At 37.1% G+C, this 72,089-nt stretch overlaps 3 protein-coding genes and 1 pseudogene across 3 annotated transcripts; 1 reads left to right on the forward strand and 3 right to left on the reverse strand.

Moving 5' to 3' along the window:
• The first annotated feature begins 9,550 nt into the window (after window positions 1–9,550).
• LOC111885769 (vacuolar-sorting receptor 1) lies at window positions 9,551–14,462 on the forward strand. The gene is made up of 12 exons (XM_023882010.3): window positions 9,551–10,342; window positions 10,860–11,552; window positions 11,650–11,738; window positions 11,812–11,881; window positions 11,997–12,080; window positions 12,165–12,241; window positions 12,332–12,413; window positions 12,926–13,008; window positions 13,137–13,203; window positions 13,565–13,693; window positions 13,949–14,055; window positions 14,187–14,462. Exons 1-12 carry the CDS (start codon window positions 10,048–10,050, stop codon window positions 14,286–14,288), a joined length of 1,878 nt encoding a protein of 625 aa, XP_023737778.1. The 5' UTR covers window positions 9,551–10,047; the 3' UTR covers window positions 14,289–14,462.
• Window positions 14,463–18,541: 4,079 nt separating this feature from the next.
• Window positions 18,542–21,153, reverse strand: LOC111885741 (protein FATTY ACID EXPORT 3, chloroplastic). Its single transcript, XM_023881981.3, has 7 exons — window positions 20,712–21,153; window positions 19,720–20,116; window positions 19,474–19,641; window positions 19,333–19,379; window positions 19,169–19,206; window positions 18,965–19,057; window positions 18,542–18,842 (listed from the first exon to the last, which is right to left on the reverse strand). Exons 1-6 carry the CDS (start codon window positions 20,973–20,975, stop codon window positions 18,970–18,972), a joined length of 1,002 nt encoding a protein of 333 aa, XP_023737749.1. The 5' UTR covers window positions 20,976–21,153; the 3' UTR covers window positions 18,542–18,842; window positions 18,965–18,969.
• Window positions 21,154–22,857: 1,704 nt separating this feature from the next.
• LOC111885790 (uncharacterized) lies at window positions 22,858–40,183 on the reverse strand (annotated as a pseudogene).
• Window positions 40,184–59,038: 18,855 nt separating this feature from the next.
• LOC111885750 (protein LURP-one-related 10) lies at window positions 59,039–60,161 on the reverse strand. Its single transcript, XM_023881993.3, has 3 exons — window positions 59,793–60,161; window positions 59,498–59,728; window positions 59,039–59,376 (listed from the first exon to the last, which is right to left on the reverse strand). Exons 1-3 carry the CDS (start codon window positions 60,012–60,014, stop codon window positions 59,185–59,187), a joined length of 645 nt encoding a protein of 214 aa, XP_023737761.1. The 5' UTR covers window positions 60,015–60,161; the 3' UTR covers window positions 59,039–59,184.
• Window positions 60,162–72,089: the final 11,928 nt, after the last annotated feature.

Genomic DNA, 72,089 nt, shown 5'->3' on the forward strand with positions numbered 1-72,089 from the left:
TCAAATCTCTCCCCAAATCTCTCTAAGTATGTGAAATCTCTCTCAAATATCTCTTTGTATGAGAAATCTCTCCAAGAATGTCAAATCTCTCCCAAATCTCTCTAAGTATGTGAAATCTCTCCCAAATATCTCTTTGTATGAGAAATCTCTCCAAGAATGTCAAATCTCTCCCAAATCTCTCTAAGTATGTGAAATCTCTCTCAAATATCTCTTTGTATGAGAAATCTCTCCAAATATGTCAAATCTCTCCCAAATCTCTCTAAGTATGTGGAATCTCTCTCAAATCTCTCTCAAAATCTCTCTCAACTTTCTATAATCACTCGGGGCATCCCGACCCTCGAATTTGGCGAAAACAGCCCAAAAACGGAAGTCTACGCGAAAAATGGACTTAAGGAGCCGAAACCCCTCTTAGGACCCGAAACCCCTCTTAGGACCCGAAAGTCCTCTTAGGAACCGAACCCTTCTGAGCCGAAGGCTGCTGAACCGAACCCGAAAGGTCCTCTCGGGCCCGAACCTCGCCTACACACCCGAACCCGAACGTTCGGCACATTTCGGGTCTGATCACTTTCTCTTCTGAAGACCGAAGACCGAGCCTTCGCTTCTGAGTACACCGAACCCTCGCTTCTGAGCCCTTGACCGAGCCCCTCGCCTGCGCCTCTTCTTCTGGTTCGCACATCTCGTTCCGGCTCGGCACCAGCAAGGACCGAACCTCGGCCTAGGACCGAGAGGTCTCACTGGAATGGCTTTTTCTCCCGGTTTTCGACTAATTTCGCGTTTTAAGCCCGTTTTTAATTATTTTAACACAAGATTTTCACCCAAAACTTTATGTTAACATATAAGGACCCATAATTATTAAATTATCACATTTTTAAAGATAAACCTTATCCAAAAGAGTGGGTGAAGTACATAGGTGGAGTGTTGACTTTCCTTTATGTTATGACACAAGCAACCACTCCCATACCCACTCCATGTCACTATTCACCACCAGCCCATCCCTAGTCACTTCATAAGTCCTTTCTCATTATTTTCAGCCATTCCCACGTCCTTAGGGCTGGAACATCCACCCTCTCTCCTCACACTTCATTCATTCTCTCATTTTTCCACCAAGAACCACACTCCAAACTCTCTCATCTTTCTCTCTCAAATTCGAGAACTTCAAGGCATACTCCAAGACTTTTCTCCTTCATTTAGTAAGTATCATCAGCTTTCTTATGATTATTACACATCCTCCTACTCAAGATCATAGATTGCTTACACAAACATCATCACCTTCTTGTTAGATTTTCGAATCTTCAAGTGATTCTTCAAGTGTTCTTGAGTTGAACACTTCTTCTCTCCATCATCCATCTTCTGAAATCACTCAAGGTGAGTTCATACCCCTACATTTTCATGTTTTCTCAAGTTTTCAGGGGGGGGGGGGGGGGAATACAACTTAAAACACCAAGAACATAACTAAACTTTTCTAACAGCCTTCATCAGAAAAGTTCAACTCCATTCACGGACTGTTTTGGACAACTTAAACATTTTAGTTTTCAAAACTGTTTTAGGTGCAAGTAGTTCCACTTCTTAGCTTTAAAATGACTACTTGCACATCTCCACACGATTTGTCTACAATTTATGATGATTTTTACAAAACAGCCTGTCTTTTCAAACACAAATCCGGACCGGTCTGTGAATATGAGTATTTTAATACAAGTTAAAGGCTCCCAAAAATCATGATAAAAATTATGAGTAAATTAGACTCATTTTAGGAACTCTCAGAATTTACGGATCTAGTTTTCGACTTCGTATGATTTTTCTATGATTTTGCTAAAACAGTGCAGAAAGATTAAGAAGTAGTTAACAGCTTCTAACTATCAAAACACTTTGTAACATGTTGAGCAAAGTGTTAAGTCTTTGATGACTTCATATATTACATGTATTTCTCGTTATGATATATTTATATAATAGGAAATTACTTACTGAATTTATAAGAATCCTCCATCATAATCATTAGTACAAAACAAAGCAAGTTAAACATAGCTATATTGTACAATACATTTGACTTACATGGAAAGGGTTCTTGTACACCATAAATAAACATACTAAACTATAATGAGTATAGTTAGGTTGCATATACAATTCAAACATTTTGATAAACTATAATAGGTATAGTTTATTATCATTTACATTACAAAAGGTTTTCTCACGAATGGGGTACGTTCCAAAGTACCGGGTTTTCATATAAACGGGGTAGATTCCAAAGTACCGGGTTTTTATACAAAAAGGGGTACAGATACAAAGTACCGGGTTTTTATACAAAAAGGGGTACATATACAAAGTACCGGGTTTTTATACAAAAGGGGTACAGATACAAAGTACCGGGTTTTTATACAAAAGGGGTACGGATACAAAGTACTGGGTTTTTATACAAAAAGGGGTACAGATACAAAGTACCGGGTTTTATACAAAAAGGGGTATAGATACAAAGTACCGGGTTTTTATACAAAAAAAAGGGTACAGATACAAAGCACCGGGTTTTTATACAAAAAGGGGTACAGATACAAAGTACCGGGTTTTTTATACAAAAAGGGGTACAGATACAAAGTACCGGGTTTTTATACAAAAGGGGTACAGATACAAAGTACCGGGTTTTTATACATAAAGGGGTACAAATACAAAGTACCAAGTTTTTATACGAATGGGATACATTCCAAAGTATCGGGTTTTCATATAAATGGGGTACATTCCAAAGTACCAGGTTCACATAAAATAGTTGTTATGATATTAAAACTATATTTCATCTAGAATTGTTAGACTTCAACTATAGTTGTTGAGCGTATATGCTTGAGTCATATAAGAATTCAGTCTTGATTGGCTTAGAATTGGTGTTGCCCACCTCATCTCTTGTTCCTTGTTTGGTTGTGGACCTAGGGCAGACCCACTATATTCAACGTTTTATCTAACTTAAATCTTATATAGCTTATATACGCTGGACGATTATAGGGGAAACCTACGGGTCATTCTAAGGTTCATTAATGCATCATATAGGAATATTTCTATTCACACTTCACTAAGAAAATATTGGATTTTCTGGAAATCAAACTATATCGATTTTACAAGGAAAACGGTTTCTACTTCAAACAAAACTCTTATGAACTCACCAACTTAATTGTTGACACAATTTTTTAAAACTACTTGTATTCTCAGGAAATCAGTGAAACAGGAAAAACTTCAGTGCCTTGAGGATGAGACGTTAAACCGTCAACAATTTACTTTTGTCATCATAATGTAATTGATTTTGAAACATGTAAACATATACTTTGGTGTAACTTTTTCAATTATATTTATGATGGTTGTATTTACTTTGAGCACTATTATACACGTTGTTGTGATACTGTACATGAAGTCCTCCACCCCCGGACGTTTCCGCCATCCTTGGTTTGGGGGTGTGACAGTAAACTCCTCAAAGGAGTGTTTCTATGCCTTAAACCCTTCCAAGAATTGAACCACCAAGTTGGAATAATTCTAGGGATCATTTAGAACTTCAAAACACAAAATACCACCAAGGTTGGGAGTTTACGGCCGTAAACTCAAGAGTTTACAACCGTAAACTCCATGTATGATGGTATATGGAGAGTAAACTCATATATGGGGTCCTTTGGAACCCTAAACCCAAGTACCTTGTCCCACAATGGCTTAGATGCAATTCTTAGGGCTTAAAACACTTATATAAAGTGTTTATTATGTTCTAGGATGTCTTAACATTATCAATTAGTAATTTAAGACTAATTGAGTGCATATATGTGTGATTATATGTTCATTAGGATCGTAGTGTGTGTACAAGTCCTCACTTGACACCTAACAATCCTACACCGTCCAATTCATCTAAACTACCATCTACAGGTGAGTTCATACCCCTAATCAATGTTTTAAATGATTTTAAATGCTTTAATGGGGTGGGGGATACAAGTAGAAAACAACATGTTATTAAATCATTTATATGTATTTTACAACTGTGTTTTCATTCAACAGATTTCACATACTACAAAATGTGATGCATGAAATGGTTTTCTATCTTAAAATACCTTGATAACAAAAGTATTAGTTTTGAAATGTGTAACAGCCCGGATTTCCAGGTACCTTTATTGTTTTGATTTTTGGTGTTTTGAGAGGGGACTCGGCGAGTTGGAGCTCAGACTCGCCGAGTAGGGTCGCGATTCTGGACGCGGGATTCGTCTGGACTCGGCGGGTCGAGGATATGGACTCGGCGAGTCCGCGCTGTTTAATGAAACCCTAATTTCTCGGGTTTGGGACCTATTTAAAGGGCCTTATGGCCGTCATTTGTACCCAACAGTCCATAGAGAGAAACCCTAGAGTGCTTTAGCGATTTGAGAGAGAAAGGAAGCATTTCTTGACCTTTGTGTGTTGTTTAGCAAAGAAGAGGGAGGTTCTAGCCAAGAGGAGGCAAAGGAGGTTGCTATTCTGTGGATTTGAAGCTTAGATCTTCGATCTAAAGGTATGATTTTGGCTCATCTTCTGTTTTGTGAAGTATGTTGGGTTTTAGGGTTTCTTGTGACCTTTGTTGGGTTGATTGGATGACCAAATAGTCCCTTGCTAGTGATGAGGCTTTGGATCTGGATCCATAGAGGTCCAGAGAGCCTCATTCATCAAGCTTTATGAAGAGCAATAGAGGTTATGACCTTGAGTAGTTATATTTGTTAATAATCCTTCATATATGGTCAAATAGAGGTTGTATGTGCACCAAGTTTGGGGCTTTACGTGGTGAATCAGTCTAGAAAGGCCAGATCTATGAATTGTTGGGACAGATCTGACCTTAGAAGCGAGTTTGAGTGATTGCATGGCATGGACTCGCCGAGTCCGATGAGCAGACTCGACGAGTAGCTTGAAGATTGCCTTGGACCGGCCAGTGAGTGGTCCAGTCGAGTCATGGGTCGACTCAGTGAGTCAGGGCGAGTTAGAGAGGGTTGACAGGTGGACTGAGTCGAGCTGGGACTCGCCGAGTTGTTCTTGAGACTCGGCGAGTTGAGTCGGGGTGGCCCCGCAATTCTCCCAGGTGGAACTCGTCGATTCAGGGGAGGTACTCGACGTGTAAGAAGGGAATCCTTGAGAGTTGGTGAAAACATCTAGACTCGCCGAGTTGCCCTTGTGCACTCGCCGAGTCCGGTCAAAGTTGACCGTTGACCAGAGTTGACTTGTGTTTGACTTCTTAGGGATAGTCAAGCTTAGAGGATAAAAATGTTAATAAGAGATGTATGATGTTATAGGGAGATTGTAGCGCGGAGGATCGAGCACGAGTGATTCCGGGATTTGATAGCTATCGATATTCACGAGGTGAGTCTTCTCACTATACTGTACCTGGAAGGGTTTGACTGTGTGACCGGAAGGTCGAATATGATATGAGACATATGTGCTATATGTGATAAGTTAATTGTTATATGTGCTATGTATGATATGCTTAATGTGGGCCGGAAGGCATTATGTTATGGGCCGGAAGGCGAATATGTTATGGGCCGGAAGGCGTTGTAATGTGGACCGAAGGGTTGGCGTGGGTAGGACCGGAAGGTTTACCCAGCAGGGACGGAAGTCCCCTGAGACACATGGACCGGAAGATCAGGGCCTGGAAAGGCGTATGTGCGTAAGTTGTATTTTGGGGAACTCACTAAGCAATTATGCTTACAGTTGTTGTGTATGTGTTTCAGGTACTAGCGAGGACCGTGGGAAGGCGCCGGCGTGATCTGTACACACTGATAGATGATTTATGATCTTGGGATTCATATGATTTGTATTATGATATGAGACGTTGAATGTTTATGCCTTGTTTTGGATGAAAACACTTTATTTTGAAATGAAAAAATTTGTTTAAAAATTCCCGTTGTTACAAAATGTTTATTAACATGACATCAAGTCACTCTTAATTATTATTCAAAACTGTTAGATATCTTGCAAAACCATTACCTTTACCTTCTTGAACAACCAATTACCTTTCAGTTAACTATCATAGGGATAGTTAGAAGATATCAAACGTTATTTCTATTATAAGGAATCACACAAGAGTCAGTTCATTCATGATTCTTTACGAGTACATTACCTGATACATGAGTACCTTTACACATGCTTACATGATACATGAATACGCTTATATGAACACATTACATGAATACCTTTACGTAGATACATCTACCTGTGTATACTTACATGAATACTTGAAACTCGATTTGTAAAGATGATTTATTAGTACCTTCAGTAAATCATCCAGCCCATCCCAGCTCAACGGGAGACAGTTACGGGATTAACCATTCCTGGAACCACTGTTCGCTACAGAGGTTAATTGAACAATCTTCGGATGTTCATTTGGTTGTTATTACTTATATTAGGAGTCAGTTACGGGATTAACCATTCCTGGAACCTACTGTTAGCTACATAGGTTAATTGGACAATCTTCGGATGTTCATTAGGTTATCTATTTCGCTTACAACGATGTAGAGTCAGTTACGGGACTAACCATTCCTGGAACCACTGTTCGCTACAGGGGTTAATTTAACAATCTTCGGATGTTCATTAGGTTATACCTTTCATTTCGGCGATGTCGTGTTAGTCTTGGTTATCCAGGGATAATGCTTACATGATTATACTTTTTCCTGTTTACTTTATTTTGTGACACTTTCACATAAACGATGAGTTAGACTAAGTACTTTAGTGCTAGTCTATCGAAGGAAAAACTATCATTTACTTACAAAACATTCGGGTCTTAGTAGAAGACTACATTTCATACTAGTAGGAAATAAGGGATTTCTTAGGGTTTTTCATACTTATATCAACTGTCTTACTTAAAGGTTTTACAGGACATTCATAACAGTTTATCAAAGCAAGACAATGTCACTTAAATACTTATGAATTCACCAGCTTTAAAGCTGATACTCTCTTTCAAAATAACTTGTATTCTCAGGTCATCAGTAGACAGGTACGGTGGCCAGGTTTTGAGAAGACGGAGCAGACAAGTCTCGTATTTTATTTTGATTATATTTTTGGTGTCTTATTACAATGAAAGAACACATATGTATTACAACTTTACTTATAATGCAATGGTGATGTTGTTGCTTGTTTACTATTTTACACTGTTGTGATATTGTACATGACGTCCTCCACCCCTGAACGTTTCCGCCATTCGTGGTTTTGGGGTGTGACAATTACCTCTAAATTGACTAGCCCGGATCTACGGGCGTTTCACATGATCTATATCACCTTTTATTTTATCATCCAACTCATCTTTCATCTACCCATCTTCACCCATTGTATTTTATAGGTATAAAATACATATACAGTTTAATCGAATAAAACATGTATATTTTGTTCATCCAACATATATATCAAGAACATAAATAATATGCATACATAACACGTAATTTAGATTAAATACTCCATATCTATGTGTAAGATGAAAGTAACTATGCACTCACTTGTAAAAGTGATGACTCCAAACTCGGACAACACTCCGCTTCTTAATAATATAATTTCCTTCGACGAAACCTAGTATTATTACCACTAGATTTTAGTCTAATATTTACCGTGACTAATTATTAGTCTTAATATAATTATTATTATATAAGTGTTAAATAATATTTTCCAACCACTATGTACAAATAGGGTCCGAGACATGAAACACCGGAGGGCAGGACCATTTTGGCATTAAAGCATTTCTTAAATCCAACAACCTAGACGACCGTTCATACCGGATTCCCCGTACCGCAAGTAGTTAAAAAGATATTATAACGATACTTATATAAGTCATAATAATAGCCCAAATATTTATTACAAGTTCATAATAACAATCCTATATTTAAATATAAGTTATATTTAAAGTAGGGTAAGCGTATCTAACTTACAACGAGGGTTCTGCGGGGACAGAACTTCCCAAGCCGAAAAAACTCTTTTTCTTGGAGCCTTCGGGCGCTCCGGGGCTTTCCTCTAGCACCTTGAGGTTACTAGGGCTTTGGGGGGGGGGGGGGGGGGGTAGAGTGAGAGTAGAGAGAGAAAGAATGGGTGAATGGTGTGAAGAATGGGGCAACCCTCACACCCCCTTTATAGTTGAAACTCCTCGGTTACGCAGGGCGTACCTACGTATGCTAAGCGTTCCGAAGAGACGTGTCTGAAAGCTGGTGGGGCTACGTGGCTGATCTGAGACCAAGTGTTGCGAGATACGCGGGGCATTTCAGTTTCTATGCGGGGTGTACATGTGCAACCTCGCAAATGACACACCCGACTACTAAAATTCGTAATTTTCGCATACGAGCTTCGTTTTCGATGCTCTTTATATCTACGTGTAGGTAGAGACGCACTCTGCAACTTTTATTTAGACTCCGTCGGCTAATTTTGACTTTATTTTTAAAGTTATATTTTTAACAGGCCGGAACATGAAAAGTCCGTTAAAAATTCATAACTTCGTCATCTGATGTCTGTTTTCATCTGTTTTTTTTTTATTTTTTATTTTTTATTTTTTATATTACCATTGAGCTTCTATTAACGAGATATTCGATTCTCGTTTAGGTTTTGTCGGCTAAAAATTGGTCGATCTAATATTTGAATTTCGGGCTGCATACTACTATGCCGAATCTTGGAAAAATCGTAACTTTCTTATACAAAGTCAGATTTTGATGTTCTTTTTATGCATACTCTCGGTTCAATGTATACCCCAAACCGCTTGGACCAGTCTTGTAATTTACCCTTGATATATAATATAACTTTGATGTGGTATATTTCAGCGTATTCTATTATAGAATTACATTTTATATTTTCATACTTAACGTATTTATATATGGAAATCTCCGATAATTTTCAACATTTTGAGTTAGTTTATGGTTTAATATCAAATTAACCAAAGGGCTTCTTGCCCAACGGTATCTGGTGATGCCATCCCTCATTGAGGTCGATGGTTCAAGTCCCATCGTGGACGTAAATGAATTTAGGTGTTAGTTTATAAGTAATTATATATTATATTTGCCGATTAAAAAAAATCAAATCAATTTTTTTTTTTTAAATGACATATTACTAGCTAAAACTTCGGAAAAATAATTTTTGACTAGTTTTGTGAATTTAGCTAGTATTTTAGACAGCCACCTTAATAGGTTACCTGTTGAAAAGATATAAAAAAAATATCAAACTGTAAATATTAACTATTTTTAGGATTTTTTTATAAAACAAAGAATTAATTTAGAACTAAAATGTAAACTTGACCAAATTTTTGGGATTTTACTGGAAAATTTTCATCTAAAAAAAACTGGTAAATTTTTTTTTTCTTCCAAGTTTTAGTAGGTGATATTTCATTTTTTGTAAAAAAAGTTTAATTTGGGATTAGATCAAAATATTAAGATTTATTGGAGATTTTTTATTTTTATATATAAAAATAATAATTGCTTTGAATTTATTATAAATACATTAACTTATTTTAAAACCATTGATAAAGCTCTATCTATGTTCAACCCCTTTGTGTTTAATTTACTTGCAGGTTAATTAATTAATCAAACGAAGACTTTGATCAAGTGGCGGTTTTAGATCTGAACTTTTTAGAATACTTCCTTCGCACGAGTCTCCATTTTATCTTCTCTCTCTGTCTCTGTGTGCAAACTTCTTATTGCTGTAGAATCTTCTCTGGGCAACACTTGTTAATAAAACCTCAACGCTCAGAGGTTGTAGGCGTCATTAAATATAACACGTATACACCTCCAAATTCCTTTGCTTTTTTCATCCTCCGTTTGTTCCTCCAAGCACTCCTTCCATCTTTTTTCTTCACTCTCTCCGATATCTAGCTGAAACCGCTGTGAGTTTCAGACTTGAGTTCAGATTATCATCAAAATCAACTTTCCCAATATTGGATCTTTAAATTTAGCCCCTTGGATTTGATTCTTCAATTTAATTGAGGGAAATTGAGAAATCTCATCAGGGTTAGGTTTAATTATTGGGTTTATTTAGATAAACCCTCTGGATTTGATATTCTGATCTGGGTCAATTCTATTTTGTTCAACTTTGATCAAAATAAAGTGCGAAACCATGAAAGAGGGGAAATTAGGGTTTATAATTTGTGCTTTGCTTCTGTTTATGTGTGGATCATGCTTGGGTCGATTCGTCGTGGAGAAGAACAGCTTGAGGGTGACTTCACCTGATAATTTAAAAGATACATATGAATGTGCAATTGGTAATTTTGGTGTTCCTCAATACGGAGGAACATTAACCGGCGCTGTTCATTATCCCAAATCCAATCAAAAGGCGTGCCAAAGCTTCGAATCCTCCTTGAAATCAGAACCCGCTGGTGGTCTTCCGATTTTTGCTCTCCTCGATCGTGGCGGTAAATTGATTTTCTCAATTGGGTTTTATTCCTTTTTCGTTATATGATTCGGTTCTCTTAGTTTAAATTCTTATTGATTTTAGATCAAATTCATATGCCTTGATTTTTGATTCTTTCTTCCTATTAAAAGGTTCCTTGCATAAAGGGATACCTTTCTTATACAATCTAAAGATAGTAAAAACCTTTAAAAGCAACCTGAAATTCCCCCAACAGTTTTGGTATTAGTCTTAAGAATCTTCAAATTGATTATTAGGCAATAATTTGTAAAAAACAACTGATTATCAAGATACGAGAAGGATATTCATTCCACTTTTTGGGTGGTACAGAAAATGACATTTTTGTCCCTGTCCCACTTTTTGTTTTGATGGGAACTAAAAAGGACAATTTTTGTTCTTGTCCCACTTTATCGATGGGACAGAAAGCGACATCTTTCTGTTCCATTGACATTTGTCAGTGTAAACAATTTCATTTTTCATTTACACTGACATGACATGACACTGATATGCTGACATGGCAGAGTGTTACTTCACATTAAAGGCATGGAACGCGCAAAAAGCGGGGGCCGCAGCTATTCTTGTTGCAGATGATAGACCCGAGCCTTTAATCACAATGGACATGCCCGAAGAGGAAAAAGCACAAGCCGATTACTTACAAAACATCACAATCCCATCTGCCCTCATCACCAATGCACTCGGGAACTCAATAAAGAAAGCCCTAACCAAGGGCGATATGGTAAATATCAAACTCGATTGGACCGAAGCTCTCCCTCACCCTGATGAGCGTGTAGAATACGAGTTTTGGACAAATAGCAATGATGAATGTGGTGCAAAGTGTGATAGCCAAATAAATTTTGTCAAAAACTTTAAAGGGGCAGCTCAAATACTTGAAAGAAAAGGGTACACTCAATTTACACCACATTATATCACTTGGTATTGCCCTGAGGCTTTTACTTTGAGCAAACAATGTAAGTCTCAATGTATTAATCATGGGAGATATTGTGCTCCGGATCCTGAGCAAGATTTTAGTAAAGGGTATGATGGGAAAGATGTGGTTGTTCAAAATTTAAGGCAAGCTTGTTTTCATAAAGTGGCAAATGAAACTGGGAAACCATGGCTTTGGTGGGATTATGTGACTGATTTTTCTATTCGGTGCCCAATGAAAGAGCAAAAGTACACTAAAGAGTGTGCTGATGAGGTTATTAAGTCACTTGGTGAGTTCAAGAAATGTTTTACAATTGTTGTGTATGTTATGATTTAATAGGAATGTCCTTAAAGGTTTTATTTTTATGTTTTTGTTATGATTTGTAGGTGTTGATCTGAAGAAAATAGATGAATGTGTGGGTGATACAGAAGCAGATGTTGATAACTCGGTTCTCAAGGCTGAGCAAGAAGCACAAGTATGTAGATTCAATTGTAACAAGATCTTTTATGAGGATGAGAAGGGTATTAACGTCTTTTGTAATCTTGCAGATAGGCAAAGGTACACGTGGGGATGTGACAATACTACCAACTCTTGTGATAAACAACAGACAATATAGAGGTGTGTAATCTAAAAGTCTAAAACTCAAAACAAAAGTATTAAATTTAATAGGTTGGACATATTGATATTTTCTTATTTTGTCCCTGAAAATAATTTTTAATTTTAATTATTTCAGGTAAGCTTGCAAAACAAGCGGTTTTGAAGGCCATTTGCTCTGGATTTGAGGAGACAACTGAGCCAGCCATTTGTTTGAGCGATGGTAAGTACTTGTTTATATCATTATATGTTATTACAACATTGTACTTTAAATTTTTATTTATGTTTCATTTTATGTGTTTTTTAGAAATAGAAACAAACGAGTGTTTAGAGAACAATGGTGGATGTTGGATGGACAAAGCTGCTAATATTACGGCTTGCAGGGTAGGGTTTACATGTTGGATGGACAAAAGCTGCTAATTTAATGGTTGACTTTTGAATATGGCTGTTGTTTGACTTTGTTGGTTTTTGTAGGATACTTTTAGGGGGAGAGTATGCGAGTGTCCTGTTGTGCAGGGTGTAAAGTTTGTTGGTGATGGGTATAAACATTGTGAAGGTATTCTTTTATCCAGTTGTACTGTGTTTGACATGCATTGAAATGGAAATGTGACAAAAATCACAACTTTTTTGTCCCATACAAAAAGATGGGACAAAGACCCGCTCTCGATCTCTCGTCTGTGCAAAAAGACGTGAATGCCCTTTTCATTCTCATCATTGAAAATAGCCCTAGAAATCTTGTACAATCTGTTCTTGTCCCGTGTTGTGTGAAAAGGGCATTCGTCCTCTGTGCAAAAAGACGTGAATGCCCTTCGACTGCATTTGTTACACAGGATTGGACTGGACAAGCTTTCTAGGGCTATTTTTGATGATGAGAATGAAAAGGCCGTTCACGTCTTTTTGCACAGACGAGAGATCGAGAGCGGGTCCCTGTCCTATGTTTTTATGTGGGACAAAAAAGTTGTGATTTTTGTATCACATTTCCATTTTAATGCATGCGAAATGCAAACTATAAACTATAAAGCCTTGATATGTACAAAGATTGATGCTTTTTCATTCTTTATGTTGCAGCTTCAGGAGCACTACGCTGTGAAGTTAATAATGGAGGCTGTTGGAAAGACACCAAGCTTGGCATGACTTACTCTGCTTGTATTGTTAGTATTCTCTCTCTCTCTCTCTCTCTCTCTCTCTCTCTCATACATATATGTATGTATGTATATCTGTATAAACACCTTTGTATGCACAGATATGCATAGATTCTAACTTTTATTTTGTTTTTCAGGATGACCACACAAAAGGTTGCAAGTGTCCACCAGGGTTCAAAGGAGATGGTGTTAATAGCTGTGAAGGTTTTCTTTTAATCCAATTTTATTTCTCCTCTACCAAGTAAAATATATAGTATTATTGCAAAAGAAAAAAAAAAAAACTTGTAATGACAAGTAAAGTTACTTTTTGGGGTTAAATACATGAAATAGCAACGTGCTCACGTTTATTTGTTTATTATCGTGTTCTATATTCATTTTTCGTATTACAGGATTGTACTTTGAAAAATCTACAAAATCTCATCCAAATACAAATACAAAACAGTTTTCACTGCTATAATTTGGTAGATTTTTCAAATTACAATGCCATAATAAGAAATAGTTTGAAAATATAATGGTGTAATAGAAAGAAATGGAAGTAAGATGCTACTATAATTGTGTGTTTCAGATATTGATGAATGCAAAGAGAAGACAGCATGTCAATGTCCAGATTGCAAATGCAAAAACACATGGGGTAGTTATGAGTGTAGCTGCAGTGGCAATTTGCTCTACATGAAAGAACACGACACATGTATCAGTGAGTCCTCACTCATGTTATTCTAAAGCTATTTTCAATATCAGGGGGCGAGGGTATTTGTGTCATTTTGCACAAACGAAAGGTCAAGTGGGAGTCCCTTTTTGCCCTATCTTGTTCCATTGACATCAGTCTGAGTCCCAGTTTAATGCATGCCATACTGTTATGACTCCTATTAATGTTTCTTCTTTTATATTTCTAGTATATTCAATCTTGGAATATATAAAATTATGTTTTTTTTTTTCTTTTGAAAAATAGGTAAAAGTGGTAAATCGGAAGTCAGCTGGGGATTCGTGTGGGTTATTATTCTTGGTTTGGCTGTTGCTGGTACTGCAGGATATGCATTCTATAAATACAGGATCCGGGTATGATTGATATTTGAATCCATTTCATCTTAAAACACATAATGTTTGAAAGAAAGAAAAAATAAAAAGTAAATTATGACTTATTTACATATTTTTTTATATTATTAAATGGTTACAACTTTGTTGTGCAGACATATATGGATTCTGAGATAAGGGCAATCATGGCACAATACATGCCATTGGACAACCAGGGGGAGGTAGAAGTACATGGGACTCATCATGGAAATGTGTAAAAGAAGACAAGACATAAATAGTAGTTTTTGACACGCTCGTATCTATGTATATGTCAACGTTTTCTTCACTAAAGATTATGTTTGTTATTCAGGTTCTTTTATTTATGTTAGCATGATAAAATAAAAACCATTTTGGAAATTGATAATGTGGTAGAAGGTATTTGGATTTTTAGAGTTTCATTGTGTTTATTATGTTGTGTGTTCATCCCTACAACTTCGAGAACCAACATTCTCTAAGTTGGCTCACATCAACCGACTTCCAACATGTTAGATATATAAATCATTTACACATCAACAATATCATGTGAAACATAAACACATGACTATGTCTCATAGTACACCCATGAAACAATTGTAAATGAGACACGCCGTTAAGTTGACTAGGTTGTTGAATGAACTTCATATCAATGCTATGAAGCCCCTTAAATGTGATGAATCGAAGTGCTACAAGACATGCTCATTATGTCGCAACAAGTTCTATGGCACAAATTGGAGGATGTTCACGGGACAAATGTTGTATGTTTTTTGTCACACCCAAAATATGAAAGACAACAAGGTCGTAGTTTCCCCACCTAATTTGTGCAAATTCACTTGAATACCCTCTCACTCATAAAAAGTAATACCAAACAATGGTTAGTATTTGAAAAAGGGCTATATACGTAAATTGGTCCCTTTTTGGTTTACTCACCATATTTTATTTTGGTCGATGAAGTCATCCATTTTATTAAAAGATATTTCTCATGTTAACCCAGTTAACCAAAGTTGAAACAAATGGCTTATCATATAACTACATGGCATGGCGTCATATATGATGTACTTCCTAAAATTTCGATCTAACTTTTTAAAATAACTTCTAACTTCTCATTATATTGGGTTGTATCAGTCGGGGGATAGAACGATGGCCCGGGCCTCCAAATTTCTAGGGCCCATTTTTATATAGGGAACAGGTAATCCACCACCCCCTATCCTTTGTTTATCCCCCTCCCCATGATTTGACATTAGACACACACACACACACACACACACACACACATATATATATATATATATATATATATATTATAAATAAAAATCATAAATAATTAATCAATGTTGCAATTAAATTGTCAAACAATAATAATTATTCTACATATTTAGCCGTTAAAACTAGAACGATAATAATGATTATAAATATTTAGTCATTCAATATACGGGGTGACCCGTTAATCTATAATTAAAAATTTTCAAGTTTTAGAAAATAATAAATTATTATATACAAAAATAATTTTATAAAAACCAATTTATATAAACCTTCAAGTAAATACAACAAATTAATAGGGATATATAAAATATAAGTTATTTTTGTAGAACTAAAAATTGAAATAGTTAAAACAGTAAATATTTAAAAAAAAACATTTGATATATATATATATATATATATATATATATATATATATATATATATATATATATATATATATATATATATATATATATATAAAAGAATAAAAAATGATTTTGATTTGACATAAAGTAAAAATGAGAGGGGGAGGGGCGATTTAACAGACCCCTTTTATGTATCTACTTATATTATTATAAAAAAAGTGTTTGGTATTAACTATTAAGTTGTTGCATGCAATAAAAAGGAAAAAAGAGATTAGAGACAAGATTGGCATAGAAGACGAAGAAATTTCAACATATTCTTCAGGAATCTAAACAATTAATTATTTTTTTAATTAAAAAAGTTATTGTTAAGGGCCTTAGTTTTTTTATTTTGTTTGGGGTCTCAAATTAACTTGAATCAGCCCTTATAACTTGCTAATCCAGAAAAATGAGAAACCATTTCACAAGTAAGATGCTAGTTCATGAAGTACATATGGTTTATGTAGGTAAATGAGAAGAATTTTCTAAAATAAAATCTAACTTTTAGAAATGGCTTTTCATATAACTATATAGTATCATGTGTACTTTCTAAAATAATAATCTAACTTTGTGAAATGGCTTCTCATTTACATGGTATGTGTATATCCGACTAATTGGAAAATGAGAAGCCATTTCGAAAGTAAAATATTAGTTCATGAAGTACATCGAAAATAGGTGTCATGGTGATTGTCGTGCAAATTTCTTTATAAAATGAATGACTTTTATTAACCGAAATAAAATTGTTAATAGTTAAACCATCAAAAAACCATCTTGGCTTTTATGTTTATTGTCCTTATAAAAACCATGGTCAACATTAAAAAGTTGAAAAAATAAGTAATTTTAATAAGAATAGTTAAAAACAAAGTTGTTAATCAATGATACGACATGACAAAAACACACTACAAAAAATGAAATTAAGATTCAAATTTGTGTTTGTATAGGTGTAAATAACATATGTCGTGTTCTTGTTCAAAAAGTCGACACAATATTAACATGTATTGTTTTTCATGTTCATTGTGTTTGTCGTGTTTTTTGTAATTAAGTAGGATTAAATAGACTCATGGTTATTTTATGTCATCTTTTTGGTATTATGTAATGTTTGTGTGTTTTAGTTCATTTGTTTGTGTGTTAGTAAGAAAAATATCATATCATGTTGTGTTCATGCTACATAAAAATTTGTCATGTCATCAGAGGCGTATCTAATAAGGAAGAAGGTATTTAATTTCATTTATAAGATATATACCATAAAAATTAGGAACTACCTTAAGAAAAAATAGAGGACCTACCTTGAGTTTATTTTTTTTAAATGTCTTAAAAAACTATTTTAAAAAGAGAAAAAAAAAAAATAAGTTACAAGGGACAATTGTGTTGTTAAATATATAGAGTTAAATATAATATATAGTTTTTATCAAACAATAAGGTATCAATGCACTAATAATCAACTAATTTTTCATTAAATTGTTCGGTTTTTTCAGTTATATTTCAGTCAGTTTTAAAAAAAATTTAATTAGTGGTGTCTGATCGGTTTTTTCAATTATATTTCATTAAATCGTACACGACCCGACCCTTTACAAGTGTTGTTGATTTTTTTTATCGGCTTCACTTAATTTGAGAACCACGTGTAATTTTGTTCTAGATTCGTCACTGCGTGTCGTGTGATCTTGTCTGACAAAGAGTCTATTGAGATCATGAGGGGTAAACCATACCATTTGCACAACCCATGCCAAACATGCCCCAAACACGTTACATAGAGATTAATTTACAAAGCACGAACAATAATTTGGGCATACATAATTCTAAGTTAAATTACAACGCATTAGGAATATATTGGACATACAAGATTTAAACTTTAAATTTCCTTCGTGTGCTTATAATAGAAAGATCCCTATTTTTTGTATCAACTATTGAATTTAGTACAAGAAACAGTATTCAGATTGAAATTCAATACAAGAAACAATATTTTGATTAAAGTGAACAGTAATATCCTTAGCATACTATCACATCAGATTTTTTGATGTCACATCAGATTTTTTGAAGTCGCATAGACTGGAGAAAGTTGTAGCATCTAAGTTGTAGAAAGATAAAGAATGATGATGTGTTATTTTAATACGTTTTATTTTAGAAAAAAAAAAAGAAAAAAGAAAAAAAAACAGTTAATCATAGCCTTCTGCCCTTTCCTCTCGCTACCTTGATGACCAGCTACCCTTGGCGAGCCTTGTAGCGTCTTTGATGGGGTGGTCTTGGCAAGTCAGACGAGCTGCCGGCAAAGGCCACGTCCTCCGGCCTTATAGCTAATGACAATTATTTTTGGCAACATAAATTTATCAATGCTTAAAGTAAAAAAGTTTTACACACGATGTTTAAACTTTTAGAATTTCTACACACAATCTAAACTCAAGACATAAAATACTCTATTCTTATAAATCTACACACACAAACTTGAACCCTCAACCTTTGACCAAAAACCACCTATCCAACCTATGGTTATAATAGAAAGATCCTTTTTTTATATCACAAGAATCAGTATGTATAGTTAATTATACAATTATTTTTGACAACATATATTTATCAATACTTCATGTATTTAAATTTTATTCTTACACCGATGTGCAAAAAATAGACTTTTACACAAACCCACTACTCTACTCTCTTAAGTCTATCCTACCTCCCAATACGCCCTTTGGTATGTGCAAACATTCAAGTACTTATAATAACTATCTAAACTCAAGACATAAAATACCTTAAGTTAAAAACTTACATCAACAAAATCAGTCTACAAAAATACCTTAGACAATGAAATGTTATTTGTTATTTGTTATTTGTGTTTTTTTTCCATCTTCTAACAAATTGAATGATGTTATGTCCCACATTTCTTCATCGATAACAAAATATCAAATACAATGTCAATGACAAAACATAATTAACTCAAACTTAAGCAGTAAGCACCTACTACAACCGCAATCATTTCCTCAAATAATAAATAAAAAAAAAAAACAATTTCTTTCAAGCCTCAGCCGCATTATTTTTCTTAAAAACTTTTACCATTAATAACATCATAGTTTTTAACAAGCAAATACAAATGCAAGTTCACCATGGATGAATCCAAACTTTTCTCACGAGGCCATAACCACTAATAACACCACTTCTTTTAACCTTCAAACCAGAAAAAAAAAAAAAAAAAAAAAACATGAACAAGTGTAGCTCAACACTTTGCACACACACACACACAGTGAAAAAATTACAGCAGTAAAAAACCATGAATGGAGATTAATTACCAGAGTTAATTTTCAGCTTCAACACTCGATCCTCCGGTTGACTGTCCACGGGAGTATATGATTCTGTAGACATAAAATGCTAGCACTGCACCACTGCACATCAAACATGAAAACAAAAATTAAAAAGAAAACAATTTTGACACGAATGACAAATTTACAATAGAAGAGGGACTAAAACCAAAATAAGATTCTAATGTTTCAAACCTGATTATAAGTGCAACATATCTGGTGAATGCTGGCCTCTGTAGAGGATGAAAAAAATATGACAGAATGTTAGTTTCATGAAGATTAAAAACATACACACAATTCATATGTGAGTGTGTGTGTAATTATGAATTATACACATAGAACTATAATTGGGATCTTACAGAAAGCACTAGTCCTGTATCCTTTAAAAACAATATTGTAGCAATGGCTGCAAAATCAAAACTTTTTCATCAAACTCACTAGATATATATATTTATACAAAACAATGTTACAAGAATAAAAAATTAGAGTAAGATACAAACCTGCTTGGCCTTTCAAAGCAACAGAAGAAGATTTCCCTTTTTTCCATGACCTTAGACTATAAATACCCAAAGCCAAAAGAGTTCCACCAAGAATAACACCAAATCTAATACCAGAAGTGCTTCCAGTAATCATAAAGGAAAGGAAACCAGTTAAAGTAAGCAACCCACCTGAAACCATAAAAAAAAACTACATCAAAATTCAAAAACCTCTCATTTATATTTTATAATGATTGAATAAGCTCTTACCATATGGGATACCAACGTAAAAGTCAAGAACTTTTGAGACATCTTTCAAGTCATCAGTTGAAGAAGAAGCAAATGTTTCCACAATATCCTTCACTGGTTCAGGGGAGTTTTCTGCAGCTGCAGACAGATAAACTTTACCTTCTTCACTAAGTTCTTTTGCAATTACACTAAAGTCTGCACTCGCTTTATCAGCTTGGATCTTTAGTTGCTCTGAGGTGTCTTTTAATACTACTGTGGCTTTCTTTAAGTATACTTCATAAGCTTCTTGGGAGATGTTTAGCATTTTTATTGCTTGCTCTTTGAAAGAAGCTAACGTTTGCTTCCAGGCTTCTTCGGATTCTTCAGCACCCTCTTTCAGACGATTTGTTTCCTCCTGTATATCAACTTCTGAAGACTCCTAAATGAAGCAAACAGATGGTGTTATTAACCTAATCATCTTATATACAATTAGTTTGATTTTGAGTAGAAAATCGTATTATATTGCATGATTATACTCAATTAACTTTTATAAAGTGAATAAATTATACCATTTTCTTTATTGCAGTCAAATTAACATGTATAAACTATTAACAACAATTGAGATTATTAACATTTTATTTGCCAAATTGTGTTTACTCTAATCATCTTATCTTAAATTGATAATTTGTATCAGTTGATCATATGAAATGGAAAAAAAGAGTATAGGTGTCATTAAAAGGGCTAGTCTTTAAAAAGTCTTCTTTTTAAACAAGTTTAATGTATGGAGATAGCCATTTATATAGGAGTTGACAGCAGGTATTCTAACACCTATTTATGTATTTACTGTATTGGTGAACTATAATTTGATACGTTGGTTGTGTATCTGTATCAAAAAAATTCAGCTTGCTACATTTGGGATTTCAGGTGTTACAGACCTAGTACACTGCAAATGCACAACTGATTTTGAACCTTGTTACAAAATTAAAACCAACATTAAACCAAAAATTTTGGTTTTTATTGAAAAGTGTACTCACCGAGTCCTCATGAGACGCCGCAAAAGAGAAAATCGACCGGTTCCGGGAATTTGAACGGGAGAGGAGCAAACCATGGCCAAGTCCTTTCGGATAGGCGGAGACAGAAACAGCAAGTGTGAGTACACCGGAGCTACGAGGTCGAAGAAGAGGTGCGAACCGATACAAGGAAGGTGAAGAACAGAACGCCTCTATCGGCGCTCTCTTAGAGCATAACTGGCTAGGGTTAGGGTTGCTTATTGAGAATGTGTTAATTGAACTACTCATTCTGCTGTTTAGGGTTCCTTTGTGTAACTCTGCGCGAGAGATTATGATAGAGCAAGCCTGGTGTGTACCAGCTGGATGAGAGGGAGGCGAAGGGAACGATAAAGGGGAATGAAGAAGACGATGAAGTGGTTGAGGAATAGGGTGAAGGATGCTAAAGTGAGCCGAGGGCAACGAAAAGTATCACCTTGTTGACACGTAATGAATATACGTCGACCGAGCCGTGGGACCAAGTGAATCTCGTCCTATGTGTCTTTTTTTTTTTTTTTTTGGTTATGCTAATAAAATACCATTAGACACCTCATTGACGTATTTATAAACGGGAATGATTTTAATTATTTATATATGGGTAATTATCTTTTTTTTGTACATATGTAGGTAACAAACTTGTTAAAAGTGTTCATATATGACCATTATGACCTGCTATAACAGGTTAAATCCTAGATATGAACGCTTTCAATAAGTTCGTTACCTAGATGTGTGTAAAAAAAATAGTTACCCAAATATAAACAAAACGAAAAGTAAAAATTAAATTACACGAATGGACCATGTGGTTTGGGGGGATTTTATGTTTTTGGTCCATAACTTATTTTTTTAACTTGAATGGTCCCTACTGTTTATTTTTGTTGCGCGTTTGGTCCCTACATTATCTAAAAAGACTATTGTGCCCTTATTAATTTATTTTTTAATTAATTTTCTTATTTGTGTATTTATTTTTTACATATTCAAAAAAAAATAATAGACCACACATATTTATATCTCATCGGATGATCCATACTGTTTATTTTTTGATTAATTAATAAGAAAATTAATTAAAAAATAAATTAATAAGGGCACAATAGTCTTTTTAGGTAAGACATGGACTAAATGCGCAACAAAAATAAACAGTAGGGACCATCTAAGTTAAAAAAATAAGTTAGCGACCAAAAACACAAATTCCCCCAAACCACAGGGACCATTCGTGTAATTTAATTTTTACTTTTCGTTTTGTTCATATTTAGGTAATTATTTTTTTACACATCTAGGTAACAAACTTGTTGAAAACGTTCACATCTAGGATTTAACCTGCTATAGCAGGTCATAATGGTCATGTGTGAACACTTCCAACAAGTTTGTTACCTAGATATGTACAAAAAAAAAGACAGTTACCCAGATGTGAACATACCGAAAAGTTAATAACCTTAATAAGTCATATTCCCTTTATAAACTTCAAAAATGGTTCCGTTTTATAAAATCTGAAGTTTGATCCCTACTTTACAAAAACTTCACGTATGGTCTTTGTGGTTTCAAAACTTTTAACAAACGGTCTTTTTCACTAACTCCGTTAGCTTTTGGCCGTTAAATGAAGGGCATTTATGTTCTTTCACAATCACAGGGACTATTTATGAAGTTTTGCCTTATTTATATATATATATATATATATATATATATATATATATATATATATATATATATATATATAATTATTTAATATTAAAGGGTCCCACCCCCCCCCCCCCTCACACACACACACACACACACACTCTCTCTCTCTCTCTCTCTCTCCCCCCCTAGTGTAAGTCTTTTTCCTAAAAAGAACACACATTTTTAAAAAACTTTAAAGCAAAATTATCAAAGAAAATGGATTTGAACTCTAATTTCATATCCAACTTTAATTTCATATCTAATTTCATATACAAACTTAAACATCTCTCTCTACCATGTTCATCTTTATTTGATCATCATCTTCGTTATGGCGAAGCTATGAATCAAGAAACAATCAGCTTGGGGTGTGAACAAATTGATGTCATTGGGGCATTTCCACAGACAGTTGGTATGCAACTTAAGAAAATCACTATGAAATCCTTCTTTCTACTTCTAATTGAAATCCAAATTGGAGCTGAACTCAATACACACAGATGTATAACCAAGAAATTGAAAATATACACATAAACCCACCTTCTCTCTCAATCCTAATCCATGAAATCCTCCTGATTCCAATAACTATTGCACCAGAAACGGTACCTAAGTCCACCCACAAACCTTTATTCAATTATTGACTCTGCTTGATCACATCTTCCAGCAGATCGATTATCAACTCGGTTTCAAGCCTTGGAATCAGATCACCTTCTTCGACACTCAAAACCAAATCCCCCATAAAGAGTAAAGATCACCCAATTAAGCTCTTAATTGCAAAACAGTGTTGTGTTTGGAGTCGTTGAGGGTTAGTAATGATTTTGGGTTTTCTAGAGCATCTTCGATTAGCCAATTAAGTTCTCTGTGTAAACTTTCAAAGTCTGGTCCGTTGTCTGAATCTATGAAAGACGAACCGACAGATGACACTAAGGTTTTTGCCCAATTCGGCCATTGTTGCAGGTCATATAAGGTTTCACTGAAGGTGGGTGGTCGGAGAAATAAGGGGGGGGGGGGGGGGGGGGTTAGGGTTTACGACGGTGGGTGCATGGTAAACGGAAACTGATGAAGAAAGAAATAGAGCGATTGAGGGTTCTTGATGTGAATGTAGTTGAGAGAGAAGAGAGTCGTGCCAAGCTCGAGAGATTCAAACCCCATATGAAATCAATCTTGTGAAAATATGAATTTATGCGGGGGTTGCTTCAAATCGCAAAAGGATGCTCTCTTTCTGTGTATGAAGAGTGAGAATTGAATAAGGTTTTGGAGTTTCTGATGAAGTGAAGAAGGAGGGAGGAGATCAAAAGGGTGTGTTCTTTTTAGGAAGAAGGCATACAGGGAGAGAGAGAGAGAGAGAGAGAGAGGACCCTTTAATATTAAATAATTATATTTTTCCTTTTTTTAAAAAAATAAGGCAAAACTTCATAAATGGTCCCTGTGATTCTGAAAGGACAGAAATGCCCTTCACTTAACGGCCAAAAGCTAACGGAGTTAGCAAAAAGGACCGTTTGTTAAAAGTTTTGAAACCACAGGGACCACCCGTGAGGTTTTTGTAAATTAGGGACCAAACTTTAGATTTTGTAAAACCACATGGACCATTTTTGAAGTTTTGTCTTTGTAAAATGTTAACATATAGTTAACTACATATAATCAATTTTTTCGGAAACAATACAACTTCAACCAATAAAAATATTTTAAAATTTAATTAGGATGTCTATATAGTAAAATGGGGTGTCTTTATATCCAATGCTTTTTTTTAAAAGGAAAAATATAAACTCTCCTAAACTACTCTTAAATCCATATATCAATCCTTAGACTTGTACCTTTAACTTAAATGAGAGAGGACAATATCGTTGGGCTATAAATAGTACAAACATCTAATGCCCTTAATTAGATGCCTTAAATGTTTGTACTTTATGACATTTTCAAAAATCTGAAAAAAAATCATATATTTTGGTTCTATTGATAAAAAAAATCGTCTTTGATTTGATATTTTTTTCAATTTAACTATTGAAATTTTGAAACTGGTAAACACTTACAAAACAACCATTATATTTAGTTAGTGTCGGTTTTAAGTGTTAAATTGCAAAATATATTAATTAATATAAATCATGGATGTCTTTTTCGTTAATAAGATTAAAGTTTAAGAACTTTTTTAGAGATTTATGTTTTCTATATATTAAATTTATTTAAAGAAAACTTATATTTATTTATTAAAAAACATAAAATAAAGATACAATCTACATCACTTGCACTAGAAAAACTCATTTTTCTTATTGAAAAACACAACAATGATAATTTATATGCCATTTTGAGACGTTTTTATGATTCTCTTGATAAATATCCTTAATACAATAACAAAGATATCATTTAAATACAATTTCTGAATAGAGTTTCATGATATATATGGCCTAGAAACACACTCCTTACCACAAATTAACAAAAATCATATTAATTATACTTAGCATGTGGTTTTATAACTATTCTAACTCTTATATTAAGGTTATTGTCATAAAAACCCTCATGTTTACATGAAAATGTGTGGTTATGTGCTAAGTCATTATTTGTGTTCGTTTATGTCTCGACATTTAGATAAGTTTTGTTATTTTGGGTTTTTTATCAGGTTGTGAAGAGAAAGAAAAAATATGTGGACGATGGTGATGATGGTGGGTTGAAGATGAAGAATGCAGAAGGTGGGTCGGAGATGGTGGTGATGACAGAGTGTGGTAGCGGTGATATGTAAATATAAGAGCTTTTATGGCAATGGTGACCGGTTAAGATGGTGCAAAACCTAAGAAAATATTAAAATGAATTTTTTTTGACAAACATGAGACATTAATGAACATAGAAACAAACTTTTGTTGATTTGTAGTGGGAAGTGTGTTTCTAGGCCACATAGTGTGTATAACTGAGCTCTATTTAGGAATAACAGCCCCTGATAAGCCTTTATTTTTTGAGGTGTCGTTCGATTGTGAAAAGACCTTCGATAAGTTATAGTTTTATTTTAAACATATTACATCCAAAACCTAAAAATTCAACAATGAAGTAGCATTTTGCCTAGAAATACACTTCTTGCGACAAATCAACGAAGTTTTCTTAAGTTATATATATATATATATATATATATATATACAGAGAGAGAGAGAGAGAGAGAGAGAGAGATTTTAAAGTATTTATTGTGTTATTGTATGTATAAATATGGGCCAATCAAAATTAAATAATTAAATAAATAAATAAATAAGGGTAATTTAGTAATTTGTTTAGTAACTTCCAAAAATAATCCCTATAATCATGGGATAATCGATGGGTTTCCTCACCTTAAGACCTAAATAAATGAGTCGGTCTTCCTCACCTTCTCATTGCCTCCTGACCTTCACCAAAAATCAGCCCCTTTGCTCTTCCTCCAAATCGATCAGAACTCCAAACTTGGAATCCAAGACCTTTGCTGGATCCAAGCCCAATCCGACTCATGGATAATCGTTGCCCTAATGGGACCATCAATCCTCGCTCTCCTCAACATCCCCACCGGATGTTGCTTCTTCAAATACGATGCATCGCCGGCGATCCCGGACCGAAACCCGATGAGTTCTTCGACGAGTTCTGCGACGAGGATGAAGAGGAATCAAACGGGCCACTGCCACCACCGAGTTCTGCCCATATTTCCCCTTTTCCCTCTCCTTTGCCTTTAACGTGATTTCTTCCAGCAGCTCCTCCCCCCTCCGACCAACGTCTCCATCCAACACCGCCTTGTTTGAGCTACGGCTTTTTCCAGCTGTAAGAAAAACCCTCTCTTTTTCGTCCTTTTTTTGTTCGAACTGCCACCGGTTATCTTATCATCTTCACTTGTTCGATTGAACAACTTTTGTTTTAGCTTTTAGATGACTGATCGTTTATCAGTTATTAGCTTTTTTGTGTGTTTTCTTAATCACAAATTTGATCAATTGTGTTGGAATAGTGTCTAAGGCTGCAACTATATTAGGCAAGTATTTGACCCGGTTGTGCATGGTCCTTTTGGGTTGCCTTCACCATAGCAATTTGACATGATGATTTATTATGAGAGAAGAAATATTATTAATATATTATGAGAATAATATAAGGAATAATAATATTATTATTTGATTAATATAAGTCATAAATTAATTAAGAATTAATTTGGTGACTTAAAGAGATTAATTGAATAAAGGGGCATAAACTGTCAATTGTATGATAGTTGTACTTTGGGCTATAAATCCCTTATGGATAAAGGGGGACGGTTTTAAGGACTATGGATAGGCCTTGAAATCGTCCAAAGGCTTATCAATTAGGGTATTGGATTGCTTAGGGCCTAAGTTATCCAATTAGGGTTTAAGGGTGAAACCCTAGGAGCCTCACTAGTATAAATAGACCCTAGGGGTCAAAGGAAATGGGCACCTATGCTTTAGAAGAAACCCTGGCCGATTTTTGATCCCCTCTCCTCTCTCTTAAATCATCCTCTTGCTAGTTGGTGTTTGTAAGCCATTAGAGGAGTGACAATTGTGACTCTAAAGCTCCAAGGACAAGAAGATCAAGCAAGTGATTCAAGGTAAACTTCTAATTCTGATTTCTTATGTTATTATGCTCTATTAGTCATTAGAAGTCTTGGATTCAATGCATGTTTAATTAGAGAAACCTAGATCCAAGCATTAGGGTTTGCATGTGCACATAGGAATGTTCATATGGCCAAAACCCATCAAATTGGTCCTTTACCTATGGTTAGGAATGGAATGCACTGTTGTACAAATCCACATAGTTCAGATTAAACACTGTGAAGAGTTTATTTGATGATAAATTAACATGCATCAACTTAAAGTGTAAATCAAATTTGTTGGTTTTTGTTTGCTCATTTGATTTAGAGGTGATGTATGTACTGCAAATGTCCAACAAGGCCTTTCTTCATGTTGTTTAAAGTTTGTAGAAGTTAGAGTCACCCTTTGTTATTGCTCTTGATGATGCTTTGTAATTGCTTTATTCATTTTGCTTTTATATTTTATTGATGTTGTTGGTGATTTCTCATATTTCTAATACTTGGTGGAGATGTGTGATGTCATATTTTCTAAAGAAGAGGTGTGACAAGCAATGCTTACGTATATTTAGATTCTGCCCACCAACTGTTTGCTGAAATGCTTGAATGAAACAGTTCCTCTATTTCCATCCAAACAGAAAGACAAACAGTTCCTTTAATTCTGTTGGCATTTGTTCACGAATTGTATGAAATCACGAATCCAAATTTGTTGGAATGGAATCATGAATTCTAATTCTGTTGGAATGGAATCACGAATCCATTTATCTGTAATGGTTTTTGCGTGACTTTATTTTGTTTTGCTTGAATTTTATGCATGAATTTTATCTTATATTGTTGGTTAATAATGATCAAGTATTGAATACCATTATTTTTTGTAGGTACGAAACGAGAGATATCAAAGCAAAACATGGTACATATGAAACTTACAACATTCTACTGGAATGGAATCTTGAATTCTTATTCTGTGAGAATAGAATCTTGAAGATGAACATTGTATGGGATAAAGATGAACAATGACCACCAATCTCCCAAAAAGAATGGATTATTCTATCATAATAATATACAATATAATGAAAAAAATATATGTAATAGTATATTCTGGTAGAATGATTCATATATTGTGTTTTTTGTGTTATTAATAAGTGTAACATTCGCATAAAATAATATATTATTTTTTTTCTTTTCTAAGAATGTAATGGAATTTTTTTGAACTTGTATCCAAAATTTTGTTATTTTTCAAGAAGTTCATTAAATCAAAATATATATTATGTTAGAATGTGTAATTCTTGTATGGTTCAATCATATTTGTTATTTTTTAAAATATTGATAAATATATTCCGTTAGAATTTTTGAATTAGGAGAATTATCATCCATAAAATCAGATTTTTAAAATTAATAGAATCTATTTTCCTTAAAATATGCAACTTTCCTTTTTTAAATTTATGTTAATCGACTAAAATACCCTTAGAATGAAATTAGTTTGTATTTTTAATTATATGTAATTTAATAATATGTATAATTCACTTTTCAAAATTAAGTAAAATGATTGGCCCACAATTATGCATACAATAACACAATACTTAGTTTGAATAGAATAACCTAAGCTTATATATATATATATATATATATATATATATATATATATATATATATATATATATATATAGAGTAATGATACTTATTAAAGAGAATCAAACATTTCAAAAATGATATATAAATTATCATTATTGTATTTTTTTAATAAAAAAAACTTATCTTTATTTTGAGTTTTTAATAAATAAATATAAATTTTCTTCAAATAAATTTGTATATATAAAAAAGAAAATCTCTAAAAAAGTCCTTAAAATTTAATCGTATTAATGAAAAAGTTATCCATGATTTTATTTATTTATTTTTTTTCTTTGCAATTTAAACCTTAAAACCGACACTAACCGGTTATGATGATTATTTTACAAGTGTTTACTGCGTTCAATAGTTAAATTGCAAAATAATAATAATAATAATAATAATGATAATGATGATAATAATAATAATAATAATAATAATAATTAGGGGTGATTTTCTATCAATAGAGCCAAAATATATAGATTTATTTTTGCATATTTCCTATTTAATACTTGTGTTAAATAATAGTAAAAGGTCAAATACTCTAGGTAATTGTGTTTATGTTCACACTTTCATTTAAAAAAATCAATTAGCTCCTTATTATTGGTAAAACATGTATTGTCAGTTTCAACGGTTAAATGTTGTTTTTATGTAAACCTCATACAATGTTGACAATAAACATACACTACAAACTGATATTTGTTACAAATCCCGCAACTTACGAATATCCTTTTATATTAAGTTTAAAGGATGTCGATTTCTCAACAACATATTATACTTTGTTGTTTTTTCTTGGAGAGTCTATGAAGGATACGAGTTATCGTTTGTATTATTGTCATCCAAATATTATCATCCAGACAAGTCATTGGCTAGTTGGCTGGTGAGCTTAGACTTTTGATGTGTGGTGATAATTACATGGATATGATATTTGGTTTAAAGAAAAGTATGTGTTAGATGTGGGAGGCAATTTTTTTTTTTGCACATTTAGACAAAATGCTTCTTGTATGGATAATGAAAGAAGCCTTTAGATGAAAACATTAATTCAAAACCATAATTGTGTCTGAAGATTCACATGTAACATGATGGTCAGTTATGGTTGGGGTGCTACAAAATATGTAATACCCGTTTACTAGAATGGGTCAGCTAAAGACTTAATTGGTCAAAGTTGTGGTTTTTGAAGACAACGACATGCCACGACGTGGTGGGTTGATGAACACGACGTGGAATGGCAAGTTAATGAAGAGCGTGTCGGGCTTGTTTGTCATGGTGTGGCAAAGTGTTGGCTACGACGTGGCAGCTGTTGTAACCCAATCTCGTGTTGGGTTTCCCCCATATTTAAAGGCCTTATTTCTAGGGTTTGGTCTTTTCCCCTCAGCCTTCAACCTCCTATCTTGAAACCATAGCCTCTCCTCTTATATAACTCGAAACCCTAGCCTCTCATCTTATATTTTGAGCTCTTTGTTGGTATTTTGGTCATTTGAAAGTTGAAGGACGGCTTTATTGAACAAAGGATCAACTAGCATCTTGTCTTCATGTCTTGGTGCATCTTATGGACTAGGGTAAGTCTCCATGTTGTCACCTTTATATGTCATCCTTGTAGATCTAGTTTTTGAGCTCATGTCCTTCATGATATGTTGATATGAATGTTTGGTTTTTATAAAGCTGACAATTTTATCATTTCTTGAGGTCCATTGTTGAGTGGTGCTATGCATGGAGTTTTGATTCCATTTCTTACCTTATTTTGTGTAACGACCCAATTTTCACGCCAAAAAATTTCATTTAAAATAAGTGGTTTGTAAAACATTTGTAGTAAAACATCATTCGATCATATCATTTCATAAAACATATCTCGTGTCTAAATACCCAAAACATGAAAATAGTAATAATGTCAGAGTACAATCCCAGAATATCTCATAATGCGGAAAACCAAAGTATGTGTGTGTATGATGTGCCGCTACCGCGCCAGCTCCTTCCCCTTCGCTGAAGAGGTACCTGAAACAAAAACTAAAAACTGTAAGCACGAAGCTTAGTGAGTTCCCCCATCGTACCACATACCATACAATCATATCACATACATACTGCCATGCATTTCTGGGGTGCCCGACCTACCCAGTACGACCATTCTTGGGTGCCGACCTACCCGTGCGGCCATTCTGGGGTGCCGACCTACCCATGCGGTCATTATGGGGTGCCATCCATCCCGTGTCAAGCCATTCTGGGGCGCTGACCTATCCATGTCGAGCCATTCTGGGGTGCTGACTACCCATCGGTCCTAACGACCGAACATTGGGGACTGGTCCCCTCCTACTACCTTTATCGCATATAACATAACAAGCCAGCATGCAAACATATCATCACATACTGTCAGACGTATCTGGGGTGTCTGACTACCATTCGGTCCTAACAACCGAACTCTACTACTATCACATACAACATATCATGCTAGCATATAACATATCAGGTAGTAGCAAACCTAGATGATATCACAAAGACAATTATCTATCATACGAACCCTACTGGTGGGCTGACATTATAGCCGTAGACCCAACGCTACTGGAAGGTAACTCACCTCGTGGTAGCTGCGGAATTGTGCGGGAATCCTCCGACTGCTGCTGCTGCTGCTCCGGAAATCCTCCGGCTAAAATTCCCACAAAACACTTAGTCAGAAACTGACATCTACTCTTAGGGTAAAATGACCATTTTACCCCTTGACCAAGTCAAAGTCAAAGTCAACTTCTAGTTGACCTGACTCACTGAGTTGGCTCGCCAACTCGCTGAGTCCCTATCCTTCCATTAGACCTCATACCCGTCTCTACTCGTCGATTTAGGCGATGACTCGACAAGTTTTCCTTCTAAATGAACACCGACTAAATCCTCATCCGACTCGCCGAGTTGTATGAACAACTTGTCGAGTTACTCTTCATCCTATGGACACATTCTGTCCTCGACTCGCCGAGTTGATGAACAACTCGCCGAGTTCTATGAAGATTGCCTTGGACTCGCCGAGTCCGTTCATGCACTCGCCGAGTACCATGAATTTCTAGAACAGTTTGCTTAGTCCAGAACGTTGGGTCACTCCCCGGGACTCCTTAAAACCCTTCCACACTCATCTAGTCCTTTTGACCCTCACTGATATGGGACAAAACCCTTGGACTCGCCGAGTCCAGGAATGGACTCGCTGAGTCGGTCACATTCCCTCCATAAAACTTTGATTTCTGATGTACAACACTTGACCAAAGGATAGATCCAGACCCCTCAACGATCTAGCACGTAAAGTTACAAACTTTACGTGCATGCATGAGACTTTTGAGCTTAAAAGGCTCTAAAATGGTTCTTTTGTTGCATGGGGCCTTCCTTGAGTGCAAAAGCATCCCAAATCTGACTTGAGACTCCAATAATGACATGATCCAGAAGCTCAAACCCCCAACCGTTTTTGCAAACATGGTTGGCCACCAAAAATGGTTTATAAAAGCTCTAAATCACCCCACAGAGGGTTCTAACAAATGAATGAGCAAGGTTCAGACTTTATACCTTCTGTAGACTGCAAATGGTGATCCAAACTTGAATCCTTTAGTCCCCCCCCCCCTTGATCCTCCTATGCTCTTCCTTCTTCCTTGAGGTCAAAACTCACAAAAATACTCAAAAGCCTTTGATTTCCTCAAAAACGGCTAAGGTTTTCTATGAGAAGTGTTTGGGAGCATAAATGGGGAATGGAGGCTGCATAAGGTCGTTTAAATAGGGTGCAAACCCCTAGATTAGGGTTTTTGTCCAAACAGCGGCTACTCGCCAAGTCCGGGACCCGACTCGCCGAGTCCACAGCTTAAACTCCGCGCCTCATCCTGCTTCTACTCGGCGAGTCAGTCCTTCGACTCGCCGAGTCAAAGGCTAAAATGTAAAAATAAATGAAGATTTAATAACAGAATACGTACCAAGAACCAGGTTCTACATTTTGACCTAGTTAGGGAGAGACATGCATTGTACATGCATGTCCATAACGTAAGGATTTTTATGGTTCATTAAGGGCAAGGAAACCTTCTAGAAATTTAGAGCAAAATACTTAATGGATTAAGTCCTTAGTGAGAAAAATGGCTTCTTCCAGTAACCATGATGTGACCAAGGAATGAATACAATGTGGTGGAGTCTAGATTCACATTTGTTCTGTCGAGACATGCCTACGACGTATCCAAGGAAGGCCCAAGGCATGACGATGTCCCGCATGTAATTTATTTTGTTCTTTTAAGCCAACGACGTGGCCAAGAGCTCTCTACATCACGGTGGTTTTTGACTTGGTTGATTGTTGACTTTTGTTGACTGTTGACCATTGAATTTTAACCAGTTTGACTTCGGGTCAAACTTAGAGGATTTCGATTGATAATTGAGGATTTATCTCTTTTGGTGTTAGTCGGTTCGCAGGATTGAGCTGTGCAAGGTGTAAAAGTGTTGTTGTGCTTCTCCGATTCTTTAGTTTAGGTGAGTTTCTCACCATGCCACATATCCCATTGTATATCCTTTGTATGGTAGGATAGGGGTATTACTAGATTACAAGTATGCTAGTTGACTAGGATAACTCCTTTTAATGCATGTTCAGTGTAGGACACTTGGTGTCATGGTATGTTAGACTAGTAAGGTCTGGCCTGTTAATTGTATGATACTGTTAGGAGTTATGTTTGGTTAGGGTAATTGAGGAAGGCTAGTTATCAGGATTATGTATGTTTAACCAACGAAGGACTTAATTAAGAAGTGGTCAATGGTAGGGTAAGTAGGGAAGGCTAGTTGCAGAGGGTTAGATTAAAATAAATTAGGTATTGAGACATGTGAGTGTTTAGATGTTAATGTGAGTGTTTATATGTTAATGTGAGTGTTTAGATGTTAATAACAAGCTTTGTATGTGACCCCATGAGTGTGATCAATTTGATGAGAATTTGGGTTTACAACCCTAACTAATAATTTTATATAATTGATGTTTTAGGGTTAGATTAAAATAAATTAGGTATTGAGACATGCTTAAGTCATTGGTTGAATGAGATTTTTGAGATAGAGAATGAAAGATAAATTTTAACCCATTAGATGGTTATTTTGATCTTAAGAGTAATTAAGCTCTTAATAGGATAAGACAAGTATTGAGATGCTTGTGAATGTGTATGAATAGGCCTAAGAACAAAAGATGGACCAAGAAGCAATAATTGACAAAAGGAGCCAAAGTGGGACAAGTAGTGTTCACTAACTGATAAGGGGAGTTATTACTCTCACTCTTTCTTGTAATTATTATGTGGTTAAATTACATATTTATTATGCACCTATATATATATATATATATATATATATATATATATATATATATATATATATAAAAGAGCCTTAAGGCAATAAGTGGATGCCATCAAGTTATGAGTTGAAGGTAGAGCATGAATATACATAGATATCATGTATCTAAGCATATATGTATATGATTGGAGTATATGTATGAGATATACATAGAGACATGTAGAAAAGCATGTGATGAGTATAAATTCCTTTGGGAAAAGATAATGATATTCCTACGAGAAATGAGATTGATAATTTCTTTGGGAAACGAGATTGATATTCCTTTGGGAAATGAGATTCATATTTCCTTCGGTAAAAATGAGATTGATATTCTTTCGGGAAATGAGATTGATATTCCTTTAGGAAATGAGATTGATATTCCTTCGGAAAAATGGGATTGATATTCCTTTGGGAAATGAAATTGATATTTCCTTTCAGAAAAATAAGATTTATATTCCTTCGAGAAATGAGATTGATATTTCCTTCGCGAAAATGAGATTGATATTTCCTCCAGGAAAAAGGAGATTGATATTCCTTCGAGAAATGAGATTTATATTCCTTTGAGAAATGAGATTGATATTCCTTTGGGAAATGAGATTGATATTCCTTCAGGAAATGAGATTGATATTCCTTTGGGAATGAGATTGAGATATGAGTATCTTTCTTTCGGGAATAAAATTGATATATGAATATCTTTCCTTTGGGAACGAGATCAAGACATAAGTATATTTCCCGAGATTGAATTATGAAAACACAAGATAGAGTCGAGATTAGAGATATAGAGTATATGAGATTGAACATAAGATGAGATATATAGATTATATGTTAGCAAATTATGATGAGACATGCAGAGTGCATGAGAATGAATGCGAGATGGATATGTATATAAAGTATAAAAGAATGAGTATGAAATAAGATATATAGAGTATACGAGATCTAGTTGAGATGAGAAAAATAGAGTGTATGAGATTGTGTAAGATATGGATATATAGAGTATAAGTGATTGAGGATGAGATGAGGTATATATAGAGTATATGAGATTGAGTATGAGATGAGATATACAGAGCCTATGAGATTGAGATGAGATGAGATATACTAGATGAGATAAATAAAGTATATGAGATTAAGTGAGGTATACAGAGTAAGTGAACTGAACAAAGATGAGATATAACAAAGTATATGATATTGAGAAAATATGACGTATAATCAGAGTATACGAGGTCAACTAGACATAAGATATACCAAGTATCTCAGATTGGGTAAAGAAGAGATATAACCGAGTATATGAGATTGGTTAGAGATGGGATGTGATAGAGAATATAGGATTGACCAGAGATGATATGTGATAGAGAATATTAGTCATAATATAGATGAGATTGAATAGAGTATGAGATGAGTTGGAAAAGTATCTTTGAGGATGAGTATGAACTAAGAGAAACAGAGTTAATAAAAATATATGAGAATAACTCACCAGACCTAGTGTTTGATGTAGTAGAGATTTATGTTTTGCAGGTTCAGGTTTTAGCAACCATGGTGCAAGAAGAGAAAACATCTGCACATACAAAATTTCCATCTTGATGCTTGCATGCAAACAGGGCTTGAGTAGTTTCGTATCTTTCAACTTGCGATATGGGAAGAGTCACTAGAGAGGGAGGAAGAAGAGTTGGAGAAGTATGATATCCATTTCCACTATTGCTCGAAGAAGGGAACATACTTTCACCTTGATCAGAGTGTGAAAGGTCATCTTTAGAAGAAAGAGGAAAACCATTTCTAAAAGAACAAGGAAGACCATTGTTGTCTTGACTTGACATCTATAACGGGAGAAAAGTGAATTCAAGTTAGTTGATTTTTAATCCTTAATTATTAACCCATAAATTTAAATTAAGGGTAAGATCCATATTTTCGATTCATACTTTGAAGAGTGATGCAGTAATCAAATTCAAATCCATTTTAGGTAGGTAATGCTTTTACCAATTTCAATCTTATGAAATTCCTAGATTTTTTTGAGATTCATTGAATCTAATCAATGGAATGTTTAATATCGATGATGTTCCCACTTTTGTGACTGGGATGCTGAGGATCACAAACAGGTGTGAATAACCATGCAAATTAGCTTGGTACTCTCGATGTCGTTTATTATCTCCTTTTAATGTGTCAGTTAACCACATATACTCCTATAATCAACAATACTTTTCGAGACACCCATTATCACTCTTTATTAGTCCCCTATTAGTGTGTCGGTTAACCCCACACACTCCACTAATGACTTATAAAGTGTAATACGCAATTTCATGGATTAGCATACAAATTCATATTTTTGCTAATGTAACTAAGAGTGAGATTTTAGAAAATAGTTTAGTTCCTTTATACAATTATACTATTAATGAGGTTATTTCCTATCAAATCCGTCCAGCTAACGACCTTCCACCACACATGAGAGCGGTGGGTGAGAGTGGACACCCATTCAATGGTTATTGTATAGGTCAAGTCCTTATACCCTCTTTATAGCATGGTTTCGTGAATAAGGTGTACTAGTGATTTGACTGACTATTCTTATACATATAATATATATTAAACCTTTAATTATATATACATATTATAGGGTGTATTTTAAAACATTTTTAAATAGCAATGGTTTAATCTTTTAATAAATTAAACTTTTAATTTAATTAAATTTCGACATTTTATGGATATACTAATTGTCTTCTAATTAATTTCTTAGTTAAAATTAATAACAAGATCCATAGGGTTATATTTTAATATTTTAAAATTAATATTCAATTAATTTTAAATTAAAAAAATAAACCAATCATGAATTCAAGATAAGGATGTCTAATTACTTAAGTAATTATTCAGTTTTACACAATTAAAACATTATTTAAGGTAATTATCCTAATAAAATCATGAGATATCTTAAAATTCCGAATTTTAGGATCTGACAGCCCACCATGTCGTGGTAAACATTACCACGTCCTGGTGAAGGTCACCACGTCATGGTGTCGGAACAAAATGACGATTATGTTTGCTTATCCTTGTTCAAGTTCAACGATTGTATCAATTCAAAAGAAAACTAAACCTATGCTCTGATACCAGTAATGGGTATTATGCAAAACATGTAATCTTATGTGTTCATGCAACCCTAAATAATTTTGATCTATATTTTCTCTAATTGAACATACAACTTGAACAATAAAATAGAAAAACCCATAACTCTAGTATATAATTAAAATACACAATTAGGGTTAGAAGAATCATACATTGATTGTTATATTGTAATAACAATCCAAATCGTTGTGTTCTTGAAGTCTTGAGAGCAAGCGCCGCACATGTCGCACCTCTAATGGTTCACACCCAACACTAGCAGTAGAAGACACTTGAGAAGGAGGAGAGAGGCTCAAATTTTAGATTGTACATCCAAAGAGGAGTTTGGCCGAAAATCATAGGGTTATACCTTATTTATAGTGAAGTCAGGAAACCCTAGATAAGCCCTAATCCAAGATTATCTTAAACCGGATAGTTATCCACTTTTCTATTTATCTACCAAAAATTATTCTAGAATTCCTTACCCATGAAGAAGTCATCCAACCCTTCATGGAGGGTTCTATATTGCCTCTTGCCTAACTATTTGTTGGATTAGGTGTCTAAGCCCATAACTATAATTGATATGTACTTGATTTGATAGTAGCATGATCCTTTTGGGTTGCCTTCACCATAGCAACTTGACATGATGACTTTTTGGAGAAAGAGGTTATTTCATGATTTATTAATATACTATAAGAATAATATATTAATTAGCAATCATATTATTTAATTAGTATCTAATTAGAAATTAATTTGATATTAATTTTAGGATTAAAGGAACTGATTAAAAGCATAGGGACTGATATTGCAAATCAATGATAGTTGCAGTGTTGGGCTGATGGACTCCTTTGGAAGGGGGTGGACGAAAACTATAGGAGGCCCTGTAGAATTCATCCAAGGCCTTCTAGAAGGAGCGTCCATGGGTTTCTTGGAGCCCAAGCAAGGATTAGGGTTTCCACCTGAAAAACCTAGTAGCCACAACTATATAAAGACCCCTAGACATCTTAAAATCGGCCGCTGCTTCCCAAGGAGAAACACTAGCTGATTTCTACCCTCTCTCTCTCTCTCTCACTCATCCTTTGCTTTTGGTGTTTGTGACTCCATTAGAGGTGCAACACTTGGGGCAATAAGGCTTTCAAGAGTCAAGATCATCTGTGGAATCCTTGTTATTACGAGATAACAAGTAAGGTAACATTCTAACCCTAGTTTCATATAGTTTTCGAAAATTATATTCTAGTATTAGGGTTATTGATTTGGAATTTCTATTTGCATGTATAACTAGAGAAAAACTTACATCCAAAGCAATTAGGGTTGCACGATCACATAAGATGTTGTTATGCTCAAAACCCATCACTATTGAACAATTACACTTCGGTCCCTACACTTTTAATTAATTTTTTAATCCCAAAACTAATTCAAATTAATTTCTAATTAAATGTTACTATTTATAATTAATGAATTATTTCATAATATATTAACAAATTATTTCTTTCAATTTATTAATCAAATAATAAATCAACCTCTTTCTATAAAATCATCCTATCATATTGTTAGTCTTGAGGGTAACCCAAAAGGACTATACTACTATCAATTTAAGTATGTACCAAATATAGTTATGGGCTTAGACACCTAATCCAACATCATCAACTTAAACTTCAATGTTTCTTTCGATTTCTTTGGAGAAGACGGAGTCAACGAGGTGCTGATAGGTTGCACCTGTGTTTTTTTAGACCAAACAACATTTTTGTATAACAAAACACACCATGGTATGTATAGAAGATGGTCTTTATTCGTACTCCTTACTCATCAGAATCTGATGACATCCCTTGTATGCATCTAAGAAGCGTTTCAATTTGAATCCTTGTAAGGATTCCACCTTCTGATCGATCTCTGGTAAGGGGGTAACAATTCTTGGGGCAAGATTTGTTTAAATGAGAATAATAAATGCACATGCTCTACATGCTATCATGTTTTTTAACTATGACTGGGTTCATAATCTAGGCCGGGAAGATTGCTTCTTAGAGTATTCCCGCCTTGGCCAGCTTAGCGACTTCGACGTTGATCGTCTTGTTCTTGTCCCCCCCCCCTCCTTGGACACATTTTTTGCTTTACATACTTTGTTTAAGGTTTTATCATGAGCTTGTGTTCCATAATTTCCCTGTCTACCCCTACCATGTCAGTGGAAGTCCAAGCGATGACATGCTTGTATCTCTTTAGAAGGTTGGTCAACGCTTGTTTTTGTCGGTGAGGGGAGGCTGACCCCTATGTTGTCCGACTGATCTAGATGTTCTTTGTTGATTACCTCTTTTCCACTGGCCGAATCACCCCACGACCTCTTGGCTTCTTGTGTGATCTCCTTCAGCTGCATGATCTCGTAGCACCACCGTTCTTTTGACGGTGTGGCCAGGATCGTCCCCGATCCTTCTGTCGTGTTGAATTTTACCACCCTGTGCATTATCGAGGAGATTGCCTCAAATTTGGGTAGGGCAGTTCATCCGAGAATGATGTTGTGTTCTACTGGATGCCAAATCAATACAAAGTCTATAAGGTTTGTCTTCCTCCTTGTCTTGTCGTAACTGACCAATATGAATGGTAGGTGGATCGTGCGTAAAGGCCACATGATGTGTCATGTGAAACCCTTCAATTGTCCTGTCGCGGGCTTGAGGCCCATTTCCACCTATCCAGAAGGAGGCGAAAAACAATGTTCATAAATAATGTCTGCTAAACTTCCAATGTCTATATACACTTGTTGTATACTAACGTCTTTGATGGATCCCTGAATTACACGCGGGCCATCTCCTTGCCAGCCTACAAGTTGCTGGTCATTTATCGGGAATGTAAGGTACTGCGTGGATTTTGCGACATTTTCTAATCCGATGCATTCTCCTTGCCCTCCACTCTTGGATTTGATTACCAGGATCTCTTAGGGTTGGTCATGTGCCTTCGTAGTGTCTTTGGCATTCTCGGCGTCAAACTTGGCATGGAGGCTCCTTGTTACCTCAATTGGGTTTTGTTGTAGTTGTTTTTCCTCCATTTCCCGCTTAAGTACATAGTACTTGATAGTGTCGTGTGTCTTTCTCTTGTGGTACTTGCAGTATCGTCCTTTTACCCCTTTTGCTGATTGTCTGTTAGAGACGGCGTATACATCCGATCGTCTACCTCTTCTGTCGTCTCTTTGGAATGGTTTCAAACGTGCTTGTGGGAGTTTAACACGTACAAAGTGTCTACTGCTCCCAAGAGTTTCTTGTTGGTATTGTGGATGACTCTGGTGCTTTGTGACTGAGGTGGTCATGACGTTCAAGTATGCTTGTTTGGCTGCATCTCCTTCTTCTTGCCTTAAGTAACGTTCCACTTTTTCTTTTAGTTAAGTGTGTGTTTGAGGTTTATTCCCCATGAGCTTCTAAGGCAGTGGTTCGGGGAGAAGGCCCCATGTGAAGGCTCCTGCTATTAGACCTTCATCGTGCCCCGTGAATTCTAATGTAGCAATAGTGAACCTGCTAAAGTATTCTCATAATGTCTCTCCTTCCTTTTTCTTACAGCCGATGATTGAGTGTGAATCTCCTTTGTACTTATGTAATTGCATGAAATTTGATAGGAAAATGTACTTTAGCTAGCCAAAGTAAATGCTTCTTGGGCAAAGCGTTTTGAATCATATTATCGCATTTCATATCTAGGGCTGTTGGGAAATATGTACACCAGAATCGCTCGTCTAACTTTAACGAGGTCATAGTCCATTCGTACGTGTCGATATGGATATCCGGATCCGTGGTTCCATTGTAGGTTTTAAGGCGTGGTAGCTCCGTTGTGTTTGGAATTTTGTAATCTAGGAGCTCCTTAGCGAACGAAGATGTCACAGTCCATGACAAACAATCTTAGTTTGGGACTGGAAGGATGCTGTGAGGGTTGAACTGTTGAGCAGCAAGGTATGGTTGCACTAGCATGTTGTTGTATACCGAGAGGTGTGTTGGTATCGGGCCATAAAAACCTTGTTGTTGAAATGGGAAAACAGATGGTTGGGTTGCCAGGAGTGGTGGATTTGATGTGAACGTTTGGTTTGGCTTGAATAGCGGGTGTTGTGGTATCCATGTGCAGAATGGTATGGTTGCTATGAATGAGGGAATTTGGAAGGTCTTCGTTTGTTCTCCTGTGGCTTGGTGTAACGGCAGTGGCGATGTTTGCAGGAAAGTGAAAACACCGCTGTCACTTTGTACTATTGGTGGTGCCATACTATTTGAGATTGTTGTCAGTTGTTGGCCATGAAATGAGACATTTTGCATTGATGTGGCGACGGAAGGTGTCGACCCTTCGATGACTGGTCCCCACGGCCCACTTATCAGAACAGTGGTCATCGGAGAGCCTCTGTGTAATGGTGTTGCACCGGTGACCACTATTTGTTGTTAAGGTGTCGAAGTGGGAGTGACGATTGGTTCCAACGACATCATAGACCTGATGGAGCTTGTTGGTGTTCCACTAGCTCCACCGACATCGTCAGTTGTCATCTTCAAGTGCTGTGAGGTGTGCTTTCTTTTGTCGTTTGTCGCAAATGTGATGGAGCTAGATGATGCAACCTCGTCGCCAGGCGATGCTCTTTGGTGGTCCTGGGCACTTCGACGAACTTGCGAGATCACAACAAGGACGAGCCGTCAGCCGTTCTCCAGGAGGGGATCCCATGAAAATGCTCCAACGGTTAAGTCAGTGGGTGGACTTGGATAGTATGGTGAGAGTTAGGAGAGAGCAACTTACTTTTCTAGGTACTAGAGGAGCCTTATATAGTGAGGTCTCCTGCTAGTCCGTATGAGACAGGAGCGTCAAACTTGATAGGATAGGGCGTGCTGAATGGGAAATTGTATTCCTTGTTCTGTCGTAGCTAATGATAGGCTCAGGTGGTAATGCGTTGAGCATACCCTTTGTCGTATGGAGTTGTATGCTTTGTTGCGGGGTAGAAGGCGCCCCTGGTGGGGCCTTCTCCGTAGGCGCCCCGCGCTCAGGGGGTGCCCGCGGGCGTGAGATTCTGTCAGGCTAGCTACACAGAGTGCAATTCTGCCTTGGAGCATTCTTGGTGTGTCTAAGCGCAACTTATGGCCCGTGCTGGAGGGCACGTTATCAATAATGTTTTGTTCTTTACTTTTATTTTGCATTTTTCAATCATTCCACTATAACCGGTTCATTTTGACGGAATCAATCTCTCTTTAAATCCCTAATTCAATGTTCTTTGCTTCGACTTCTCTCTTTTTTCTTGTTTAGTTCTTCTTGGAAATGATTTAGCTATGAACTATTAATGTTTTCAGCATTTGTATGCAATTACAGAAGAAATTCATGGTTGTAAATAGTGTAAAAGTGTATTTTAGTAAAAATTGTTTTGTACCTTCTTTAACTTTATGTCATTTAATATTCTTCTCTTCAGGAGCTAATACTCATTTCAAATTCTTTATAATTACAGAAGTGCATGAAAGTTAAAAGAAAGAAACTGACTTAAAATGGCTTACATGTTCACTCCTTAGATTATTAAAGCAACCAAAAAAACTGTATCATATTCTTAAGAATACAAGTTATACATTTTTTTGATTAGTTAATGTCCATATTTGCTACTTTCAAAATATTGTATTTTGTTAATTTGTTTTTGTTTTTGTTTGTTTTTTTATCTGGCAGTTTGTATCTGTCCATTTGACAGTTTGTTGATAGTTTTCGGACAGGGATTTATATCCCCCTTTTGGTCATTTAATTTGGTATATATAAGATCATAACATTTTTCGTTCTTTGTTCTTTTGTAACAACGTAAATTTTCAAACAAAATTTTCATTTTAAAATCTCATAATTCTCATTAACACGTTTCACAAAAACACCAAAGTATCAAATTATCAAAACACATATCCATAATCGTTAAATAAGAATCCAGGATCCTCAAAACATAACTCCATCTCGTGTGTATAATCGAGTCGTCGCCTTCCTGCGATCCTGAAAAGTACCTAAAACACATATCACACAACACGCTAAGCACGAAGCTTAATGAGTTCCCCAAAATACCACACACACAAATAGTTAGTCTCTCATGGCTATGTCTCGATAAGGACCCTCTGGTCATGTGTCTCAGTGAAGACCCTCCGGTCCCACAGCTCGGGTCGGACTCTCCAGTCGTGGTATCTTAGTGAGGACCCTCCGATCTCCCAACTCGGTTTGGACCCTCTGTCCTTACTCAATAGAAACACCGAACAACATAACAAATAAATCACAAAGACAATGCATAACATCACAATACTCAATATAATCACATAAGACCCTCCAGTCACACAATGATTACCACACTAGGTAAGTATAGTGAGAAGACTTACCTCACAGAGTAAAACAAAATATCCCGCACTCGAGCTGCTGGTCAAATCTCCGCCCCTCGTGGCCTCCAACATCCACAGTTGACCAAAACCCTAAAGTTAACGGGAGTCAACAGTCAAAATTGATCCAACTCTAAAAGTCAACAAAAGTCCACACCCAAGTCAACAGTCCATGTTGACTCAACTCGCTGAGTACAATTCATGACCTCGTCGAGTCCCTCAGAACTCAGTAATCGCGAAAACCCGGCTCTACTCGCTGAGTTGCTAGCCAACTCGTCGAGTCTATGCAACGTTCAAAAGATTAGGAAAACCCTACCTACTCGTCGAGTTGTCTCTTCAACTCATCGAGTCTACTCTGAATCCAAAGACAGGTAAAACCCTCTCAACTCGTCGAGTCTGCCACGCATCCAAACCATCGGGTAAACCCTAACCGACTCATCGAGTCGGCTCACCAACTCGTCGAATCTATTCAGTCCATTTCCTCATTCAGACAGTTTTGGACAAAAATAAGGTCTCATACTCTGGATCTAGCCTCCTAAGGCTGAATCATCATGTAAAGCTGCAACATTTACATTCATGCATGGCATATAGGGCTCAAGATGTCAAAACAAGCTCAATAAAGGTCTTTATGCTCGAAGACTTGCCTAATGATTAATAAAGCTCGAATCTTTGGGCTCACAGGGACTCATAAAGCTCAGATATGTAGTCTCAACTTCCATGACCATCTCAACAACTCCAAACCAAAAGATGGATGGGATAAAGCCCTAAAACTCTCTAGAAAGAGATCTAACAAAAGGAATGATCAAGGAGATCGCTTTTACCTCCAATTGACAGTTAGTACCGAAAGAATACTGGACCCAAAGCTTCTTCTCGTTCCAAACCTTCTTGCTCTTCATCCCTCTTCTAAAAATGCACTTGAACACAAGATATTTAGTCTTCTCTCTATCTCTCTCTCTCTCTCTCTCTCTCTCTCCCTCTCTCTCTTAAAACGACTACAACTCGTCTAGGGTTTCTCTTAGTGTGTCTAAATGGTTAGGGAGGCGGAAATGAGGGATTAAGGGCCTTTAAATAGGGTGCAAGCCCTAAAATTAGGGTTTTCTCAATACAGACTCAACTCGTCGAGTCCAGCCCCCGACTCGACGACTAGGCTTCAAAACACGCATGGCCAGCTCAGCCCCGAGTCATTTATCCATATCTCGGAATCTAGAAGGTGTGACGAGGCTGCGAGAGGATAGAATCGAAACTCACGATGTGAACAAAGAGTTATTCACGACGTGAGGAGTCACATGGCCACCTTCCGAAGCTAGTGACGCAAATGGAAAGTCTACGGGATGAGCATGCAAAACTCACGACGTGAGTTTTATAAAACTCATGACGTGAGAGTCCAAAATCCTTACTATAAATAGCAGGTTTGACATCAGCTATTCCTTACACCATTTCCCTTTCTCCTCTCTCCCTTGCTGAAGCCATCTTGCATCCCGAGCCCCGACGATCTCGCACGCTGACCGTTTTGCTTAGATATCATAAAATCACGTTACTAAGGTGAGTTTCACGGCCCCACTTTCTAATATTTCGGGGGAAAACGCATGCTAGTCATTGTATATATGTTATTATTATGTCTATATGATAGTATATTAGTATCAACATAGATAGTTATAATAACCGGGATATAGTTATTTCGTATCTGAAAATATACAGCTATCGTAACGTTGTTAACATGTTATTGTTATAGTAGTATATTAATGTAGATCTTGAGTTATACTTAGGATTCTATATATATTTTGTGTGCGATATAGTTCCGAAGTTATATTCGGAAGGTTTATATGTTAAGTTAGATAGTATGTTGCAATTAATAGTTTTATGTCAAGATAAAACTAGATATGTTATATGTTGTTATTATTGGTTTTAGGTCAAGATAAAACCTGGTTTTTACTTCAAGATATAGCTGTTATACTGCCTAAATATTATGAAGTTAGGAGTAATGTTTAAAAGCAAAGTCTAGTAACTTAAGGTTTTAGACATGAAGATGCTTTTGTTGTTAGCGCTATAGGAAGCCGTCAAAATCTACATGAGTAATTGTATTCATCAACTAAGATTGAGGATCTTAGCGGAAATCCTCTGAACTGTAATCGTTAATCCCGTGTGAGTGAGGAAGTCATGTATAATTAGTATACGGGCTGACCACCCCACTTGTGACTGTTAGCTACAGTCAACCAAAAACAAGTGATGAACTATCTTTTTATTTGTTATTGTTCCGGCGTCGATGAAGCGTATGGTGTTGTTTCTCATGTTAAATCATGAGTGTATTTGTTCTCATGGTAAATCTTGAGTGTATTGTTCTATTAGAGGTATTATGTCATAGCAGCGGTTACAGGCTCATGGTAGCAAATTGTTAGAAACATTATACCTTGTCGTATATAAGTATTAATGTTAAGTATAAGTTTTCCACTACTTATACCTTAAGATTAAGAAATGTTTAGGTATAACACTTAACTGATAAGTATACAATTATACCTAATGTTGGAGAGTCAAAATGATACTTTCAAAACTATACTTTTGAATGTGTAAAAATGTATTATTTTATGGAGTCAAAACCTGTGGACTCACCAACTTTATGTTGACGTATTTTAAAATGAATGTGTTTTCAGGAACTTGAAAAGCAGGTACGTATTCGAACATGAGAAGTTTTACTAGTATCTTTCTGTTCTTTAAGAAGTATGTCATAGTCGGATATTATGTAATAAATACTAGGAAAAACAATAATGTAACTTTCAATCATCAATAAAGGTATGTATTTTCTTTAAGTATTTTTCAATGTATGTTATATAACTGTGATACGAAAAATGACGTTACACTACCCGGTGTTTCTGCCGACGGCCGAGGTGTGACATTTTTGGTCTTCACGGATCAAATTTTGGGCATTACTTGATGTTTTCTGATTCATATTATTTATTATTCGGACTATACTACAGGATGATTTTGTGTTCGCATCTGGTTCAATTCTTATGGTTTCACGAGTTTGGATTTGTGATATGCTGAAGACGAAGATTATTTTAGCGATGTAACGTGGCACTTATTTTTTGGTCCTTGGATCAAATTTTAGCATTGCTAGACCATGTTTTTGGACTCACCTTATCTTTATCCGGACTACATTTTATGGATGCTTCACATTTTTTAGCAGGTTATTCTTTGAAGAATTTCGGTGTATTATGATTCGATAACTCGAGATGTTTTTCAGACTTTTGAAGCCGAAGTGTTTCTTTTATTGGATCTTCTACTTGCTCATGGTGACCTCCTTCGGGTGATTATGACTGGTTTGAAGATTTGGATCTTATTTTTCTGCTTCATTGGTTGTGCTTTGAAGACGAAGACCTTCATTGTTAGAGATCCATGGCCAGTTTCAGACTTCACATACACTTCAGAGTTTCAGAGACATTTCAGCACTTGGTTTCATTTTATTACCACACTTGCTAGTCGGATTAATGTATTATAGCCTTATATCATTTATTGGATCTCTCATCATTTGTAAGCATTTAGGGAGAGAATGTTGGTGCATGTAAATGCTCCACAAATAGTGAGTGTTTATTAGGTTGTATTCTCCCTTTATTTTGTATTGTTGGTGTAAATACTCTCCCTCCTATATAAAGGGAGAGTTGGTCATTTATTTCTTTTTTAGCTAGCTCATTTTTCTTACAATGTAACTTTTAGAGAGAGAAAGTTGGCGGGTTCTCCCACCCAGGGAGATTTTCTCTCCCACCATGTTCTTCATGAAATATATTATTATTCTCTCTTGTTCTTAGTCTTTTCTTATGAACTCATAATATGTTCTTCGTGTTCATACTTCCAAAAACACGATTAAGTTCAAGATATCTTACTTCCGATTCACCGTTCGTTATAAAAATGGGTCTCTACACCCTTGTCTAAACTCATCGGGGAAAACCCTAGCCGACTCGTCGAGTCAGTTTGTTGACTCGGCGAGTCCTTTCAGTATGAATTCTCATTCAGACGTTTTAAGGCATATCTACTACTCCACACTCTAGATCTAGGCTCCTAAGGCTCGAATGTCACGTAAAGCTTCGATCTTTACGTTCATGTATGGCATATTTTGCTCCAAAATGCCAATACAACTCTAACAAGGGGGTTTTGTGACATCCCCAATTTCACGGCCATAAAAGACCGATTTGTTTATGCTTTGTTTTTAAAATTAGAGTAATATTTTAAAGAAAACGGTTGCGGAATTTGTTCCCAAAACAAGATATGATAATAACTTATCAAAGCATTTCTCAAAGAGAATTAATTTTCATGTAATAATAAAACCTCAGGATGTCATGTTTCGATACAGACATATAAGCATAAACAGAACTTACGTTTAATTACACTAATGATTTATATCTTCTTTAAATCTCTCTGTGAAATATGTCTTCGTATCGATACCTGTGATACAAAGAAAACTGAGTGGGTCAGGCTTGGGAGCCTGGTGAGCATATAGGGTTTTCATCACACAATGTTATATCATATATTTACAAAATATAGAACATTCAAACTTATACATTTTCACCATATAAAGGCAACTCTTATCCCACCCCATCGATCCTCACAACGACACGATCTAAACTCTCGTATCTAAAATTTTCCTCTTTACCTGATCCCTACTCATGGATCTAAAATTAGCTAACCTTTTCACCCGATCCATACTTACGGATCTAAGACTAACCTTTTCACCTGATCCATACTCACGGATCTAAAACTACCTTTTCACCTGATCCATACTCACGAATCTAAAACTACCTGATCCATACTCACGGATCTAAAACTAACCTCCTGATCTGATCCATACTCCCGGATCAATAATTGTACCCATTCCATACTCCCAGAATAGGGACAATTAACTATAACCTAATCCTGATCTGATCCATACTCCCGGATCTATCAATGTGCCCAATCCATACTCCCGGACTAGGGACAATTAACTTAGTCTTAATCCATACTCCCGGACTAATAACAAGTTTTATCTCTTTACCTGATCCATACTCCCAGATCTAAAACTAACCTCTTGGTCTAATCCATACTCACGGATCTAAAACTAGCCTCTTGATCTGATCCCTACTCAGGGATCTAAACTAATCTCTTGATCTGATCCATACTCACGGATCTCATCTACCCATGTCCTACCCAACATATTTGTAGTTACAAAATACATATACAGTTTAACTCATTAAAACCTATATAGTTCATGCATTCCACCAACATCTCAAATAAACAACAATATATAAACACATAGCACGTATTTCATAGCAAATACTTAATATTTACGTGTTAGAAGAAAGTGACCACACACTCACCCAAAACATATACTTAATACATTCAATCAATACTTGTATTATAATTGTGTTTATGAAAGGGACTATACACTCACTTGATCAGAAGATGATCAGACAACACTACGGCTTGCAATGGTAGTATTCTTCGGTGAAACCGGGATCACTTCACACACCGTGTTTCTCGCGGGAAGAGCTTCGGCTCGAAAACTCTTTTCTTCTCGGGATCTTCGGGCTTCGCGACTTGCTTCGGGTCTCAGGAATGATACCGGGGCTTCGGGGGTACTTCTTTGCACGTAAATCGATGCAATATAGGTGAGAGATGAGAGAATGAGCAACCAAACTCGGCTGGCCCTTCAAATCTATTTATAGGGCAAAACTGGCCCTTGCCACGTCGTGGCACTTTTTTCCACGTCGTGGGCTTGGTCGTCACTGCATGCGTCATCACAAGTTGCATCTGGGGGACTCCCGGAGGTGTCAGAAGACTTGCCACGTCGTGGCACTGCTTGCCACGTCGAGATAGTTTTGGGGTTTCGCGCCCCGGACTTCAGAAATTCATAACTTTCGCATACGAACTCCGTTTTCGACGTTCTTTATATCGACGCGTAGGTGAGATTATGATCTATAACTCTCATTTAGAATCCATAGGATAATTTTGACTTTATTTTTAATATATTATAAATATATTACTTATATATTATCTTTAGTAGGCCGGGACAGGAAAACTCCGTTCAAAATTCATAACTCCTTCATCTGAACTCCGTTTTCGTTTGTCTTTTTATCGTTGGACTACCATCGAAGACATCTTTGACTCTCATTTAGATCACTAAGGATAGATATCTATCTACCTTAAATTCACTATTTACATCGCGCTGGGCTGTGCTGGGTTGTGCCGGTTCTGTCGCGAAACTTCGACAGGTCATAACTTCTTCGTTATAACTCGGATTTTGGCATTCTTTATATGCCGGGAAACCTTGTAACATATACTAAAACTTGGTTAAGATTAATACTTCTAAATAATCTTCCATCAAAAATTCATTTTTGATGCTTATCGTCTCTAAATTGACTAGCCCGGATCTACAGGCGTTACAGTTATCTCCCCCTTAGGATGATTACGTCCCAGAATCATCAAAGAAATAGGGCTTGAATAATGATTCCACACGTTATCTCTTCATCCTAGGTAATAACCGTAACTTCTATGTTTCCTCGAAAGAGTATTTAACTCTATGGCTTTCTTGACCGCAGACGATGCCCAATCTTGCATCTGCTTATCGTACTATGTTGTACTTTCAATCATAACTTCCGAGTAACAAAATAAATCCTTATTGAGGACTCTTTCTTCTTCTTAGGATAAGCACTTTCATTCATCTATTGCAATAGATCGATGGGTCATGTTCTAATGACCTGTCATCGTATGATGCAACGCTTAGACTCAAGTCTCTTAGAGTCAAATTCCAGAATGAAATATACCTTCCTTCATATTCTAATGTGATATGATCACATTTTTAACATGTAGCATGCCTAGCTACAAACTCCTTTTTTTTAATGAGCACGATACTATCAATCGCTTTGATTTCAATCTTTTGACTTGAGTCAGATGCTACCTCGAACTTGGTTCTTTGAACCACCTAACAAACTCCTCGTAGTCAGACTCAATTTAAATATGACCACTAGGTTCGGAATAACAACCATCTTGCTAGTCACTACCGAAACAAGGGTAATGACACACTTGAACAAAACAGAATCAATTACTAGCTTCTTGGTAACCTTGTGACTTTCCTTGATCTAAGTGTGAGTCCCGTGCTTCCGGTAGTATATGTATCTACTACCTTTCACACCGAATCATACTCGTCCCAAGTATTGTCCCGCAGTCGACCAAGTCACCATACAAGAAAACCAGACAATGATTCAACACATCAGTTAGCAAAACTAGGGTTTATATTATTTCCTTGAAACTATTACACAAAAGTTCAAGTTCACCCTATAATATGCCTCTAATAGGCTACACCATAAGTTACTACTCACACTGCTACTTCATAACTTGATCTTTGGATATAAAATCCTCATCCTTGATTCCTCGCGTTGTTATCTGCTTCATAAAAGATCATTTGAAATGCTCTTGCCTTTGGCTTTGGCAGCACATTTGTCTTGGTAATCTCTTCCCTTCCTGGACAGTCTTGTTTGAAGTGTCCTTCTTCACCACACTTAAAGCAGGCTTCTCTTTTGTTTGGGCATTTTCTGGCGTAATGACTAGTCTTCCCGCATTTAAAGCAGGTCATTTCTTTAGAGCATTCCCCAATGTGCTTCCTTTTGCACTTGTCACACCATTGTGCTCCTTCTTCGAGCTTCTTCGAATCAGACTTCGAAAATTTTCTCTTCTCATTGGACTTTGAAGATCCTTCAATCTTTCTTTTCTTGCCCACCTCGATTCTCTCTAGACCCCTTTCCTTTAACTGGGTCTCCACATTTCTAGCTGCTCGGACTGCTGTCTTCAAAGTAGTTGCCATCTTGACCGTTGGGCCAAAGTCGGCAGGCAGTCCATTTGCGAACCTCTCAATTTTTGAGAGTTCAGTTCGCACTAATTATGGAAATAACTTCATCTTTTCGGTAAATGTAGTAGCATAATCATCAATGCTCAATTTACCTTTCTTCAGGTTCTGGAATTCATTGTTCAGATCAATCAGATCTATTTCTGAGCAGTACTGCATCTTTAACTGCTCCAGGAATGATTCCCAAGACATCCTTAGTGCTTCCCCTTGGGACATCGTATCTGCCAGTAACTTCCACCAACTCAAGACTCCAGTCTTTAGTTGTTTAACTACAAAGACAGTCTTCTGTTTGTTGCTACAGTCGCAACTTTCAAACACCATCTCCATTTCGGGGATCCAGTCCATAATCTCTACAGACTTTGGGCTCCCAGAAAGACTTGGGGGTTTGGCGCACAAGAAATTTTTATACATACGTCCATTCCTGTTTATTTCCCTTTTCGGGTCATTCCTTTCTACCACTAGGGGTTCTGCTTGTCCAACAGTCCCACTTTAGTTACCTCCCTCCGAATGCCCTCCATTCACTCCAAGCTCTTCCACTTGAAGTGACACTTCCTCACGATTCTGTTGGAGTAATCACATTGTCTCCTCCATTTGGCGATCCAACATCATCTGTATCATCGCTTGCACCCCAGCCATCGTCATTGGCTCTGGTGCTGCTGCTACAACAGGTGCTTGCTCAACCACATGTGGTTGATTCCTGTCTTCGTTCACATTTCCAACTCCACTTTTGGTTCTTAACATTTTTGATCTACACACCGAATAAGGTGAATTTAGATCCTCATTCACGGTAGATATTTAAATCATCCTTATCGCTCCAAAATGTTTACATGCTAGTTCTAATTTCATAGTCGTACGCTTAGAATCCTAAACACATAAGGTTTCCAGATCTGGTCGGCAACAGACCATAGATCCGAACAAATAATAGCATCAATTAAGCTATCTCACAAAACAATTAGCACATAAAAGCATATTAGGCATCATTCCTAAAATAAACTAGTGCTTGTGTCAATTTAGGTGTGCTACCTAACATATTTTAGACACACTCCTCACAATCATTACTTAGCATTCTAAGTTTAAGTCTAGAAATTTCCTACAAATTCCAAGTTCGCTTAAACTAATGCACTGATACCAACTGTGACATCCCCAATTTCACGGCCAGAAAAGACCGATTTGTTTATGCTTTGTTTTTAAAATCAGAGCAATCTTTTAAAGAAAACGGTTGCGGAATTTGTTCCCAAAACAAGATATGATAATAACTTATCAAAGCATTTCTCAAAGAGAATGTGTTTTCATTTAATAATAAAACCTCGGGATGTCATGTTCCGATACAGACATATAAGCATAAACAGAACTTACGTTTAGTTACACTAATGATTTATATCTTCTTTAAATCTCTCTGTGAAATATGTCTTCGTATCGATACCTGTGATACAAAGAAAACTGAGTGGGTCAGGCTTGGGAGCCTGGTGAGCATATAGGGTTTTCATCCCACAATGTTATATCATATATTTATAAATATAGAACATTCAAACTTGTACATTTTCACCATATAAAGGCAACTCTTATCCCACCCCATCGATCCTCACAACGACACGATCTAAACTCTCGTATCTAAAATTTTCCTCTTTACCTGATCCCTACTCATGGATCTAAAATTAGCTAACCTTTTCACCCGATCCATACTCACGGATCTAAAACTAACCTTTTCCCCTGATCCATACTCACGGATCTAAAACTACCTTTTCACCTGATCCATACTCACGGATCTAAAACTACCTGATCCATACTCACGGATCTAAAACTAACCTCCTGATCTGATCCATACTCCCGGATCAATAATTGTACCCATTCCATACTCCCGGAATAGGGACAATTAACTATACCCTAATCCTAATCTGATCCATACTCCCGGATCTATAACTGTGCCCAATCCATACTCCCGAACTAGGGACAATTAACTTAGTCTTAATCCATACTCCCAGACTAATAACAAGTTTATCTCTTTACCTGATCCGTACTCCCGAATCTAAAACTAACCTCTTGGTCTAATCCATACTCACGAATCTAAAACTAACCTCTTGATCTGATCCCTACTTAGGGATCTAAACTAATCTCTTGATCTGATCCATACTCACGGATCTCATCTACCCATATCCTACCCAACATATTTGTAGTTACAAAATACATATACAGTTTAACTCATTAAAACTTATATAGTTCATGCATTCCACCAACATCTCAAATAAACAACAATATATAAACACATAGCACGTATTTTCATAGCAAATACTTAATATTTACGTGTTAGAAGAAAGTGACCACACACTCACCCAAAACATATACTTAATACATTCAAACAATACTTGTATTATAATCGTGTTTATGAAAGGGACTATACACTCACTTGATCAGAAGATGATCGGACAGCACTATGGCTTGCAATGGTAGTATTCTTCGGTGAAACCGGGATCACTTCACACACTGGGTTTCTCGCGGGAAGAGCTTCGGCTCGGAAACTCTTTTCTTCTCGGGATCTTCGGGCTTCGGGACTTGCTTCGGGTCTCGGGAATGATACCAGGGCTTCGGGGGTACTTCTTTGCACGTAAATCGATGCAATATAGGTGAGAGATGAGAGAATGAGCAACCAAACTCGACTGGCCCTTCAAATCTATTTATAGGGCAAAATTGGCCTTTCCCATGTCGTGGCACCTTTTTCCACGTCGTGGGCTTGGTCGTCACTACATGCGTCATCACAAGTTGCATCTAGGGGACTCCCGGAGGTGTCAGAAGACTTGCCACGTCGTGGCACTGCTTGCCACGTCGAGATAGTTTTGGGGTTTCGCGCCTCGGACTTCAGAAATTCATAACTTTCGCATACGAACTCCGTTTTCGACGTTCTTTATATCGACGCGTAGGTGAGATTATGATCTATAACTCTCATTTAGACTCCATTGGCTAATTTTGACTTTATTTTTAATATATTATAAATATATTACTTGTATATTATCTTTAATAGGCCGGGACAGGAAAACTCCGTTCAAAATTCATAACTCCTTCATCTGAACTCCGTTTTCGTCTGTCTTTTTATCGTTGGACTACTATCGAAGACATCTTCGACTTTAGTTTAGATCACTAAGGATATATATCTATCTACCTTAAATTCACTATTTACGTCGCACTGGGTCGTGCCGGTTCTGTCGCGAAACTTCGACATGTCATAACTTCTTCATTATAACTAGGATTTTGGCATTCTTTATATGCACAGAAACCTTGTGACATATACTACAACTTGGTTAAGATTAATACTTCTAAATAATCTTCCATCAAAAATTCATTTTTGATGCTTATCGTCTCTAAATTGACTAGCCCGGATCTACGGGCGTTACAGGTTTTAAGCACAATAACCCTTATATGGCTGAATAAAGCTAGGACCTTTGGACTTTATGGACGTCACAAGGTCCAGATCTGAAGTCTAGACCTCCTGATAGACTCAATGCACTCAATGTCCCAACTAAAAAGGTGGTAAAAGCCCTAACTTCCATAATCATGAGATCTAACCAAAAAGATGGGAAAGGTGTAGGCTTTTTACCTTCCACAGTAGCTTTGGTCGATAAGCACAAGATCCAACAGTTTTTCCTCGTCCCTTGCTGGATAATCTCCTATTCTCCTCAAAAGATGCACTAGAATACTCAAAGATTAGCTCTATAACTCTCTTAGCTTACTACAAACGTTTAGGGTTTCACACAGGGGACTTGGACAGCTGGTGAGGCGGAAATGAGGACATAAGTTCTCTTAAATAGGCCCCAACCCCGGAGATTTAGGGTTTCACCTCACAACGCCAACTCGGCAAGTCACCTCTCTGACTCGTCGAGTCGATCATTAAACCCACATGACCAAAACGAACTCTACTCGACGAGTTAGTCTCACAACTCATCGAGTCACTCATGAAATCCCAATAATAAATAATAAAAGAAATACCTGAGAGTCAGGATGTTACACTCCAGTCCCACAACTCAGGTCAGACTCTCCATTCGTGGTATCTCAGTGAGGACCCTCCGGTCTCCCAACTCGGTCTAGACCCTCCGGTCCTAACTTAATAGAAACACAGAACAACATACCGCATGAATCACAAAGACATAATGCATAACATCGCAATACTCAATATAATCACATAAGACCCTCCGGTCACACAGAGATTACCACTCTAGGTAAGTATAGTGAGAAGACTCACCTCACAGAGTAAAGCAAAATATCCCGCACTCGAGCTTCTGGTCAAATATCCGCCCCTCCATGGCCTCCAACATCCACAGCTGACCAAAACCCTAAAGTCAACGGGAGTCAACAATGAAAACCCTACCTACTCGTCGAGTTGACTCAACTCGCCGAGTACAACTCATGAACTCGTCAAATTCCTCAGAACTCAGTAATCGCGAAAACCCAGCTCTACTCGCCGAGTTGCTAGCTAACTCGTCGAGTCCATGTAGCGTCTAAAAGATCAGGAAAACCCTACCTACTCGTCAAGTTGTCTCATCAACTCGTCGAGTCCACTCTGAATCCAAAGACATGTAAAACCCTCTCAACTCGTCGAGTTGTCTCATCAACTCGTCGAGTCTGTCACGCGTCCAAACCATCGGGTATACCCTAACCGACTAGTCGAGTCATCTCACAAACTCGTCGAGTCTATTCAGTCCATTTCCTCATTTAGACAATTTTGGACAGAAATAAGGTCTCCTACTTTGGATCTAGTGTCCTAAGGCTGAATCATCATGTAAAGTTGCAACCTTTAAGTTCATGCATGGCATATAGGGCTCAAGATGCCAAAACAAGCTCCAGAAAGGTCTTTATGCTCGAAGACTTGCCCAAAGCTTAATAAAGCTGGAATCCTTGGGCTCATAGGAACTCATATAGCTCATATATGTAGTGTCAACTTCCATGACCAACTTAACAACTCCAAACCAAAAGATGGATGGGATAAAGCCCTAAAAATCTCTAGAAAGAGATCTAACAAAAGGAATGATTAAGGAGATAGCTTTTTACCTCCAACTGACAGCTAGCACCGAAAGAACACTAGACCTCTTCTCGTTCCAAACCTTCTTGCTCTTCTTTCCTCTTCTAAAAATGCACTTGAACACAAGATCTTTAGCCTTTCTCTCTCTCTCTCTCTCTCTCTCTCTCGCTCTCTCTCTCTCTCCCTCAAAACGACTACAACTCGTCTAGGGTTTCTCTCAGTGTGTCTAAATGGTCTGGGAGGCGGAAATGAGGGCTTAAGGGCCTTTAAATAAGGTGCAAGCCCTACAATTAGGGTTTTCTCAATACATACTCAACTCGTCGAGTCCAACCCCCGACTCGATGAGTAGGCTTCAAAACACGCATGTCCAGCTCAACCCCTACACGACAAGTCGGGACCAACCAACTCGTCGAGTAGGTTCCCCAGAGTACATTATAACTCTTAAATTCTCATCCAGGATTTGGGGTGTTACATCTTCATTCTACTGAGTTTTATCCGATTGAAGATTTTGATTGTACCATCGAAATACTTTAATCTGAAAGTGATATCATGACTCTTAGATATCTAAGCAATCGAAACACCTTGATTTTCTAATAGGAGTGAGCCAACCCAAACCTGTCAATTGAAAAATCGATAAAAACGAAAACGGAAATAGAAAATGACGGTTTAGGTATGAGTATTTCAAAAACCAAAATAATGGGTTCACTTTCGGTTTGATCTTATAAAAATCAAACACATACAATTTAGAAATTAAATTTATTAGAAACAAATTAATGATAATAATTTTACATTAAAGAGTGAAACTTAGAAACAAACACGAAGTTGTCCAACTGGTTAAGGCCCAGGTTCGAATCTCCCCTTTGACATGAATTGTTCTATTTTGTTCAACAATAATTTATCCAACATACCTTGTAAATTCTTTTTATAACTTTCAAACTTGTCTCACATCAGATATCGTATGAAAGTTACTCCCTCTTCATCATTAATATAAGGAAACACCAAGTTATCAATTCTCAAAGTTAGGTTTGGAATGAATTTGGGTCTAAACCTGAAACCGATTTGGGAAAATCGAAAAACCGAGAGACCAAACCTATGGTTTGGGTGTAGGATTTAGTTTTAAATATATAAAAACCGATAGTATTGATTTGGGTTCGGTTTTTGGTTAAAACCGACCCATGCTTACCCTAATAAATGATAATAAGAATGGTATAAAAGTCGGTTTTTATGAGTTATGGATCATCTACATAAGAAAATTGAAACCTCATATCCCTCATCTATTGTAAATTATTTCTTTAACTTTCAAACTTGTCCCGCATCGGACCTCATATGAAAGTTACCCCCTCTTTATCTCTTATATAAGCAAGCACCAAGTTATCAATTCTCAAAGTTATGTTTGGGACGAGTTTGGGTTTAAATTTGAAACAGATATGGGAAAACCGAATAACTGAAAGATCGAACCCATTGGTTTGGGTTTAGAGCTTAATTTTAAATATTTGAAAAACGATACTATTGGTTTGGGTTCGGTTTTAGGTTTAAACCGACTCATGATCACCCTAATAAAAGATAGTAAGAATGGTATAAAAGTCACTTTCTATGGGTCATGGATCATCTACACAAGAAAATTGAAACCCCAGAGACCATAAATGCAACGAAAAAAAAGTTAGGAACGAAACATAGGAATCTAGAAAATCACAGGGACCATTTGTGTAATATTGTTTTTGTCTATATCCTTGTAAACTTATATAATTATGTCTATATCCTTATAAAATTCAAATTGCATTTATATCCTTGTAAAACCTATAAACCCACAAATATACTCAAAATACTTAATTTAGTCATAATTATCTATATAAAAAAATCAAGAACATTATCTTTAAATTAGATTATAACTAACTAAAATACACATTTATAATTCTTCCAACAATCGAACTCCTTATTTACAATCGAACTCCTTATTTACAATATCGTTATTCACAAGTTGATTCTTTGTCGCTTCACATTATGTATAATAGATTAACAAAATCTTGTAATTCCATATTCCTAATCGATTGCTAAATAATATATTTTATCTCCTACGGTTGATTTAGGAGGCCTGCAATTATTCTCCTCTAAAAAAATTGTTGTGCAATGAATATGCAATTGGTGGTTATGCAATGAGAGTTGCAGCTCCAAACAAGTGTGTTCAGTTGCTGTTATTGATCGACATCTAGGAAGTAGCTATCAATATTGACAATGGATTTGGTTTAGGGATGAGTTTTTTAACCGAAAAACCAAACCGGAACCGAAACCGGTTAGGGCCAAATAATGGTATTCGGTTCGTTCCCAGTTTCCCCAATCTATCGTTTTCGGTTTTCGGTTATGGTTCTGAACACTTTCTTATATAGTGTATTTCCTAGTATAAGCAAACTGGAACCAAACTGGAATTGGTTAGTGTTATTCGGTCCGGTTCGCGGTTCCTCATTTCCTCCTTAATAGGTATCCGGTTCTTTCGGATCCCGTCATTTTTGTCGGTTCCTGGTATACATCCCTAATTTGGTTGATGAACACGTTTTGATTGATGGTAGCTTCATGTCAGATTTTGAATTTCGTACCTAAACTTTGCTTGCTAGGTCGATATTATTTGAGTATATATGTGAGTTTATAGGTTTTATAAAGATGTACATGTAATTCAAAGTTTTACAATAATATATACGTGATTATGAAAGTTTACAAGGACATAATAAACGAAATTCTTCCAAATTACAATGTGTTGGTATCATTCTAACTTTCTTTTCTTATCATATTAAAGAACCAGCATCCATAGTAATATATATATATATATATATATATATATATATATATATATATATATATATATATATATATATATATATATATATATATATATATATATATATATATATATATATATATATATATGTTAATGCTTGAGCATTGTACCACATATATGAAATAATTAATAGAATAAACTTGCAGCGTTAATTATAACTGAAAGATATACAATGAAGTAAATTTTGAGTAAATAAAACTGTTGAAATAAATTTACAATTCCAGAAGGTGACAGTACTTGCATCATTAACTTGAGCAATAATTCAAACAGTTGCAACAACGACTTGACCAACACTTGCGATAATTTGTTCAGCGTATTCGTCTTCTGTGCTTTTCATAGCATGAACAATAGCAATAAGTGCGATCACAAATGCATAATCTGCATTCTTAGATATCGTCACCATGAATTTGCCCTTAGCTGACTTCACTTTCTTAGATTTTTGCATTTTATGCATCTACAATGCATCAATAGCAGACATATAAGAAAATTACCTTGAAGTATCATAATAAGTTAGTAACACATATACACAGTACGAAAATCACTAAATAGCAAAGTAAAAAGTAAGAAAGTTTTACTTGAGCTATTATCGTTGAAGAATCTCCCATGTAAATAGTGCAATTTTTCTTCGACCAGCTTCCTTTGATCTTGAAATCACATACACCTTTGCTGCTTGTTTTATCTGCCAAGAACACATGTAGACTCTTCCTAAACTGGATTATACTTGGTGTTTTTGTGCTAAACGCCAGATCGGAATTGGATGTACTTTTACCCCAGAAGGCATTCCATCGAGTATGGCTACTCAAGATCTGCAAATTAAAATATCTTAAACAAAGTAATTAAAGAAGACTAAAACAAGAAACTTTGTATCACCTTATCCCGCAGCATCAAAATGGGTTTGTCATCTGCACTGAGGAGTAGACGTTGATGATGGAATGTTGAATCGCATGGCTTTACTTTGAGCATGAGTTTATTTTCAGTATCTGTGACCACAAACTTTCCTTTTGAATTTGATTCCACTATGATATCAATTGGATATGGTGCAACAAACTGATGTCCTATTACAGAAGCTTCATTGGAAGTTTGTTGACCCATAATTATCAACACAAACAAATAGCTAGGATCGATGATGTTCAATTGAGAAAAGATTGTAGGAAAATGTTTTTTTGATTTGTGTTTATTTCTCCAAATTTGTAAGTATAAACGATTGTATAGATTAAGATTCTATGTTTGTGATGGAGATAATGTATTCAACTTTTATATATAGAGTCTTGGTCAAACGAAATGCCGCGTAAAAGTTTGCGTGATGAACAAAATTAAGTTGACATTTGACAAACTACACTAACCCAAAGTCAAGAAAGACATTTTGTTAAGAGATAATAACTAAAATAAGAAAAAAAAAAACAAAAATCTGAAGTAGTATATCACGAAATTACAGTTTTTTGGATGATTGTCCCCAAATAACCATCTATTTAATAAAATAAAATTTGCAAAGTATCTTTAACTTTGCGGAATTATTTTACAAATATTTTCGGTTACAAAAACGTCTGATTTGTTATTTCTCTAATTAATAACTATTTAAAAAAAGTGCAAGTTAATTGAAAATAATATTAATAGTTTGCTCGCCGAATGAGCGCTACCAATCTTGTTTTTAATTTGAATTTTAACGATTTTATTGATAAAAGTTAGGTATCATTGTATTTGTTCGTAGATAAATATATCAGATAGATACAACTGACTAACTTCAATTTATACCGTCAAATGAAAACATATTATATGTGACCTAACTCATATGTATGAAATGTACATAAAAATAAACAAGAAAACATACAAAAAAATTACGTTGAAAGATACACAAACTCGACTTCATACAAACACATACAAAAAAAATTAAGTTTAAAAAAAATACAAAATTAACGAACAAAAGTTCTAAATAAACGTTGAAATGTTGATCACCTTAAACGTATGCCGACACATACATAAAAATAAGCACATAATAAATTAGTTTTTTTTTTTTTTTTTTAAGTTCACAAGCAAAAGTTATTAAAAAAAATAAAATTATATATATTGTTGGGGGTGAACAAAAAAGTTTAGAAAGTTAATATGTCAAAGTGATATTTTACAAAGTTGTGGAATGGTAATTGTTAGTGAATGAGCTAAGCATTAAAGTTTAGAAAGTCGAAGGGATGAAATTGATATTTTACAAAGTTTAAAGTCGAGAACATCAAAACAATTTTATATAGTTGAGGGATGGTAATTATAGAAAAATCAAATTATATATATTATAATGGGCTAGTACAAAAGTTTAAAAATAAAGAATAAAAGTGATATTATTAAGATGTTCAAAGCTGGAAGGGTTAAAATCACAATTTACAAAATAGAAGGGTAAAAAATATTATTTTATAAAGTAAAAAGATGAAAAATATTCATAGATTGCTAACCGGTGTAACCCATACATTTTTTTACATTCTTTTCACGTTAAAAGGGAAAGGAGAACGTGTATTTCATTTTTTTAGACAAAACTTCAAAAATGGTCCTTGTGGTTTTCAAAAATATCAAGTTTAGTCTCTAAGTTTAAAAAACCTCACAGATGGTCCCTGTGGTTTCAAAACTTTTAACAAATGATCATTTTCGCTAACTCCGTTAGCTTTTGGCCGTTAAGTGAAGGACATTTCTGTCATTTCACTACCACATAGACAATTTATGAAGTTTTTGCCTTATTTAAAAAAAAGAAAAATATATAATTATTTAATATTAAAGGGTCTCTCTCTCTCTCTCTCCTGATCGGTCTTCCCCTTGAAATCACAACCCTCATTCCCGATTCTCAACCCTAAGAGAACACAAATCAATAATCAACAAACCAAAACCCAAATCTATCACCAATAAATCACTTATCCCCCTGAAATCTACTCAGAAATCTGCAAACATACGAAGGAAGACATTTCGATTGTTCGTGGTGGTTATTTCTATTTGTTAAGAAATCAATTCCACCGCCGGGAGATCCATTGTCGTTGTTGTGGTTGCCGGAATCTTTCTTGACGCCGAACGTCATCTTGTTGTTATGTATCCAGACTTCGAAAATCCCTTTATCGATCCCAATTTCGTTGCAGAATCCGATTATTAAGTCTTCGTCTCTCTTCTGCATCTTCCATCCGACTCGTTCAGCTAATTCGTGCATCTTTTCTTCCTGAGCTTGAGTGAATTTTGTTCGGAATCGTTTTTTCCCATTCGTGCATCTCTTCTTTCTGATATGTCGGAGAAGACATATCAGATGAGGGCAAGTGAGGGTAGCTGTTGGTCGGAGATAACATATAAATGGTGGTGGTGATTGTTCGTGGAAGAAGAGAAAGGGAAAAGGGTGAATCGGAAAAGTTGGAGCTCGAATTGGAATAATAGGAGTCTTCTTTGTCCGATAAAGATGCAGATTAGGCTCAACTGGAGCAGGGAAAAGAAATAGAGAGATTTCGATTCAATTAAAACACGAAACAGAGCTTTGAATCCATATCTGATTTGGAATTTGAGGTTTGATTGATAACGAGATTCAAAACCCAGATGAAATCAAGCTTGTGGAAATTTGATTTGGAATTTGAATCTTGATCTGTTTAGGAAGAAGACGTACAAGAGAAAGAGAGAGAGAGAGAGAGAGAGAGAGAGAGAGAGAGAGGTGGGACCCTTTAATATTAAATAATTATATATATATATTTTTTTTTAAATAAGGCAAAAACTTCATAAATGGTCAATGTGGTAGTGAAATGACAGAAATGCCCTTTACATAATGGCCAAAAGCTAACGGAGTTAGCGAAAAGGACCATTTGTTAAAAGTTTTGAAACCATAGAGACCATCTGTGAGGTTTTTTGAACTTAGGGACTAAACTTGATATTTTTGGAAACCACAGGGACCATTTTTGAAGTTTTGTCTTTTTTGTATTACATCCTATGTTGACTTGTCAATAAGACGGGTTTGGAACAAATCGTTTATGATCCAAACCATTTACAAATTTGAAAGTATGACATAACCATTAGACAACTAGATTACTACCCGTGGAAACCATGGTTAAAAAGGAAAAAACTCTACTGAAAATTTAAAAACATAATAACAAATCAAATATTTGTAAAAAACATAACATAATAAATTACAAATTAAAATGATGAATGAAGTTTGATTTCTTAAAATTAGGTAAAAGATGATATAAAAAGTTAAAATCTATAAATACTCGTGTGATGCAACGACGATAAATAGTCTTTCTCAACAAATACTTCAAAGTGATGATTTGTTTCCTTTTAGCGAACGTAAAATGTTTGAATATATGTTTTTAATATCACCGATTAGTTTTCGGGAGACGCTTAGTTTTTCTTTCTACAGACATCAAATATTTTCATTAAGGTGAATGTTTTGTTTTCAGCCATGATCTTTTCTCCTTACTTTTAATATGAAAGTCATCTATGAAATGTATTATATGGAAGTCTTAGTCGTTTATTAATTTGTTTACTATTTTTTATTGTTTTTAAGATAAAAATATTAATATTAGATGTTATATGTATATAGGTTGTGGTTTTTTGAAACCGATATATTTTCATTTTAGATATGCATGCGATACGACTCGCAATAGATTGAGTGTAACACCCGATTCCTGGTATGCATTTAATTCAAGAAACTTCATGTTTTACTCTAGGGCTCGACGAGTTGGAGGCCCAACTCGTCGAGTAGACACGTCATCCTTCGGGAGTTTAAGTGACGTACACGATGAGTCGGGAGACCGACTCGGCGAGTAGGAGCTATCAGAGTGAAACCCTAAATTTGAGGGTTTGCACCCTATATAAACAACTTATCTCCTCCCATGTCAGCCTCCGTCGCCCCTCACACTTCCAGAAGACCTAAACTGAAACCCTAGCCTTGTTTGAGTGCTCTTAAGCCATTTTTGTGCATTTTTGGTGGTTGTGAAGCTTGAGAAGAAGAAAAGAGCTTGGGAGTTCAAGTTGAAGCTAGAAGATCTAGAGATTTTGTTCCATTTCTAGCCCATTTAAGGTAAAAAGCTTCAATCTTGACTTTCCATTTGTTTAATCCTCTTTAGGGCTTGGATTTTGACATCTTTGGGGCATTTCCAAGCCATTTTCGGGTTGTAGGGTGTAATATGGAGAAATGGTTTCAGATCTTGAACCTTGGAGGGTTCTCATGGCATAAAGGTGCCAACTTTATGGCCATGAGAGCCCCACACATATTGTAGACCTTATTTTTGGACCTTTTGAGCTTAAAGACCCATGCATGGACGTAAAGTTCGTGACTTTACGTGTTATATCGACCCTAGGAGGTCAGATCTACCCTTTGGATGAGATGAGAAAAAAAATCGAGTTTATGGACATAGACTTTAGGGGATTCGGTGAGTCGAGTATTGGCTCCCTAACCTTTTATGTTTTGAGGAATCTGGTTGAGTCTATAAGGGGATCAACAAAGATGGACGTGATTATGGACCTGTGAATCATGGGACTCGGCGAGTGGATGAGCAAACTCGGCGAGTCCAAGGCAATCTTCCAACCCATGAAGACGGACTCGACGGGTTGTTCATATAACTCGGCGAGTCATAGACTGGACACATTCATACGATAAAGACGAACTCAACGAGTTCAAGGATGAACTCGGCGAATCGGTTGAAGATGGTCCCGATATTATGGTTGAAGGAGAACCCGTCGAGTTCTTGCTAGACTCGATGAGTAGAGTCGGGGGTTGTATCATTATGATAGAATAGGGACTCGATGAGTTGGTGGACCAACTCGACGAGTCAAGTCAACTGTAGGTTGACTTTGACAGAAGTGGACTTTGACCCGGATTTGAATTGACCCTTGTAGGGGCTATGAGTACGAATTGATAACTTAGAAGAGTTGTCGTGTAGGGATTGAGGAGTCGAGGAGAGTCGATTTTCACACCGAGGACAGTACAGACACTACACGACATTGAGGTGAGTTACCTTCCAGTAGAAGTGGGTATAAGTCGCCAAGGCCGGCCCACTAGTAGTTGTTTGCTTGAGACGATGGTCTTTGTGATAATTGTCTGGTTTGCTATTGCCTGATATGTTTATATGCTAGCATGATGTGACTAGTCCCTCGATTTGGTCGCTAGGACCGACGGGTAGGTCGGACGCCCCAAATATATCTGACAACATGATTATGATATGATATTATATGCTAGTGGTAGGGGTGAAATAGTCCTTAAGTTCGGTTGTTAGGACCGGAGGGTAGGTCGGCACCCTAGAATGGCCTGACATGGGTAGGTCAGCACCCTAGAACGGCTTGACATGGGTAGGTCAGCACCCCAGAATGGATTAACATGGGTAGGTCGGGCACCCCAGAACTGCCCGACAATATTTATGTTGTATGGTATGTAGTATGATGGGGGAACTCACTAAGCTTTGTGCTTACAGTTTCAGTTTTAGTTTCAGGTACCTCTTCATCCAAGGGGAAGGAGTCGGCGGCGTAGCAGCGCATCACACACATACATGATTTCCACATTGAGATTTCTAGGATTGTACTTTGATATTTTATCACTTAATTTTTATGGTGCTTGAGACTTGTAATCTGTGAATTGGTGTTGAACAATTTCACTTATTTTTTCTGTGAACTATTTCTAAAGTAAGATAATTAAACAAAGAAATTTTTGGTCTCGATTTTGGGATGTTACAAGTTGGTATCAGAGCCTTGGTTTGAGGGATTCAGACACACCCTCGGGTGTGTCTGGACTCAAATCGAGGGCTTGAAAGATTTTTACAATAAATACTTTTCTATTATCTAAGTTAAAGAATTTTGAGAAAGCATGAGGTGTGTGATGTGTGCGACCGGTCGAGCTCAAGTAAGTTTTCCCCAAGATACCCATACTTGTTACGTTATGTTATATGATATGATTATGAGAACTGCATGCTAGTTTAGGGCTAAGGATCTAGGAGGATGCTTTGTATGCATGTTATGTGCTTATGAGAGCTACATGCTAGAATAGGGCTAAGGATCTATGAAGGATGCCTTGTATGCATTTTGTAGGAGCTTATTGAGCTGTATGTTAGAGCTGTTAGTCAGCAGTATGATAGCCTGAGTAGGTTGTGCTTGATTTGGTTACTCAATGCACGAATGTTGCTTACTTTGTGCTATAGGGGTTCTGGCTAGCTTTAACTAACTAGTAAGCGAATATGTTATAGTATTCGCAAGCTAGTTAGGGAAAGATGGTAAGGACTCCTTGTGCAACTGATGGCGGAGAATAGGTCGGAGGGTGCCCTAGGAAAGCCTAAGATGAGATTAGTTGGAAAATAGTGTTGGTAAAGGGACTTGGTGAAGTTGAAGCAATCCTTGAGGAAAGTACGGATATATGTGGAAGGTAGTATGGGCCCATACTACTGGAAGCAGAGGATCCGTACTCGAGTCAAGGAGGGCCAAGATGGAACCAGGAAACTTGGAGAGTGTGCGACACCTCTCGAGAGTATGTATGATCCTGACGTTTATGTGTTTATTTTCAGTATGGCGATTACGCGACATGGAGTAGGAAGTTTAGTATCAGGATCAGGATCAGGCTCAGGTGCGGGATTCGAGCAGGTTGATGACGGGTTGCGCAAGTTCATCGCGTCTGAGATCATGAGAGGTATCCTTGAGGCGACCCAATCATTTTCGGGTCGATCAAGGAGGGGATTATTGAGATGATGGAAGATTGCCTCCGAACATTCAGAAGTGATTTGGCGTCTAGCCAGACGGGTACGCGCACACTTTCCTTCAAGGACTTCAGGGGGAGTGGTGCACCAGACTTTCACGGGGTGAAGGACCCTATTGCTGCCAGGAGATGGATCGCAGACATTGAGTCTGTGCAGTTGACGAGCTTCTGCTCGGATGGGTTGAAGGTCCGCTTTGCTGAGGGTTGTTTGAGGGATAGAGCTAGGGATTGGTGGGAGTCAGTCGGTGACTCACTTGGAGCCCCAACCATCGAGGCTATGACTTGGTCAGATTTCGTGACCAGATTCAGGGTTGAGTATGCGCCAGCTGTGGAGCTTTAGTAGCTGGCCAGGGAGTTCCTTGACATGAGACAGACGACCGAGACAGTGGCGGAGATCACCGCCAAGTTTAGGGAGAGGGCCTTGTTGGTACCTCAGTATGCGGGGGATGAGGAGATACGGAAGACCCGCTACCATGATATGTTGAGGACTGATATCTGGGATCATGTCAACTATTCAGCTTGCCCGACCCTGAAGTCCATGATTGCCAGGGCGCGGGAGAGGGAGATTGATTTGGAGCACCTCAGGAAGAGGAAGGCAGAGACTGCGCAGGTTACGGGGGTTTCAGGGAAGAAACCCAAGGGATCCGACATTAGGCCGAAGGGCCAGCTGAGCCAGAGTCGCTGCAGGAAATGCGGCAGGCCGCATGAGGGAGCTTGTAGAGCGGGATCGTCGGGCTGCTACAAGTGTGGCAAAACGGGGCACTTTAGCAGGGATTGTACTGCCCCCGCCCCACGGTTCAGACATCAGACCTGATTTGCTTTCATTGCAATTAGAGGGGCCATAAAAAGGCCAACTGCCCTAGGTTGTCAGCAACATCAGCAGCAACGCCGGTGGTGGCGTTGACTCCAATGACATCACGAGTTGTGGATGGCCAGAAGGTCAAGACAGAGGCTCCAGTGGTGCGGAGCCGAGCGTTTCAGTTGACAGCCGAGGAGGCACGCGCCGTACCCGATGTGGTGACGGGTATGATTTCTTATCTCAAATCTTTTATGATATGTCGCTGTGATTTTGATATGTTATGTTATGTATGTGCTATGTTTAGGATTGGTCCATGTGAATGGTATTCCAGTTCAAGTGTTGTTGAATTCGGGTGCTACCCGATCATTTCTCTCTCTTGCACTTTGCAAGAGGTTTCCTGAGTCCTCGGGCATGTTGGATTGCCCTCTAGAGGTCGAGATTGAGGACGATCGGTCAATGAGAGCATCAAAGGTTTTCAGGGATTGTGTTTTTAGATTATTCGAGGAGCGCTACCTGGTAGACTTGGTTCCCATACCTTTGCGGGGGGAACAAGGTTATTATAGGCATGGATTGGCTAAGACCTAATGGGGGCGGTTATCGACTGCGCGCAACAGTTGGTGCGAATCAGGACCCTAAGTGGGGGAGAGCTGGTGATTCAGTGTGAGAGGCCACAACGCGGACCAACCTTATGTTCAGCAGCGAGGGCAAGGCGCTACCTCCAGCAGGGTTGCGCAGGATATGTTGCCTACGTTATAGCTACCTAGGAGGCGAGTAAGGCGACAGTGAGCGATGTGCCAGTGGTACGAGAGTTCGCAGATGTATTTCAAGAGGAGTTGCCTGGGATACCTCCGGAGAGGCAGGTAGAGTTCAGGATCGACCTAGTCCCTGGTGCGGCTCCGATAGCCAAGGCACCGTATCGGTTGGCTCCTCCTGAGATGCAGGAGTTGTCTACACAGCTGCAGGAGCTGTTAGACAAGGGATTCATTAGACTGAGCAGTTCACCCTGGGGAGCCCCAAATTTATTTGTGAAGAAGAAGGACGGGTCGCATCGGATGTGTATAGATTACCGGGAGCTGAATAAGGTAACGGTGAAGAACCATTACCCACTCCCGAGGATTGATGATCTATTTGACCAGCTTCAGGGAGCATCTTGGTTCTCCAAGATTGATTTACGTTCGGGTTATCATCATATGTGGGTCAGAGAGGAGGATGCGCAGAAGACTGCTTTTCGGACGCGATATGGTCACTATGAGTTCGTGGTGACTCCTTTTGGGCTCACCAATGCTCCTGCCGCATTCATGGATCTCATGAACCGCGTGTGTAGGCCGATGATGGATAGATCTGTTATTGTTTTCATTGACGACATCTTGGTTTATTCCAAGACGCAGGAGCAGCATGAGGAGCACTTGCGGGAGGTTTTGGATACTTTGAGGAGGGAGAGATTGTATGCTAAGTTCTCCAAGTGTGAGTTTTGGTTGCGCGAGGTGCAATTTCTTGTGCACCTTGTCAACCAGAACGGGACTTCGGTTGACCCGACCAAGGTGGAGGCCGTGATGAGGTGGGAGGTTCTGAGGTCTCCATATGAGAATCAGAGTTTTCTGGGACGGCCAGGCTATTATCGGAGATTCATTCAGGACTTCTCCAAGATAGTCGTGCCCTTGACCCGGTTGACAAGGAAAGTCATGGTCTTTCGCTGGGGGCCTAAGCAGCAGGCCGCATTTGAGACATTGAGACAGAGATTGTAATACCCAAAAATTCAAGCTAATTTAAAACTTTTCAAAAACGTTTAAAATCAATATTCATTACAACTTGTTTTCAAAATAGTCTATATCAGAGTTTTCCCAGAACCATAGACAAAACATGAGAAGTTGTACGATCATACCTTCGCCTTGTCGCAATCCCCTGATGTACCTGAAACAATAAACTGAAACTGTAAGCCCAAAAGCTTAGTGAGTTCCCCCAAAATACTGATACACTTCACATATCACATACACATAAATAACAACATGTACTGGGCCCACAACTTTATAGACTGGATTACCTTGGGCCCACAGTGTGAGTCTGGATTGCATTCCGGGCCCACATCTCACATTTGGCTTACCACCGAGCCCACAATACGAGTCTCCCTCAGCTCGTATCTGGAATGCTCCACCGACTGGATTACCCCTGGGCCCACAGTGTGAGTCTGGATTGCCTTTTGGACCCACAACTCACATCTTGCTTGCCACCGAGCCCACAATATGAGTCTCCTGCAGCTCGTATCTGGAGTGCTCCTGGGTTTGTTGGTTACCGCACGGAGTAGTATCACCTTAACCCATCCACATAGCATATCACATGTAGCATAACTTCGGAGCATGCATATAATCATATAAGTACACTGGTAGTCCTACAGATCTACCTAACTGGCAAAACCACTAGCATGCAACACTAACTCATACTCAACATCTAATACAGCTCGGATAACATATCCAATTGGCCGACCTTGGTGCCTTATAGCCCTTAGTATAATGAGGATAATTCACCTCGCAAATGTCGGCTCGGAAGATAAAATCCAACTCTCGGATCTGTAACAGCCCGAAATCTCAGGTATTGTTTAATTATGTTTTTGGGGTGGTTTGAGAGGGGACTCGGCGAGTTGGAGCCTAGACTCGCCGAGTAGGATCGCAGACTTGGTCGCGGGTCCGCGACTGGACTCGACGAGTCCAGATATGGACTCGGCGAGTCGACGCTGTTCAGCAGAAACCCTAACCGTTCAGTTTGAATCGTATATAACGCCTCTTAGGCCGTCATTTTCTGTCTTTTGATCGATTGAAAGGAACCCTAATCGTTGTGGACGTCTAGAGCAGGAGAGAACAACTATTGGAACTTGGAGGAACTTGTTAGACAAGAAGAAGAAGAAATTGGCCAAAGGAATATCAAGGAGGATCGAGTCCTGAGGTTTGGGGGACACAGAGGGAACATTCTCAGGTAATACTCGGATCAATTCTGTTAGTTAATGCGTTTATGAACCTAGGGTTTATGAAAAACCCATTTAGTGATTAGATGGGTTATTATGTTATAACCCAGATGTTATACCCACAGTAATGGGATGTTTAGAAGTCCAGAGAGTCCCATGGCTGTATATCTTGGGACCATACGTAATTCAGGAAGCAGTTGCTCGTCTGCATGGCATGGACTCGCCGAGTTGTTCTTCAGACTCGGCGAGTAGCTTGAAGATTTACTGGGACTCGCCGAGTTGTTCTTCAGACTCGGCGAGTGGAGTCGGGGTGGCCCCGCGATTCTTCCAGGAGTAACTCGTCGGGTCGAGGAGGGTACTCGACGAGTAGATAAGGAATCTCAGAAAGTTGGAGGACGTCTAGACTCGCCGAGTCCGGTCGAGATGACCGTTGACCGTTGACCGTTGACCAGAGTTGACCTAAGTCTGACTTCTTAGGGATAGTCACAATTAGAAGAGATGAGTGCTAATGAGATATGTGCTGTTATAGGAGGGTTGTAGCTCGTTGGATTGTGCACGAGTGATTTCAGGAGTTGCTAACTTTCAGCATTTACGAGGTGAGTCTTCTCACTATACTGTACCCGGAAGGGCTTGATTGTGTGACCGGAAGGTCGGATATGATATGTGATATGTATGTTATATGTGGTAAGTTATCTGTTATATGTGCTATGTATGTTTTGGGCCGGAAGGCGATTATATTATGGGCCGGAAGGCAATATGTTATGGGCCGGAAGGCGATATGATGTGTGATGGACCGGAAGGTCGGCGTGGGTAAGGCCGGAAGGTTTACCCAGCAGGGACGGAAGTCCCCTGAGACACATGGACCGGAAGGTCGGGCCTGGAAAGGCGTATGTGCGTAAGTTGTATATTGGGGAACTCACTAAGCATTTATGCTTACAGTTGTTGTGCATGTATTTCAGGTACTAGAGAGGACCGTGGGAAGGCGCCGGCATGATCGATACACACTGAAGATTGTCTTTATGATCTTGGGATTTTTGAATACATGTATTTGACAGAATACTTAACTACTTATGCCTTGTTTTAAATGGAATTAATTATGTTTTAAAAATGAAAAAATTTGTTTGAAAAATTTGAGTTGTTACAGGATCACTGCCACAAACTTCACTACCTATCATCACAATAGAACCATACTCATAAATTCCTAACTTTCCAAAGTGCCCCATAAGTCAACTAGTCAACCCTTGGACAAAGTCAAAGTCAATAGTCAAGGTCAACAGTCCATGTTGACCTCAACTCATCGAGTACCCTCGACTACTCGTCGAGTTCCTGCTTAATTTGCTAACTCGCCGGGTCACTTGGTTGATTCGTCGAGTCTAAGGCAATCTTCATCGGACCCGCCGAGTCACTTCATCCGATTCGCCGAGCCCACGACCATTTTCAACGGACTCGTGGAGTTGAAAATGCCACTCGCCGAGTCCCTTTAATCCTACATCCATACAGATGCTTTTTAAGCCACGCAAAGGCTCCAAACTACAGATCCAACCTCCCTAGGTATACTTATCACGTAAAGTTGCAAACTTTAAGTGCATGCAAGGCTTTAAGGCCCTAAAATGACAAACTAAGCTTGAAATGAGGTCTCACACTTGAGGGATGGCTCATACTTGACAAACCTGATAACTTTATGAATCTAGAAGCCAAAGGGAGTCTAGATCTGAAGTTACAACTTTAGAT

The sequence above is a fragment of the Lactuca sativa genome, chromosome 8 (assembly GCF_002870075.4).
Source record: "Lactuca sativa cultivar Salinas chromosome 8, Lsat_Salinas_v11, whole genome shotgun sequence".
NCBI classification, from domain to species: Eukaryota; Viridiplantae; Streptophyta; class Magnoliopsida; order Asterales; family Asteraceae; genus Lactuca; species Lactuca sativa.

What these genes read in the sequence shown, in the direction of transcription:
- LOC111885769 (XM_023882010.3), top strand. Translation starts at nt 10,048, where the DNA reads ATGAAAGAGGGGAAATTAGGGTTTATAATTTGTGCTTTGCTTCTGTTT. An exon ending in CTAATATTACGGCTTGCAGG is followed by an intron (nt 12,242 to 12,331) that starts GTAGGGTTTACA and finishes TGGTTTTTGTAG; the next exon opens with GATACTTTTAGGGGGAGAGT. An exon ending in TGGGTATAAACATTGTGAAG is followed by an intron (nt 12,414 to 12,925) that starts GTATTCTTTTAT and finishes TTTATGTTGCAG; the next exon opens with CTTCAGGAGCACTACGCTGT.
- LOC111885741 (XM_023881981.3), bottom strand. Translation starts at nt 20,975, where the DNA reads ATGAGTAGTTCAATTAACACATTCTCAATAAGCAACCCTAACCCTAGC. An exon ending in TGCTTTGAAAGGCCAAGCAG is followed by an intron (nt 19,380 to 19,473) that starts GTTTGTATCTTA and finishes TTGATTTTGCAG; the next exon opens with CCATTGCTACAATATTGTTT. An exon ending in TATGTTGCACTTATAATCAG is followed by an intron (nt 19,058 to 19,168) that starts GTTTGAAACATT and finishes TTTGATGTGCAG; the next exon opens with TGGTGCAGTGCTAGCATTTT.
- LOC111885750 (XM_023881993.3), bottom strand. Translation starts at nt 60,014, where the DNA reads ATGGGTCAACAAACTTCCAATGAAGCTTCTGTAATAGGACATCAGTTT. An exon ending in TTTTGATGCTGCGGGATAAG is followed by an intron (nt 59,729 to 59,792) that starts GTGATACAAAGT and finishes TTTAATTTGCAG; the next exon opens with ATCTTGAGTAGCCATACTCG. An exon ending in CTTCAACGATAATAGCTCAA is followed by an intron (nt 59,377 to 59,497) that starts GTAAAACTTTCT and finishes GATGCATTGTAG; the next exon opens with ATGCATAAAATGCAAAAATC.